At 40.7% G+C, this 60,948-nt stretch overlaps 5 protein-coding genes across 5 annotated transcripts; 2 read left to right on the plus strand and 3 right to left on the minus strand.

Annotated features, from left to right (window-relative positions):
• Window positions 1-13,067: 13,067 nt before the first annotated feature.
• On the minus strand, window positions 13,068-15,592 carry chst3a (carbohydrate (chondroitin 6) sulfotransferase 3a). Its single transcript, XM_070916414.1, has 3 exons — window positions 15,501-15,592; window positions 14,184-14,735; window positions 13,068-13,764 (listed from the first exon to the last, which is right to left on the minus strand). Exons 1-3 carry the CDS (start codon window positions 15,578-15,580, stop codon window positions 13,068-13,070), a joined length of 1,329 nt encoding a protein of 442 aa, XP_070772515.1. The 5' UTR covers window positions 15,581-15,592.
• Window positions 15,593-24,055: 8,463 nt separating this feature from the next.
• On the plus strand, window positions 24,056-35,980 carry cdhr1a (cadherin-related family member 1a). The gene is given in 17 exon segments (XM_070916352.1): window positions 24,056-24,134; window positions 24,860-24,955; window positions 25,479-25,624; window positions 25,743-25,793; window positions 25,922-26,011; window positions 26,202-26,288; window positions 26,972-27,088; window positions 27,729-27,872; window positions 28,588-28,666; window positions 28,765-28,865; window positions 29,259-29,462; window positions 30,210-30,362; window positions 30,479-30,643; window positions 31,550-31,617; window positions 33,415-33,643; window positions 33,744-34,001; window positions 35,420-35,980. Coding segments are annotated over 17 exon segments (2,628 nt in total).
• Window positions 35,981-40,857: 4,877 nt separating this feature from the next.
• Window positions 40,858-44,496, minus strand: lrit2 (leucine-rich repeat, immunoglobulin-like and transmembrane domains 2). Its single transcript, XM_070916454.1, has 3 exons — window positions 44,387-44,496; window positions 43,339-44,129; window positions 40,858-41,678 (listed from the first exon to the last, which is right to left on the minus strand). The coding sequence occupies exons 1-3, from the start codon at window positions 44,494-44,496 to the stop codon at window positions 40,858-40,860; spliced, it is 1,722 nt and encodes a 573-aa protein (XP_070772555.1).
• Window positions 44,497-46,265: 1,769 nt separating this feature from the next.
• lrit1a (leucine-rich repeat, immunoglobulin-like and transmembrane domains 1a) lies at window positions 46,266-50,575 on the minus strand. Its single transcript, XM_070916266.1, has 4 exons — window positions 50,454-50,575; window positions 49,541-50,001; window positions 47,657-47,962; window positions 46,266-47,332 (listed from the first exon to the last, which is right to left on the minus strand). The coding sequence occupies exons 1-4, from the start codon at window positions 50,573-50,575 to the stop codon at window positions 46,266-46,268; spliced, it is 1,956 nt and encodes a 651-aa protein (XP_070772367.1).
• A 3,434-nt stretch (window positions 50,576-54,009) lies between these two features.
• rgra (retinal G protein coupled receptor a) lies at window positions 54,010-58,381 on the plus strand. Its single transcript, XM_070916312.1, has 7 exons — window positions 54,010-54,088; window positions 54,422-54,578; window positions 55,078-55,199; window positions 55,835-55,988; window positions 56,111-56,228; window positions 57,784-57,897; window positions 58,238-58,381. The coding sequence occupies exons 1-7, from the start codon at window positions 54,010-54,012 to the stop codon at window positions 58,379-58,381; spliced, it is 888 nt and encodes a 295-aa protein (XP_070772413.1).
• Window positions 58,382-60,948: the final 2,567 nt, after the last annotated feature.

The following is a 60,948-nucleotide window of genomic DNA, read 5'->3' on the forward strand; positions in this document are numbered from 1 at the left end:
TGAAATAATCTCCTTTTAATATAATTATATTATAATTAACATGAAATATATTGTAAATCTAACGGCTTTCCTGTTAATGTCATAATTACAAAGTTTGAACAAGTGTTTTTAAAACTTGAATAAATGAACTGAGATTTTTTTAGCAGTGCATATGTGGTGCCAATTTACAAATGATTAACTAAATGAGTTACAGTATGGTGCCACATTTAACATTAGAGGAATACTTATAAAGGAGGAATTATTTAGGATCCATTTGAAAGTAGAACAGGAAATGTTGCAGAGGAGACGAGGTGTTTCGAAGCTGCACAGGACCACGTCAGCGTTAGAAGCTGTGCAATGTAACTGCATTTCTGCACCACAATTGTCCATATCAAAACAGAAAGCATAAAAACAGATAACCTGATATAATTTTGGTCTGGACTGATTTATTACCCCAGAAAGAGCTTTCTGGAAATATTTCCAGTTCTAACGTATAAATACAGCAGCTCAACCTCAGGAGAGGAGAACATGGTGGATTCTCACAAGGATGCATCCTATCCCCTTCCTGTCCCTGGTACTCGAAGCCTGTATACAGTATCTAAGGGCTGTAGAGGTCTGAGAGGGTCCAGGAATGGTCCTTTTTGCTGATCTGGGATGACCTCAGATGTCTACTGATACAACATGCAGCCAAATGAGACACAGTTCCCACCAGTTATCTCCTGGGAAAAAGGTGTCCTGTCCAGTTAAGACGAGGGGTGGGCAACTGGAGGAGTGGGAGTTCAGGTATCACGAGAAATAATTTATGAGAGAGAGGTTAAAAGTCATTAACCTCCAATTAGCTGCTGTGGCTACAGCAATGTGAGCGACATCTTGGCTTCAAAAGAGGCCCAAAATAAGTTTCTCCTGAGAGTGGCTTACCTTACATAATCAAAGTAAATGTATTGCCTTGACAGAAGTTACAATAACATGTAAAACACCACATTGTTACATTAATGAGGTTATCAAGCAACTTATTTTTATTTTCTTAATTCAGAATCTTCCCAACTTGTGTAACATGATAACGTGGCAGTTTTCCTCTTTTAAAGGAAGAGATGGCAACCAAATGGAAGGCCAAGAGGAAGTGTATGCAATGTCATTATATCCTAAGGTGTTCAGTTCCTTTTTGTGAGTTTTAGTACATGCACTTAACCTTCAATCCTCAGCCGCAGTCCCTTTGGGCTTGTTACCTAAGAAATATGTCTCCTCTTTTCTCTCCTCTGTGAGGTCCCCCTGAAACTTGTCAACAAGACAATGCAGAAGGAAGTAAGAGATAAAGTTGCCGGGCTCTCTTTCTGTGCAGTGTTTATTTGCTGTGTCAAGGATTGAGAGATTACACTGTTTCTACGCAGTAAGGGAGGGATCTGGTCAAGCATTTCCTCAGGCTAAAAACATCACTTGAAGAGGCAAAAGAGGATTACTGACACCTGCATTAAGAACGAAAATCCTGACTTGGGCCCATTTGCTGTGAGTAGGGAGTCATCATCAATCATTTGTGTGGAGAAGCCTGTAGGGTCTGTATTTTGGGCTGGGGATACTAGAAACTTGGCCTGTACAGTATTAAATGGCTTTTCTCTTTTAATTGTGGTATAACCCCATCTGTTATCTAAATACTGAAGTCTTTATGGGAATATAAGCATCAGCTTTCTCTGAACTGTTGCATACATTTAATGCTAAATACATTAAATTCATTATTTTTATTGCAAAGGGCTTGAAATCTAAACTTTTATATATCTATTTATTCACAGTAGATTCATTTATGAAGGCAAGCTGATGAAAAACTAAATAACATACTAACCTATGCTGTCAAATGTGATAATAAAGTAGATTTTTGTTTAAAGATACAAGTTGGCTCAAGTTTGAGTACAAATATTTGCCAAACTGCACAAACAGTTTAATATTTTAACACATGATGTACCACATATTGGCATATATTTCAAGACAATTTCTTTATTTATTTTTTTATTTATATGGCCCAATATCAAAAATCGGCTTAGGGGGCTTTACAACTCCCACTGTCCTCAGACCCTCGAGTCGACTGAGGAAAAATTCATTTATTTATATATTTAATCAATATATGTATTCTTATTAGTTATCTCCTGTCCTTTGTATTCAATCTACAGACACCTACTCAGAGGCAGTGGGAATGGTAACACTAGCCCTCATGCTGTCAACAGTGTGATTGATCACCAGCAGATAAACATCAGATCGGCAAGAGAACAGGACAGACATTGATCCCCAGAGGAAGAGAGGACTTGTCACACACCAGCATACACAAACCTCTGTGAAACATCTGTCAAAATACCACAACGACAGAGAACTGTACCTCTGTGACTAACATGGGAACCCACAGACAGCTGTCAGCTGTTTTGGATGCTGGTTGATGGCCAGAGAGTACAATTCTTCTCCATTACTTAACTATACTGTCCAAAGAGCGAAAAGTATAGATTGGAGTACACAAGCTGACCCATAAACATTGTACTGATCAGTGTACAAAGGTATGAAATTCTCCTTAAAAAGTAAAGAATTAGATGAAAAGAAAATTAGTTGTAGGATAGCGGAGATGAACTCCTCCTGCCCTAAGGCACACCAAACAACAGAAGAAGGTGAAGTATTCCCGGTTGTTCGTTTTGGCCCCCATAAATAATCCAATGTGGCAGTTCTGTCACAAACAGAACTGAAAAACAAAGTCAGAAATGTGTGTGTGTTTTCACAAAACGTCAATCCCAAGTGGTCACATGAAGCTCACCTGGCTGGGGCTCTGAATATGTTTTTCCTGTCATTAGCTACAGACCTCATGCGATGCCACACTTAAGAGCAGAAGAAAGAGAGGAAAAGAAAATGAATGAGAAGTGAATGGTCAGTCTGACAAAAGGGGGCCAGCCTTGCGTCGACAGGAAGAAAAGCATTAGCGCCCTTTATGTGCATGGCGGCGGATTTCCGTGTGCTACACTGTCAGTGTATTTTCCCCTTAATTAAAACAGTCACAAGTTTCATTGAGCGGTGAATCAAAGGGTGGCTACACCATAAAGCAGACTCAACTCTGTAACCCTGAGTGTGTGTGTGTGCATGTGTGTATGTGTGTGTGTGTGTTTGGGAAGCGCACACACACAGGGACCGGGATGGAGGGGATTTAAGCTGTGCCCATTCCCATGGTCAGTCACTCAGAATTGGTCATTACTGTCCTGCAAGGAGATGAAAACACGGCGATTAAGAATTACTTGGAGGAAAACATGACCATTTCTAAACTGCCTCCACATAACCCTGCGCCCTCAAAGACAGGAACGATTTTAGATTCCTTTGTCGGTTTTTATTTGCAGTTTGTCACTCAAATAATGCTCATTAAAAGTTGCCTGTAAATGCTGCCAAGAAAGGTGATGTTTGATGAATAATATTTGAATCATCCAAAGACAGAAACTCTCATTTCCCTCAAGCCAATCCTACTTTTTTATTTTACCAAAACAAATTGTCGTGTTAACGTCAGCAAACCAGAGCAGGCTTCTCCAATGACAAACCTTGTTGTCTCTCAGCAGAATAACATGGCCGGACAATAGCAGACTCAACTGAGAACAAGGGAAAACGCCTGCTCCACTTTGGTCAGTGTATGGGATCTCCTCTCTGCTGCTTTGTCATACCTGGTCTCCGGATCAGAAGAGCACCCGATCCCTAACGGCCTAATGACCCAACACTTTCCACACCATTTCGTTCCTGCCTTGAAGGTGGAGGGGCAAGCCTGCACCTACGATCATCCCCTCATCAATTATAAATCATCCAGTGTTTGGATAATTAAAATTGCAACGTTATTTTTTCACTCCCACCACAAGACAAGTCCCTCTGGGTTTTGTTGAAGCAGGGTGGGATTCCCCTCTCGTGTTCCCTCTCGAGAACAGTCAAAAAGAACGGAGGGCATGAATTATGCAGGGGGGATACATAATGGTAGAAATTGCTAATCATAGCTCATGCAACTTGAGAAGGTTGGAGCAGCAGACTGATTGACAGCGGGGTGCAGAGGAGACGGCATAGTATAAGGTAACACTGATGTCTATAGAGTCTTGTGTGGGGGCTCACTGTGGGCTGACCTTGACGGGGTACACCCTTCACTCAGGACTGAAGAGCACTGGCATTATAAGAGGAAAGAGTGACGTCATGCTATTTTATTGTATTAGACTACACTGCCGATAGATGTTTGGACAAATGGAAGATCATTAAGTATCAATAACACAGGCAGCTTTAATGAAATTTGATTGCTAAGCCTGAAACATGATAATCATTTCCCAAATCATGTCGAGATGAGGCTGCAATAGTTGGATAAAAGCCATGATAAAATTGTAATGAAGACGGCGGTGGCAGCGGCAGTGATGGGATTGTATTGTCTGACCAAGTTGACATTCCCAGAGTGAGTTTTAATCCCCAACTCTGGTGCTTCAGATAGACCTTTCCTATGGGGCTCGGCGTCTGGAGGACATTCAGCTGCACAACTGTTACCTTTTGTTTCATGTCAGTGGAACATAACCTGGCCGCCTCTGTGAAGTTCCCTGGGAGATTAAGGAGTGAATAAGAGGGCTTAGTATTACTTAGTGGATGGCACAATATCATATGATATCAATTTCTGCTGAGGATGCTGCGGCTATCAGTTACATGTTCTCTGCATGTTTGATTGCAATAATGATGTTATTCTATTGGTACTTTGTACACTTGTGTATAAGTATGTAATGTTTATATGAATATCTATATCTTGTTTTATCTTTATTTGCACTTTATTTGAACAGATATTACTAATACACATAACACATTTTATTAACAAAATAAAACTTTACTGGAGAATATGGTCATTATTATTTTAGTCATTTAATAAGTGAGCACAACCGATAATCAAGTTGTTTACTATTAAAATTACAGTTTTGTTTTAGTACATCTAAGACAAAGAAGGAATGAAGGGAGGATGTTTTGTTGCAGTAATCTGCAACACCGTTAGTACACAGAAACAGTGCCACAAAGTGGAACAAAGAGTAAAAGAACAAATACAACATATGCAGGACATTTACTCTGCAAATCGAGGTCCACACACAATTTGCTGTGTAATGACACCGGCATAAAAGCGGTGAGTAGTTGGTAGTGAGCGTTTGTGCCGTTTGTTGTCACTCCACTCTCTGTCACAATGATGGAGTGTCTGCTGTGATTTCCCTGACCCCATTGTATTCAAACAACACAGGCTCCTCACACAGGAAGAGCAAAGGAAACAATGGTACAGGTGAGTCTGGAAGAATTTTCCCTCGAGGGCTGCCCACCTGACAGTTAAGAGTGTGTGTGTGTGTGTGTGTGTGTGTGTGTGTGTGTGTGTCTTGATTCTAGCTATCATCTCAAAAATACTAGATCTTTACATGTATCTGCAGTTTTTAATATAGATGTATAAAATGTATAAACAGTTTTCTTTCCCCACTAGAGGGTGTCCACTTCTCTGGTCAGAATCAGCTTAGAAGACAGAAGAAAACTCATCTAGTAATGTACTCTCTGGTTAAAAATCATACTTGTGCTCTACACACTCCTGCTTTACCCTCTCCTTGTAATAAAACATAATATGTTAAACATTAAGATGTCTTTATGTCTTTAGACCCTCATCTGCTCATTTCGTCCCATTCTAACTCGTATCTATGTGCAGGTGTTATGTTGTACGATGATCCCCATGAGGGATTGCTCTATACCGTCCAAGATTAGTAAGTAAGGGGACATGTGTGTTCAGCCCTGCCTGCCTGTCATTATTTGTGGATTAGTGCTGGCCTGCACCCTCTTTGATGTGGACATCTTTCACACTTCCGTCCCATTGAGCTCTAGGACGCGGTGAAGGGAACAGAGAGACCAACAATGGATTGAAGAGGAACAGGCATAAGCAGGAGTCATTTTCTGCTTTGTCTTGAGCTGCAGGAAAACTTCCTGTAATGAGAAAGATAACCCGTCGCAACAATTACCGCTGCACATGTGAGCAATCACCTGAGAGAGGCCCCACACACATGCAAATGCACATATGCCCACATGCATATAGAACATACATATATGCATCTCTGCATGCCTGTGTGCACACACACACACACACATACTGTACACAGTCATATGTTCTCTGTACACACACACACACACACACACACACACACACACACACACACACACACACACACACACACACACACACACACACACACACACACACACACACACACACACACACACACACACAAAAGCCCACAGACAAGAGACTTGTGACTCTTGATGATGTGGGGTCTACTGCCCTCTGCAGGACATACAGGAAATAAATGCAGCATATCATAGTATGGCACTATACAGTCATATTCTAGTTTTTTTATTCTAGCTTACTTATCCTGAAATTGTCACTGGAGGTAGCTACTACAACAGCAGTATGTATGTAATGCATAAGAAAAAGTTTATGGCTTGAGTTTTAAACCATGTTTTTTTGGGGGGTGTTTCACAGAGCAGCCTATCTGTGCATGGCCAGCATATGTCTGAGCAGAGCCACCTTACAGAGGCAAACACAAGGCCTCTTTCAGGCAGAGCAACTCCAGAGGCATATGAGGGCACTCAGTGTTCCACCCCAACCACAGGATTTATTTACCTTCCAGTGAGGGGTGGCCAGTAAGGGGAGATGGAGTGTGCTTAGAGAAAGGTAGGGGTCCAGAGTGTGTGTGTGTGTGTTTGCATGAGGGGTGGAGGGCTGTACTGGAGTAGCATAGTGATTGTGTGACACTGGATAGCTTAAGATAGAAAGTGGCTGTCATGATCCCTCAACCCCCCCCTCCAAAAAAAAGTCACAAAGCAGACACACACCCAAAAAAATACACAACAACATTCCACTTCAAGAAACCTCCATTTGTTTATCTTTCCCAAAACAGTCATTACCTGTCCAAATCACCTACGTTAAGAAGACTGAGGTGGGACAGGGGATGCTTAAGAGAGGAGGAACATGGATGAGAGCCAGAAAAGGTCAATGGGGGCAGGTGGGTTTCCTGTTTCCTTAGCCCTCTCCCTTCCCTCCCCTTCCACAGCACAAGTAGAGTCATTGAATCTGTGTGTGGATACAAAGACACTGTGTGCATCTGTTGGTACAGTAGTTTAATGGCATGACAGTCTAAACCCGTGTCACCCTCGGAGCAAGCGGTGCCAAACTGCATCTTAAACTTTCTGGCCATGTTATAACTTAAGTGAGCTGGTCATCTATGAAAAACGTTGCCGGTGAACAGGCAGGTTACTGTGCACTGATTCTATGATGTCTACAGTAGGTCATAGAGCACAAATCTATTTTTAATGTTTTCATATAGCCACACAATGTTTGGTTTATTTGCAAAGACGATAAACTGTGAATCAAGAAAAATTCATTGCAGGGTTCATGAGAAGTTTGGGATCAAACATTGAGGTCATGATCATAGAAATAGCGTCCATATAGAGGAGAGCCATGCTGGAGGCTCTGTCCATATTCCAGAAACCAGTAAACACACAGTAGAAAGTAGCAAGAATAAAACACATTTAAATTAAGCAATGATTCTACAGAACAATACAAAAATGAAACAACATTCAAGCTTAAGGAAAGAAAGAGCAAATATTTGTCAAGTAAATATGTACATTTGAATAAATGTACTAAACCTGTGCATTAACTGCACATATTATTGAGGCTATATGTTGTTCAGTTATATATGCACACTTAATTCCGTTTTTTTTAATCAAATAAATAATTTTGGCAAACAGGAAACGATTCCACAAATAGGGATTTTCTGTCCAGACAGAGGATGTTTGAAGCGATTACATCTGTATGTGTGATTGCATTGAGCAGACCATTACATCTATAATTACCATCTGGTACTGGAGCAGATAAACATTATGAAGATTCAACCTGAGGAACCAAGTCAGAGCTGACTAGTTTATCTTAAAGTTTAGGATAAGGAGAGAAGACAACTCGGGGAGATTCAGAAAAAAAGGCATTTATCAGACTTAAGTATATATGTCAGTGTTAAAGACTAACACATACTTCGAATACTTACTCCAAATGTTGGAGTATTTTGTCGTAAAGATATATTATTATATATAAAAATAATTTTTTGTCTTTGTCTGTGAGAAAGTTAAAATCTTGTTTTTTTTCAGATTTTCTTCAGTGCTAATAACATTTCTGTGACATTACAATTAAATTCAGCTGTTAAAAACAAGGATGTTTATCTTTAAACATTTATCTTTTCTGTTTATATGCACTTTAATGTTTTTCTTTTTCTGTAGTTTTTTCTGTACTGCTTTACTTTAATGTATGAATCCAGATGTTTCCACTTTTCTGTGGAATTTACTTTGCTGGTATAAATTCACTCTGAATTGACTTTACTCTGTGATCTTGAGTTTTACTCCGTGACGTTCTATATTATTTGGCTATGAACGACCTCACTATGGACTCTGTTTCTATGTTAATACCCTGTAAACTCACTGCTTTAAATCCCCGATCCTAAAACCTGTTTTTGCCCACATATGTACAATTCCATGTGCATGTCTTGATTTTCTCTCACAGCTGGTTGGTTTATCTGACCGGTTATGAACCAGTTCCTGCGTCCACTGATTATACACTGCTGATTATATGTTTGTATTTGTTCAGTGGAAATCTATTATGTGACTGTATGTGATGGGGTAGGACTAGTTCCTGTCATTGGTTCTTGGGTCAACAACAGTATTGCCAATGGAAGCTTACTGAGTAAATCAATCGAACAAACCTAGTTTGGTTTACAATCAGCGTTTTTCACAAAAATATTTGCATCCTCAAGGCCAAACAAACATGTTCGTGTTCTGATTCTGAAACATTTGCAAGCTCAAAACAATCACAAAGCCTTTTAAAACTGTTTTGAAACCTGTATCGTTTCCATAAGCTTGCGGCCTTCCTCTTTTATGGGGCATTGATACTTTTTGCGGTGCATTACCTCCATCATGTGTCGGTATACGTGAAACTGTTGGGAGTATGGGGCTACTGTGTATACGTTTTGCTTTCAGTGTATGCACCTAAATTCGGCTTATTGGTCTCTCACTCTCATTTTGTACTCTGTACTTGCATCTGCACATCACGCAATCGACAGAAGTGTGTATCACATCTCACAGTGTACATGCGCATCCTTGTGCATGTCCTGGTAAACCTCTATAAAAAAAAAAGAACCTCAGGGACCCACTTTTCAAACTCACTGCTCTACAGCACCGCTAGTGGTTAAAAACGACACCTTAAGGAAACTTGAAACTGGGCCAGACTGGGCTCTTCGGTGGCTTATCACCAAGACTTTTCCTCTCTTGCAGAATGGAAACATCTGCTATGTTGCTGTGGTAATATTCAGCATCAGGGAAACGATCAAGGATGGAATCGGCTTGACCAACAGCTGTGAACTCTGAAGAGCTTTCTCTTAGCTGGGGCGTGAAACAGATGGAAAGAATGCAGACTCCGGGCTCCCTGTTTCTGCCTTTTTTACTCGAGTTATTCACTCTCAGCCTTTTGGGGGATCCCCTGGCAACAGCATGCATTTAGATGTGGAGCTAGACTGAGAGAATGTAACCAAGTAAACAAGCCCACATTAATCCTCAGCCTCTGTGCATTCCAGTTCTTAAAAAAAAAAAAAGACACTGATAAGAAAGTAGAAATATTTGCTGTAGAATCAAAGGAGGAGGAATACGCCAAAGTAATGTGTGTGTGTGTGTGTGTGTGTGTGAGGTTCTCTACGTAAATGTAGAGGTCGAGGAGCACAAAAAATGATCACACCTCTTCTCTCTTGGTAGTGCTCTGGAAGAATGATGAGAGAACGTGACAGTAAAGAAGAAAGCTTTAATAGTATACGCTGACAGCAAGTTGTTGAAGAAACTCATAACTTTTAAACCGCTACCCACTGCCTCAATGAGTTAGTGCTTTAAAGTGATTTTCCTCTAAAATCATTTGAGTATCACATTAACACTCAGCCTCTATGGTCTTAAAAACTCTGAAGTGTGCTTCATCACAGAGAACAGGAGCTGTAGCCAGCTTGAATTCATCTCAGTTACAATAGCTACCTACAGTTTTCTCACCACGACAAAGAATCAAAACATCCAAAGAAATTTCTCAAACTGCTCCTGGAGTATAATCCATTTCTCCACTGTCCATCTGTATCCCCACACAAAAGCGCTGCAGTTATTTTAGTGAAATGTCCATGCTGATCAGACAGCGTTTCTATTGATCAGAGCTGTAGACTCAAGTCAGATTTAAGTCACAAAAATGACGACTCATTTGACTCATGACTTGCAAGCAAAGCCATGCATAGTCACACCATGTGAATATTTAATTGTTAGGCCTATGCATTGAAAGGACTAGCTTTGCAAAAATCACTACTACCGGAGCTTTAGAAGAAAAATGTTACCATGGCATTTTAATAGTCAGCAATAGTCGGGAGACCTGTGTACTACGAAGCAAGGTCGTCATAGCCAGGCTTTCCAGTTGGCTCAACAAAACCCAAAACCCCAGTCAGAGATAACAGGTCAGGTTAGGTGTGCGGCAAATTAGTAGTGATGTCATGATTTAACAAATCCACGATTCAATTTTCAATTTAAACATTTATGTTCACCCCAGTGTTTATGATACAGGCAGTGACAGAGCAAAAGTCCAACATACACTGCTGCGTTCAACACAACCCCAGAGTCACTTGCTCAGTCTTTTCAGTCTAGAGTTCTGCTCAGTCGAAACTTTCTTGGTTTCCACATTTACTCCGCAGAATTGGAGTTCACCGAATTTACACAGAGTGACACCTCGTGTTAAAGCTGCAGCTTTGTAATTTGCCCAGGAAAGTCCCGGACGTTAACGTTACCTCCAGATGAGGCGGCATCCTCCCGGGAATGGACGGCACTGGCGATGAACGGATGGTTAGTGGGTAAATGGCGTGATGGGTGAAGATAAGACGGATCCGGACTGTAAGGACGGGCGGCCTTTTTTTGACTCGCTGCCAGGCCTTGGCAGGTACCGACAGACACTCTCGGACTGTCTGACCGCTTCCCTGTGTGTTTCCCTGGATGTCTCAACAAGTGCATCTGCAGGCTGCCGGTAAGCTACGCCATGTCGCTTTTAAGTGTTGTGTTTTTTTGGCTGATCTGCAGCAAAGCTACAGACGGATGGTCTGTCACTTACTGAGTGAGTTAAGTGATGACGTTACGCCATTGGTTGTTCCAGCGTTGGCGTTTTCCCATTGGCCATTGCTTTTTCAAAATTAACAGGTGCGAGCCTCACAGAGACAGTACAATCTGGCTTCACCCCTCTGAAAGACTTTCAATGAAGTTGTTGATAAAGAGTTGTGACTAAACCTGGACTTTCTTCAAGGAACTGAGACTTGAATTGAGACTTGGCCCAAAAGACTTGAAAACAGCTCTGCTACTGATGGTTTGATGCATTTTTTTTCCACCATGTAAACATTTGATTGAAGGTTTATGGTTTAACCTATGAACCACCAACTTTTTACAGTTTTTATAGTACAGCACAACATATACAACAGATTGCATAACTGCAAAACTGTATTGCTCCTTATGATTATTGCCACTGGGTATCTGAATGCATGAACATATTCTTCCAGCTGCACTTGGTATTTCACAGTATTCCTTTTGGCTTAAATACTTCAGTAATGAGTCTGGGCAAACCAAGGCCTATAATGTATTCATATTTATGTGTTAAACACTAACTTAGTATAAGCCCACTACTATATGTACCTCTAATGCATATCCCCTTCCTTGAGCAGCGTGGCAGTTCTAGCGGTGCCTCAGCCAAGCTGAACACAATGCTGCCATTGAAGTAGAGCCACAGTGGATACCTTTATATACCATCAAGAGTGACAGTTAACGCAACAGCACCTGGATTTCACTTAAAGTGATAGGCCACATTAATACAGTTATATACATAAATCTTATATATTAGTTATCACCAAAACCATTAACATACACACATTTCACAACTAATAACTTTAAAAGGGTGAGATCTTAATATTTCTGGTGATTTTATTTCTTTGAGTCGGTAAGTGATTAAGATAACTCATTGCATGAGCATTTTGTGCATGTGTCCTTGAACACACTTGCGAAATGAATGGATCAGCTCTGACTTAACACTGTGTGATTCAGATTGGCCTGCCAACAGCAGCAGAGAAGCTGCTTTTGTAAAATGACACCCAACTGCCTGTTGACTTAGAAGTGAGGAGGCAGCCCTGAGAAATGCATTACTACAACTGTGGCTACTGGCTATTGGGGGAAAAAACACCACTCATTTCATATAACCCGTGAGTATTATATATCCATCTTAATTGGCCTCTTTTTTAAGGTATATTGTAGAGAGAAGATAATTGCTTTAAATGGCATTTGGTTAATTACATCAAAGATCATTCTGTATTTTCACACTGTGTGCTTTTAAGCCTCAAAATGCAATCCCACATTCACTTTACCTGAGTCGCTTATCTAAAGCCCTATGAAAGCACATCAGGTCTAATCTAAATTGACACTATCAGTTGTCTAAATCTAGTTCAGATCTAATAAACTACAAACCAGCTTGAACAAGGCAGAATTAAGCACTAGCATCATAAACCCTATGAACAGGTACATCCTTTCACACACACACACACACACACAAAACCCACACCACTGTCACTTTCGCTGTAGTTTATCCCTGAAAATCTAAACATGATCGACTATCAATAAAACCTTACATAATAATCTCTTACAAATCAGGCTCGACATCAATGCTTGTTTCATTTTAAATGAAATACAAAGCGTGACATAAAGCTTAAGTACCATGCTTCTCAGTGGACACAGTATGCAAATAAATACTTCTCTTTATCAAGTGGCTCTTCATTGTTACAATGAGGCACATCATTGGTGAGTATGAATATTATTGTATGGCCCAAATCTTCCTGTCACCAGTAAAACATGTCTTTTATGACACCTGTGCTTACTAGTTATGGTCTGTGCAATAATGGCTTCTTCTGGCTCCGATACATCACATGCAGGCTTTTGCAGATTCACAGCTACATTTTTGATTAATGAAATAGTTTCTCCTCAAGCAAACTGATGGACTTATTGATCAGTGTCTTTTCATCATCCACAAATCTGTACCCAAACAGCTTCATGGTGGGTCCACACACTCTCTGCACTACCTGAGCCAATGTAAAGGGAATGCTAAATCTCCATTTCTCTGCCTGCTCTGATGAGTTCTTCTGGGTGGAGTAAATCCCGCTAGCTTCCTGTGTGGTCTGGGTGTTCCTCAGAATCCACTCCCTAGCTTGGGGACTAAATGGTATCCCTGTGAACCTGTACATCTCCTCCGCCTTCTGCATGGGGTAGCGGGCAATATCCTCATAGCGCACCAACATGTAGCGGCTCCTCAGCCAGCGGGGTTGGCTCAGTCCCACCTCTGCAGACATCCTAATGTGGTCACAGTTTCCTTTGAGCCTCTTCACCTCCTCGTCATCTTCAGGCACCTGGCCGTCCTGCGCCCAGGCCTTCCACGTCTGGTACTTAGAAGAGAAAGCAACCATGCGGGAGGCTAAGATGGCCCGTGGATCTCGGACTAGCTGGATCACTCTCACATCCAGACGAGGATCCTCCACCAAAGGCTGCAATGTGTCCAGCTGGCGCACACGGACAGTCTTAATGGCATGGTGTTGCTTGGAAAGGCAGGATTCAGATGCAAGGGTCAAGTTCAGCGGCCCACAGCGACGCGTTTTACAGTGATACCTAAGACAAGAGTGGTATAGTTATTGTTTGAAATATATTTTTCAAAGGGTTGCAAAGTAGGAGGAGTTATGTCACAAGTTGTTACAAGGTTCCTTGTATGGGCATGAAACTCTCTTGGTTGAATCATCAGTACAAAAGATGAGCAAATGCCTGTTTCTTTGAAATAAGATTAAAGGATACAAGACTGTGGAGATTTCGATAAGAAACGTCCAATCACCAAGCTTAAGATTCTGCTGTGTATAGGGCTGCATTATTAACCGACTTCAGACCGGAGCTTACGGTGGTAGAAAATACTACCAGAACCAGCAGCCCCTCCATCTTTGCAAATTTATCACAGTTCAATTTAAGTTGCTTTTCTAGATTTGACCAAGATTGTAACCTTGATCAATAACAGTGAGTATCAAGAGAATTAACAATACCTCTCAAAAACATCTTTCATTACAGGAGAGCAGACAGATTCTTCACAGAGCGATAAACTAGACTCTCTGCGGAAAAGAGCCGGGGTGACGTGGTCCTGAGGTGGGGGAGAGATGAACTTCTCAAGAGGAGAGAAATCACACAGGAAGAGCCCCTGGAGTACGTCGCGGTAGATTCCTGCCAACACTGTCCCGTTGTTTGCCTCTGCAGCCATGGTCAGCATGCGTTCGACGTGCCACAAAGGCTCAAACAGGTAGAACATGTTCTCCCCGTGCTGGTTGAAAAATTCCCCTACAAATGAGGAACCTGTTCGTGTGGTGGCCAAGAGTAATATGTGCTTACGGCCACCGCCGTAGCTGTAGGTGCCTAAATCATCTCGTTCATCCTCCTTTTGCTCCTCAGAGAGACTTGAGTAATTCCCTTTTGTACCAGTGAGTTGAGAGAGCAGCATTTTGAGCACTGTCAGGGAGCCATTTTGTGTTGTGTTGCTGTAATCCAGTGGAGTCTGTGGGGTCTGCTGTGGAATCTGCCTCTGGATCAGCTTATCAGAGACCCTGGTGGGATACAGAGGTTTGATTAAAACATATCACTTAACAACAGAAGCAGCATAAACACCCAAGATAGATCTTACTCATGTGCACTCTGTGCGTTATACAATACGAAGCTACAGCCAGTAGTTGGTTGGCTTAGCTTAGCATAAAGACTGTAAACAGGGGGGAGCAGTTAGCCCAGCTCTGTACAAAGGTAACAAAATCCACTGTTCACGTCTAAGAAATAGTCCGGCTGAAAACCCAGTGAAATCACAGCTTTGTTGCACTTCGTTCTTTTCAGTGGATTCAACAAGGGAGATATAACATGTTAATCAGTGAGCTTTAGAGGCGCTAGTAGGCTGATTTTATAACCTTTGGACAGAGCCAGGCTAGCTGCTTCCCCCTGATTCCAGTCTTTATGCTAAGCTAAGCTAACCAGCTGCTGGCTGTAGCTTCATATTTAGGGTACAGATTTGACAGTGGTGTCAGTCTTCTAATTGAACTCTCAACAAGAAGAGAATAAGAGTATTTACCAAAATGTTACAGTTACAAGACAGTCTCAAGCCAGGATACTAGAATTCCACCCAATCTCTGCAAACCTACATCAATATATTTTCATCAGAAAGCCAAGTTGGATGAAGCTAGTTGGACGATATAAAAGGCAAAGCTCTGGCTCGAGTTTATGTGAAAGAGACTGGTTTGAGCAACAATTTCCTCAGAAGTAATAACTCCATCCAAAGGAATTTTCTTCAGTAAAGTCAAGTTACAGATTGTTCTTTATTCTCTCACCTTGATAGGATGTTGCTTTCCTTTTCGATGATGACCAGGGCCACGATACAGATAAAGACAATTGCATATTTGGTCTTCATTCTTGAGTCCTGGCTTTGTTGTTTCTAGAGTCTAGTCTGTGTGTTGGTCATAGCTTGTCACACAGAAGCTAAAGCTTCATTCTGCAATAAGAAAGGTATCTCAGTTAAAATAGTAAAAAAAACAGTATGCAATATAGAACATAACACATACCATAATGCTGTTGCAAACTGTGTTTGGCTCAAGTCTTAAGAACACTTAAATGAGTAAAGATGATGTATAAATACAGAATAAAGCTGACTAAGAGGACAGTAAAAATGTATGTCCAACACTACCATGAGGTCATACGACACACATGTATTGGATTATGCTGAAGACAATCATAAAATGAATGGGAGAGAAACACAAAAGAGAAAACAACAAACCTAAATTCAGTGTTTCCTGATATCTAAACAACACAGTCACCGTTGCATTGATCTGAAACCTCAGGAATGTTCAGCAGTTTGTACAACATGCAGCGTTTGTAAACTCTGCCTCATTTCTTAGAACCACAAAAAAAAGCTTTTCAGAAGGGCTGAGGTCGGGGATGAAGAGGAAGACGGATGAGAGAGAGGGGGTTAATGTAAACGGCTGGTTTTCAATGCCAGCAAACACAGTGGAGCACTTCCACATGGCCACATAAGACAGGGGACACAGCCGATACTGTGTGATTTCAACACCCCCATCTCTTAAACATGAAGCCACTTTCAAAATTCAAGAAGTGAATCTGTTGCTGAGTTGCGCCATCTTAAAGGTTAATTCGTAAGTATCATTATACCACATTGTGAAGGCACCGCTAAGGCGCAAGCCTCAAAGTGTCAACAGTAATAAGTAACAAGTAACCACATTTATCCCCATATCAGGACACACTGGTGTCAAAAATGAACAATTTTAACATTGAATTTCATTTGAAAAAACAATAAATTGTCAATGGACTCTTTAATATTACTGTAAAAGAAATGTAGACTACTACCTCCCCACACACACACACACACACACCATTTGGACCTGTCAAGAGAGTGAATAATTTCTACAAAGCATATCATTAAGGGAAAAAAGACACCGTTTCCAAGCCGTTGTGGAGTGATTGTGTGCTCTGTAAGTAAATATCACCCAATTATCTGAGCTTAATACGCCATAGCCGTCAAACTGTCAGGCTGAAGCTCTTGAGCTGAGCACTTTTACATATTCAAGAGTCACTGGAGCGGTTGGCAAATCTGACTATCTGCTCAAGCAGAAACACACATCACTCTGTTTATCATCTCACTACAAATTACATTAATGGCTGCCGTCAAAGCCGCGAAGCAGCATCTCCTGGAGACGCTGAAAGCTAAATTCCCACTGAAAGCTTTGCTGTTCAACCCTAAACAATTAACTGTTATAGAGAAATATTGAAAACCATTATAATATGTAGGTGCCGTTTATCATTTCCATGTAATTGATTGATTTTAGTTTGGATGTCATACTATTGCCATTTGGAAATTAAGAAAACTACCTCCCACCCCCCTCTGTGTAATTGTGTGTGTGTGTGTGTGTGTGTGTGTGTGAGATTCCCATTTACTACTATAGCCGTCATTTAGGGGGAGGGGGCATTCAATTCAGGAGCCCTTCCAACACCCCCACCACTGAACCAGAATGAATACAGACTAATGAATACTCCTGCATACTATTAATCCCTGATGTCCTCAGATGAGGGCATGATGCTTTCAAGTATTCAAAATGAAATCTGGCAAAATGGTTATATGAGCAAGTCACATCTATGATGGAAAGAAATATTGATCGCAGTGGACTAAACGGCATACACAGCCTCCATACTTGCATAATCATCATTTTCTACCTGCATCATACGAGGAAACGCACACACATCACTCGTGTATCGTTTGACAGTGGTGGAAACAGCGTTGTCATTATTCACCATGCATAGCGTTTTAGGCGCATGGCAGCAGGATGTTTACAAGCTCCACTGTGCGCCGGTGGCTCTACAGCTACAGGGTTGTTTTTCTTTTAGAGCTTTGAGTCATTTCCTGTCAGAATGAATAAGATGGTGATGTTCAGGTAGCGGATGTTACAAACCTTTAGCTGCTCTCTCTCTCACTCTCTCTCTCTCTCTCTCTCTCTGCAATCGAGCAAAAACGTCCCTGATCTTGTGAGAAAACAGTATCGTCCCCTTCGTAGCATCTTGCGGCATTGTCTCGGACCAGGACACACTGCTTCATTGTGTCCTCGGACGCGGGCTCCTCTCCTCTGCCAGATGAGTGAGAGGCAGCGCGGCGGCACGGACGTCGTGCAGGAACATCGACATCACGGAGAGCAAAAAACGGACGACAAGCGAGATTTTTGTTTTTTTAATTTAGATTAAATATTAAAGTAAAGAAAAACAAACGCTGTGTGTCACTGAGGTATTTATAGACGTCCCCGACACCCGGCAGATAGAAGTACTAACTTGCCTGAAAACTCGTTTTTAGTTCAAATATCATCGCTTCAAGACTTTTCTCCAACTTTCCCCATGTGCTGGTCCACACTGCACGAGCGAGCCGACTGTAGGCACGCTTCACGTCACCGCTCCCCCTGCGTGGGACATCCTGTGCAGGCGAGGTCACGTGATCCCCAAAACACCCCTGCAATTTTGGATAAAGACCCCCCTGTTCGAGGAAGTGCCGCCTGAATGTAGAGTCCATGCCACTTTGTACACCACATCTTTTTCTTTTTTTCTTTAGAGACCAAGCATTTAATTGCATGTTTTGATTCTGTAAGTTTAACAGCCAATGGGCTCCTCGTTTATTTAGGAACTGTTGTCACAAGATAAAATACGATCAGATAAGATAATAGCATGTTTATCTGTTTTACTGTTTTAAAGTGAAGCGCATGAAGTCACATTCTGCTTCGGATATCCTAAGACAGCAACACAGTGTACAAATTTCCGTTCATCTTTGTAAAAACGTCTTTAACACTGGCTAGATTTGTTGTCAATGCATGAATAAACATAACACAACAAAAACTACATTCATCGAGATAATTTAGGCATGAACAAGACTACAAACAACCAAAAGTAGAGCTTTTCTTTAAATTGGAAATAAATGCACTTACTGATCTCGGTCTTTCATCAGCCTTAACCTGCTGTCAGTTTGTACTTTGGTATAATGTTCTTTGTAACTTGTCGTGACTTGAACATTTATCCTGACTGCAACCTTGTTACTCTTGTAAGATATGTTATAAGCCACTTGAATTGATTATCTGTAGGCAGGGCAAAATAACCAGAGGCACAAATAAATTGCAATCCTTGCTTTGGGTGTCACAATGTACTGTGAGCTTTAACACATTGTCATCCTTTTAAAATGAGACCTTCCAGATGGGACTGTAGATCCAGTCACCTTCCTCTCACTGCTGTCCGCTGGGGTTCTGTTAACTTCTGTTAGGCTGGTTAACGTCTGTTAGAGGAGGTTAACGACATCTACTGTAGGTCAAGCAGCAGCCCCTTTCTATCATTACCCCCATTACCTCCCACATTCCTAGAATTTGAAGGACAGTTGTGACCTGCTTCACATTGTGCACAAACACCAACTATTCCAAAAATGTGCGCTATGTTCCTGCATTGCTCTTGTGCTGATCTTAAACAACCTTGAAGTTCTTTAATTAGGTCAAATGTTTTTTTATCATTTACATACGGTAGCCCTTGTAGGCCTTTTTCACCAAAGACATTGTCACAAAAGCACAGGTGTAAATAATAAAATGCCTGATGGCTGAATTCCATTTAGCTGCTTCAGTTTCAGGGTCCTGGTGTCATGCATGCTGGCTTACTGTCACTCTGTCACGGCTTACTCTCACACTTAAATGGAACAGAGCCATTGTTAATGTTATTAGTAACACCTATGCTTTTCTGCTATGACAAGTCAAAATGTCTGCTGTGAAAAAAGCACATTAGACATGTACAGATATTGTCATGATAATCACAATCATAATATCTACAATTCTGGATGAATACATACATTTCTATATATTTCCAAACACTGCATATATGTAAATACACAGTGAAACAAATCCATAGAAGTGATTTGTTTTGCTTTTTTTTAATTTATTTTACACCACCACTGCTGTTTTACCACTTGGAGGCAGCAGTGTAAAAGATTGTAGAGTACTGGAGCAGCATATCAGAGAGGGACTGTCCGCCTGAGAGCACAGGCTTAGTTTTAGCACCAGCGGCCAACATGATGCCCATCAGTATCATGTCAAATTCACCTATAAAAAATATTTGATGCACCTTATTTTTTTACAGATTGCATTGCATTTTCCTCATGAACAATACAAAGTGAAGCCTCAAGGTTTTGTTGAAATCTTAGTGAGACCCGTAAAACAGGACTAATATGTTCATAAATTATCTTAGCACCGCAACAGAGTGGTCATGTCAACCCATGATTATTCCTGCAGAGGTAGTGTGTCATATCTTTTTAGGGTTTTGCATGATTCATGACTGTGTATTCACTCTGCTAGCACTCTCTGAGGTTTATGAAATGAAAAGGCTGTTAACCTACAGTATACTCTGCATGGAGAGATTAAAGGAGTGACCTAGTTTTAGAGTGGACCAGGACTAAAAGCAAACCTCTGCCCTTGGCAAACCACACTAGAGATTATTAATAATAATCCAAAATGGTAAAGCTGAATTGGGTATCTTGACAACAGGTGCTCTAACAGACAGAGTGATCCTGTAGTGACACAAGTACTGTAGGCTACAAATTATTCAAAGTTTCCCTTTCTATTTTTGACCTGGTATATCTCATTTTTCCAAGTAAGCACCGGAATTGATTTCTTATTGTGTTTTTTAAAAGCTAGGGGGAAAAATTTACGAAGGCAGTACTTTGTTTTTGTCACTCCAAAGACAAATATTTGAACTGATAATTTAACCAATACTAAGCACTACGCAAACTGTATATAATATGATATATATGATCGGTGTACTTTTGGTATACTTGGGATTCTTGTAATCCAAAATGTTCTTGATGTCTTAGTGACAAACTGTTATTTGGTAGTCTACATGTTCAGCTGACATTTTTATGGACCCTCACGTTTCAGAAACATGCACAGGCCCGGAGCCAAACTAATTCTACTTGCAGCTCTCTCTGTCAACATCGCCTCTTGATAAATGGCCAAAAACGTGCTCTCAACTTCAACCATATAATGCAATCACACACAGCGAACCCAAATGTTGCAGAGGAAAACATTTTCTCATATCAGAATCCCATGTCATTTGAAGTTAAAATAAATGTAAATGTATGTCCTTCAGCTATTATTTCATTAACTGGGGCAGCATTTTTTAGTTTTCCAACTTGAGTGCCTGAATCAATTTTTTTTTATGGCACAGCCCACCCATTGATGAGGGCTTACATAGTCCCCCTCTTAAATTTGAAATCACACTACTTCTTGCACAAAAATCAAGGAAAGGCAACTTTATTTACACAACACATTTCATACACAGGATAATGCAAAGTGCTTTAAGTAAGACACTGAGATAAACAATAAAAAAAGTGGGTGGGAAAGCAAATTAAATGATAATGAAAAACGCATTAAGATCAAAAAATTTAAGGTGAAAGAATACGCAGATCTAAAGCTTGTGTTCCAGATATTTACAGCATGGTAGCTAAAGGCAGGTTCAACATGTGTGGATGTAATTCTAGGAACAGTCAGCAGAGCAGTGCCAGCTGATCTGAGAGGTTGAGCTGGTTGATATTGTAGCAGAACTTAATGTGTTTTTGGTCCCAGAGAAAGATGACCTCTGCTCTTTTCCTTATGCCTGTCTTACGATGTAGCAAAGAAGGAAACATATTAGTATCTACTATGTTTCATCCTCCGCTGCTCTTGATTCCTTGCCTTTTGTTTGTTGTCATGTGGATGTTAAACCCTTTAATGGCAATATCCTTTTTTAAAGCAGGACCGTGACTGAAGTGGCCCATCTGGTCAAGGCACAAACATGATTTGAAACATTGTTCAGTCATGTCAGTGGCTGAGTTATACTGATATAAATATTTCAGGATACACTGAGCCTATTTGGATGCAGGTTTTCCCTTGTCTATTGATGACAATAATCCAAATCAAATGATGCACATGCAGCAGCAAGATGAAGTGATAAGCATCTCCCTGAAATTTCCCTATGGGCAGCCTAATGGCTCTGTCCCCAGCAGGAACAAAGAGGTCAGCATGTGCCGCTGTGATTGAAGGCCCAGGATTAGAAACTAAGAAGATGACTACAGATGAGCAGTGAGCTTTTATCCGTATGATTTTTTTTTTACAGTGATCATTGCAAACACACTTTATTATAGAATGCATGCACTGACACACATCTGAAAACATTTTAAACAAAGGTCATGGGTTGCTGTATGACAGACGATGACAGATTTGTGAACTCACATAATGTTGCACGCTATATGCAACATGACCACCAGTGGACTCTGTGGCTGCTTGCAGCGACAGTACGCGTGCTAATTGTGCTTTACATTTATGTCTGATGGAGCCTGTGTGACCACAGACAGGCTCTGTGCATTACAAGATGAGGAGAGATTAGAGCACAGTGGGTTAATCTTTAGGCCTGCCATCTGCCAGGACCATGAGAATTAAATCTGAAGCCACGGCCTTGACCACCAATGTACAGAAGTAACCTGACAGGTGATCTTTTCTATATATTGTGTTGACATCGTGTGGGCATAAAAAACATTGATTTGCCTTTGTATACTTTGCAGTCTGGACACATTTGGTTTCCAATCTGAAAGGTTTTCACTGTTCATGCAGGGAAATTGTCTGCTGCCAGAGGTCACTGCTCTTAAATCATACTAAAAATTCATGTTGGTGGTTTTTAGTCTGTGTGTCGCTCTTTTCCTCAATGTGACTGAGCACCAACCTACAGTTTTCTGAAAGCACAAATTGTGCTCCGAGCAGCCACTGAGCTCATGCTATATACTGTACACTCTGGCACCACTGGTACCACTCAGATTAGAAAGTAGATTTAATTTCAGCATGAGAATAGACTGTAAAAGGTTTATTCATGTGTGTAAATCCCCTTGCATGCAACATGTTTTAATGCTGTGTATACGCACCATATAATGGACTTGTTTGTATACTTGACGTATTCTTTTTTCAGGAATTATATCTGTTGACTTCCTGGGTTTTTTTCCTCCCCTTGATTGCAGATCATACAGTTAGTTAGATATTGTAGTAACAAATCATTTTGGATTTGATAGGTGTATGTTTAAGAAGAAAAGAAGGAGGATCACTGGGTCATTCTGGGCCCTTTGAGTTACATTCACGTACCTTTTGTCTGGATTCATGAAAATGATTTTAAAAATTAAACTAACTCATAAACTTGAAGACGTAAAGTAACCAATAGATGGGTTGGTGTTTGTAGAAAGATGATCCTAGTCAAATGGAGGACCGCCAGGTTAGTATTATATAACATTTGTTAACAAGCATTTACCTCTGGGTGGCAAATAAGATTATCAAAAAAAGAAGATTAGCCCGCTTCAGTGCCCAAAATACCATTCAAAAAGTCCCAGAAAGACATAAATTAATCAGTGGGGTGTTTTAATTACATAGAGAGTTGACACAGTGAACATGGAAATAAAGAAAGAAATGAATAGTCAGAAAGAAAGATGCATCATCTTTTATTTCGATTTCCTCACATTCACTTCATGATTTCTACCATAACATGCAAACAGGAGCTATAATCTCATCAGATCGTTCACTGCTGTCATCTACATCATCCTCTGCTTTATGATTATCCTATTAATTGAGTAAATAGTGGAGTTTTTTTCTCTTTCCTAATGCAACAGATGGTTGTGGAGTGCATGGCAGATGGCACTGTAAATAATATGACCAGTATAATGGTATAGATTCTGCATCCATTTAATCCCTCTACTTTCTCCATGACATAGTTGGTCACAGCACTTTGTGTGAAATAGTAATATTTAAAGGACAGATCACAGAAGTTAGTTACAGTTCAGTACAGACTGTGTGGATACAATGACAAAATGTTTCAGTGAGTAGGGTTTCCAATACAAAGACAGTATTTATTGCAAATACAATATTACAGTAAAAGTACTGAAACACTAAGTATCATTTGACATTTGTAAAGTCATAAACATAAGACTGTTTAGCTTTCTTACCTTCTGACACAATCATCTCTTCTATGAATGAAGTTATTAGACATTATCAGAAAATTGCATACATGTTAATTATTTGTGGTAAATGAAAGAGGTTGACAGAATCTAAGAATTTGTAAAATATACCTGTCCATCAAGTTGTGGTACATCCTTGTTTTGTCTGCCCCGCAGTCAGAGCCATATCCTGTGAGAAGCCCAGTTGGACTGAGGCAGCCCAGGTGTAACTCTTAAGATGTGTCATTGGATTAGCATGTAAGCATCTGCCTTTAGCCTTCTCCTGTCGGCCACAAACACCTTGAGAGTTGCATCTCATGTACAGGACTCTCGACGGAGCCGTCTTCATGGTGCGGTTTCATGACTTGATTCTTTAGGATGAAGAATGTAAAGAAATTACATTTGCCACTGCTTTTTGTGTTTGTGCATGCCTGCTTTGGTAAGTTTCACTTCCTAAGTATCTGCTTACTCTGAACTTGTTGCTGTGATCAGATTGTGAATGCTGTTCTGTTTGGTTGATGATTGTACATTTTTATAATTGAATTCTATTCTGTTTTCAATTCCTTCATGTTCTTGCCTAACCTGGCCAGTGGCTCTTACAGGTGAGCATGAGTTTATACTCTGTATAATCATACTATCATACTGATGGATTTGTTTGATTTATGAATTTAGTTCCAAAGGTAAAGTGAAATTAATATAGCTAAAACACTATTCAGATGACTGTGATATTACAAATCAAGACAGCATTGTTGCCACCATAGATCACAGGTCTATGTATAGAAAAGGTATCTCCTGAGGTTGACGTAACTCAGCTGTAATCCCAGACAAAGTGGCAGAGAAAGCAGGGGGCGTAAGCACAGTAAACACGAAAACACAGTGTAACAGTAGCAAGAGAAGAATCATACAGTTTGTAAACTGACAGAGTAATGTAAGGACTAAAAACAGCTATATCTAGCTTGAGCTTGCTAATATTAGCCAACATAAGCTACTGGTCATACTAGAACAATTCTGTTGCAGCAAAAGTAGTGTAATAAATTGAATAAGGGTGTGTTTTATAACTTATTCAACTTTCATTTTGTAAGAGGAATTTTGTGTTATTGCTTCTTTTAAAAGTAAAAGAAAAACAAACATTTAACTTTTCAAGTTTCATGTCTCTGTACTCAGCACAAGCGGACTTTGCCCCCTATTTCTATGACAATGGACCCTACAGCCACAATGGGAACCTGGCTCTCTTCAGCCTCTCAGAGGACACGGCTGTCGGTGAGATCAACCTCTGGCATGCATGACATTTAGTGTGAACAGCTAATAGGCTGGTGGAACAACCAATCAACAAAATGGCATGTTTTGGTTGCCAATATCTGAGAGCCGGGATGTTAAATAGTCTTTGATAAATGAGCAGATGTTGCGTAGCATGTTCACTAACGTGCTCATCTGCTGGTGCCGCCTGTTGAGGTGAGGGACAGTTTGCTGGCTGTGAATGCGGTGCAGCTGTCCCTGTACACCTTCCATCAGTCGGGTACTTGTTATACTGCTGCTTACTGTTTCTCAGCCGAGTCTGTTCCACAGCAGTTATGTCCAAACAAAGCGTTAACTACTCTCCTCGACTGCTGTTTAGGGGCTCGATAATTTTGCATTTGGAATCAGTTTTATCAACTTTTATTCTTAAATTTAGAATTTGTATGTATATACACATTTTTGGTCTAAAAGTTTTCACTCTTCCAAATATGTCTGAAGCAGTCAACACCTGAGGCTAATTTGACTAAATTACGATGTCTTCTTTTAGGTACACAGATCTATTGTCTCAATGGCACAGACCCTGAAGGCCAGGAGGTGAGGTATGGCCTGTCCTTTGATCCAGGGTCAAAAGAATACTTCAGGATCGACCCCGTATCCGGAAACATCACATTGGTGGAACAGCTGGACAGAGAGGTAAACTTAACATAGGACCTCTGAGGACATGAGGGAAGAAGAAATCAATTTGACTTTAAACTTCAACATAATCCTTGAAAAACTTCTTCATATTAATTTGTTTTCCATCTCTGCTCAGAAACAAGACTCTATTGACGTCCTTGTCAGCATCACAGATGGGCAAAGCAAGGTGTCAACATCTTGTTCAATTTGTGATTATGCCATTTAATGCCATCCCTTATAATAAATCACACTAAAATAAACTTAAACACGTTTCATGTGGGATTTTTTTCTTCTTCTTCTTCTTCTTCTTTTTAGGTTGTGGAAAGAGTCACAATATTTGTGATGGATGCAAATGATGAAAAACCTGAATTCCAAAACATGCCGGCAATCATTGATGTTCTGGAGGTAAGTTAAGCCAAAAGTGTTTAATTATAAAAAAGTTTATGACCCTTTTCATTTTGAATCAAAATCTAAGTGTCTCCACATAAGATGAAAAGGAGGGCATATTACTGTGAAAACATGAAAGTCAATATGTGTTGCATCATTTCTTTTTAAGCCCTATATGTTATGACCAGAATTTCTTTCTGTGTTTTAGACAACTGAGTCTGGCAGCAGCATCTACAAAGTCGAAGCAGTGGACAGAGACACGGGCTCAGGGGGCTCGGTCACCTACTACCTCCAGGTATCACCCGGCAGCAGGAGAATACTGCCCACTCACATCCCACCAGCTTCTGCAATAAATATAAATAAGAAATAAGTACAGACAAAACAAATGCTCCTAATATGAAACGCTAGCTGAAACTGGACAGTTCTAATGTTAATCTGCATGTGATGGAATTAATGTATAGACGTACTGCTAACAAGGTTAACATCAGTTCCGGTGCTCATGTGTGTATTCGTGTACATGCGCCTGAATATGCTGGTATAGTCATAAGAATGGGGATTAAATCACAATTACATTTGTGTCAGGTATTGGAAGCTTAGAGGGCTGCTTTGGGGTGACAGGGAATGTTAGTTTGCACATAGGACTATTAGGACTAAAGAACAGCTGGCCTGGAGTGACAGTGACGAGTGAGGCAGTGCACATCTGGACACAGCAGCTTTCACCTGCCTGCCCTGTCCTTGACCATATGGGCTCTTTACATCCAGATGGACAAAGAGATCGACTTTAGACAAGATGTGGCCTAATTCAAGTGGCTGCTGAGTGTTTTTATGCAGCCATCTGACCACTTTTCATGAAATCTCACGTGAGTGGTTGTAAATGGGGTTTAGGGGTTTCAGCGACAGGCTTTTTACTCATGTGACTTTATTTGTGTCTCTGTGAGCGCTTTTAAAATCCTGCCTTTGTCCTCTTCTCTGTTACAGAATTCTCAGTCCACTGTGTTTGCCATCGACAGACACAGTGGTGTCCTGCGTATCAAATCTGGAGAAATGTTGGACTATGAGAAAACAAAGACACACTTTGTCACTGTCATTGCAAAGGTAATGGGTGTATAAAAAGTCATTAAATGTTTCTGTGGTGCAATAGTGTACTTTCATTTTCAATTTAAAGGTGCCCTGTGGAGTTCTTGGCTGCTAAACTCCATCAGTGCTGGTGGTGGTTATTGTACCAAGAAATTTAGCACTGTGCTAAACAAAAGGCAGAGAAGAAGAAGGCGGCTTGCTAGCATACATGCATGTAAACAATTCAGTGGTTTCAAAAATACTTTAAAAATCTGCTTAGCAAATGTTTTATGAAGAAGGAAATACATTCAACATGTTTGGTAGACCTCAAGGACATACAAAATACAATAAACACTGAATGTAAACATACATTTCTTTTTCATTTCTTTCTTTGTTCACAAAAAAACATCACAGGGCACCTTTAAGTACTTTATTAAAACAAAAGGAAGTCTATATACGAAAGAGATCCTTCGTTTAAAAGTTGAGCTACAGCTTATGGTGGGAAACTGAGATGTTTCTTGTCTTCACCAGCAGTAAAATTCAACTCAAAATGAAAACTTTAACATGTATTAATAAAGCTTTATAAAAATTACAAAACAGAGACATAACTATCTAACTAAATTATAAAACGTCTTTTTTTTTAAATGTAGATTTAAACTGTACATTACTTTTGTTCCAGGATGGTGGTGGTAATTTTAATGACAAGGAGCAATTTATGTCATCGTCTGCCACCCTGACTATCAACGTGATTGATGCACAGGACACTTCGCCATTTTTTATTGGAACGCCGTATTTTGGCTACGTTTATGAAGTCTCAGTGCCAGTAAGTATGAAAACATTCTGCTTTGACTGTACCCTTTAACTAAAAAACATTTCATAGCACAAGTCTTTAAACATTTGATAACGTTCTTGTACTTTCTGTCACATGTTACTTTTGTATTACAATGAATGTACACTGCCATCCTAAATGAACATCACATTGAATTATCCCAACATAGCAATACTAACAAAAGAGTCCAAAACCCAATGCAGCATTATCTCAAATCACACTGATTTAATTGCTGGCATTTTACTTTAATGCCCATGCTGTCTTCTTCATAGCTTTTCTCACAGCAGGTGAAAGCCACATTATCTCCTCGGTGACTAAATGTCACTGCAGTAGCACGTCATAGCAGAGACAGATTACACATTCTGACTTATCCAAAAGGGAATAATTACGACGGTGACATTTTAATGTACCTTTGAAGACTCAGTGAAGATCAGGTGCTGAGTAGATTTTTTTGTGGTACCTTTTGACTGGCTGTGCACCAGCCACAAGGTGACGCAATTAAAATTCCTGTTTCTTTTTTATTTAACATGTTTTGGAAACCTTAACCTATATCATCAGTTTTTTGACAATGTGATGCAACCAAATACTGAGTTACATCATGTTAAGAGGAACATATTAGAGTTGTTTATTGGCAGAAAAAATAGTGATCTTTAAATGTATCAAGCATCAGTTATTGGAGAAATAACCTTTCTAATGATCTTATCCTCAGGGATCTGAAATATTCACTGTTACAGCCAAAGATGGTGATCTGGGAAACCCGAATCCAATCCGTTATTCCTTTGACGACGGTAAGTATTTCACTCAAAGAATTAGAATTAGAAGAATTAGAATGATTTTGGAATAAAGCAAAAGTGCTCACAGGTCTCTGTGTTGCTTGTCTCGCCAGGTGATGATGGTGTTTTTAGCATCAATAAAACAAGCGGGTGTATCACCCTGCTGACTCTCCCCATTTATCTGAAGAGAGAAATCTTTAACATTAAAGTCAAGGTAAGTTGTAGATCATTCATCCATTCAGTTTTACTGTAAATAAGTGCTAGACTGAAAATTACACTACACACAAAGCCCGAAGAATTCCTCTGTCAACTACTTTCAAATATCTTGGAAAGAAAGAAAAGACTTTCAGCTTTTCTTGCTGTTTTTTATGTCCACCTGCATGAAAGATTGTATAGTATAAATTGCATTTTGTAGACCTTAGTCATTGTTACAGTATATGCAGAAAACCGACATTTTACATGAGATAGCCTAGCATATGAAATCACAGCAAATGCCTGAACTTGGTTCCGAAGTGAAACTGGTTCATAAAATATCCCACGGGCTCATCTACTGACTACACAAGTGATACATGTGAGCTGATCTGCATAACTTTTATCCTGTGTCCAGGCATCAGAAGTAAGTCCCGAAGGCAGACTCCTGGACTACGGGGTGACCACGGTGGTGATCCGTGTGGTGGACCTGAACAATAATCCACCCACTTTCTACGGAGAAAAGGGCCCACAGAACATGTTTGAGTTGACCATGTATGAGCACCCACCGGAGGGAGAGATACTCCGGGGGCTGAAAATCACAGTCAATGACTCCGATCAGGTGAGACCATTGACCATGAAAATGACTCAAAATATCACACACAATTATTTTTTTCACTGACCAGGTATCAGTTTTTATTATTGCCTTTGAAAGCTGCCTCAGTTATCCAGAGAGAGAGAAGAACAGCAATTGTTATTACGTAATAACACTCATTTTCTGACCAAATTACATTGTTATCTAATAAGAATTTAATCAACATTCATTGTATCACAACATTGGCAGGCTGGTGTCTGCCTTTCTGTCTATGAAATGACTTTAAGCCTGCCATTATCACAGACAATCCTTTTAAAATTGCATGAATCTGAAAGTGAGCCAACACAAATTAAAAGGTGCTCCCTAACTATGCCATTTGTCAGCTTATGCAAGTCTGTGTGTGTTTCCAGCTCCTTGTGTGAGCCTCGTCCAAATGGCTGAATGTTCATCAAATGTATTCTCTGATAATACTGTTACAACATCAGGGCAAGCTCTCTTTGTCCAGTGACATTATGTTTCACTAAGAATATTTCTGCTGCTACTGATATCCCATTGACTCCTCATACATTACTGTAATAATGAAAAGATACAAAGCTTTTATATTGATTGAATGGACTATATACCGCATGGATTATACTGTATGTCTGCTTGTTTGTGACAGCTTTGTAACAAATGCAGATTACTATAAATAGGTTCATGCATGTATAACATAACTGTCATATTCACTAATGAGACATTGTGAATAATATGAGGATGTGTGTTGTGCTCTTGCAGGGTGCCAATGCTAAATTCAATCTGAGACTGATTGGACCAGGAAGGATGCTGCGAGTCGTCCCTCAGACTGTACTCAATGAGGCCCAAGTCACAATCTTAGTAGAGGACTCTGCTGCCATGGACTATGAGAAAAACCATTTTCTCACATACAAGGTTAACCCACAGTTGATTGAAATGGGATTAGATATCACAAATGCACACCATTATCAACAAATGGCACCTGCGTGTGTCTTTTTTACTGATTTGTTTCTAATCTTTCTCCTCTTTAGCTACTTGCAGTTGAGATCGATACACCTGAGAGATTCAGTGCCACAGCAGACATTGTCATTCATCTCCTGGACACCAACGACAACGCTCCCAAATTCTCCTCAGATTACTACATTGCCAGAATTCCAGAAAACTCACCGGGTGGCTCCAATGTGGTGTCCGTCACGGTGAGCGGGTCCTCATCCTGTCTAAAAATACCCACCATCACCAATGTACGTCACTGTGAGCTAAAGAGGAATGCTGATTTTAACAAAATGCCCAAGAGCGCCGTTAATTCCCTAAATGTAGACTTTTTGGGATAATATGTGAAAACATGTAGATAAAAGCTAGGCGAGGTAAGCTGCCAGATGGCTATCACTTTCATTTTGTTGTGTAACACCAAATTCCCAGATTTTTTCCCCTAATGCTCAGTAGCACATGCAGCTGCAGCACAAAAATATGTGCAGAAATAACATGAGCACTTTTAAGGGCGTGTTGGGTTTTCAGAGCCATAAACGATAGATAGATAGACAGATAGATAGATAGATAGATAGATAGATAGATAGATAGATAGATAGATAGATAGATAGATAGATAGATAGATAGATGACTGTTTTTTTGGATTATCTCATCCGTCACCCTTGTCAGTTCATATCAGCGCCCTGCAGAGGCTCAAAGCAACAGGGAGGCTCGCTAATAAATCCTGCCCTTGCGTGAACACCACAGAGGCTCATTTCCTTGATCCCAGGCAATTTCAATCAGATAAAAGAACAGCCAACAAGTGACCTTGGACACATGGAGACAGCGAACAGGCATCCCTGCAGCGACAGACAGACAGATTAGCTGATGCCCATGATGATGTTCCTATGACATCAAAAATCGGTCTTTTTATAGCTGACCCCTGTAACATCATGTTCCAGTCCAGCACAGATTCATTCAGTTTACTGACACCATGGTGGCAGACCGTTCTCTTTTCTGCTCATTCGCTTTAGTAAAGCGATACAAACAAATCTAACATCAATATTTTGAGGTTTAGCAGAGGTAAAGAAGAGAAGGCACACACAACAATTTTCTCTGTAACTGTATGTCTACAGGCAACAGACCCAGACTCGGGACCTTGGGGTGAAGTGAAGTACTCCATCTATGGATCAGGGGCTGACTTGTGAGTATAAACTGAAAGAAATGGGCTCTTTTCACAGGAGGGGACTCTGCACCCCCTTCAAATTCCTCTCATCCTCATAACACTATTATTCTATCTAGATATCTAACTGTAATATCTCAACCACAATACACCTCCACACATTCAGTGACTGACATTTACTTATCAATGCTTGCTGCCAGACTGCTCCCCTGTGTCTATTCGTTGGTCCTTGTGAAGTGATTATGTCAGTGTAAGATCACATGGTGACATTCCAGCAAATGAGAATAATAATAATAATAAAAAATTATTAGCATTTGATATCCTGAGTATTTGTCAGCAGTAGAAAGACAGAAAAACAAACATCCAAGGCACACTTATCTCAAGAAAATAGTTTTGGGATCTGAGTCTGAATTATAGTTGACACCCACTGTCCTATTGAAGACCACCTTCAGCAAAAGCGTCTGCCTGAAAGCTGTACAGAAATATGACAGACTTGTTTTTCATATGAGGACTTGGTTCTGCTTATTGCACCTAAGCACTGTAGTCCCTCAGAGGATTTGCTGGTATTTTCACTCAACTCAATTTTTATTACATTTCCAGTAGAAGTCTAACTTCTGAGAAAAAGGCTCAGTGGTCACTGTTCTCTCTTAGTGATAATAGCACACAGTGTACACCCACAGCTGCCTTTCCTTTCACATCACTACAGATAGAGTGTTGAAGATCACCTGCATTTTATCCAAAGTTAGTAGAGTGTCAGTACAGTGTAAATGTTTGGAAAATTGTTTGTTTTTTCAATCTCATTTCAATCTGCATGCCTTAGAGGGCCAACATTTTGAAACATGTCAAGCAAAAGAAACATGAACCTGTAATGTGCAATGCCAAAGTGAACAGAGAGAGATCAGTAAGATGTTAAATCTGTTCCCAATAAACCACTTGCTTTTTACGGTGAAATGTACGTAGAAAATGAGTATTTCTGGACCTCTCAGTGCAGATTTGGAGTGATTTAGAGGAGATACTGTATGTGATGTCACATGGCATCCACTAGAAGGATTTCCAAAATAAGCAGAGGAGAGATTTGGAAGACTTTCATCTTAGTGCATACTTGTTTGGTTAAAACCATTTGGAAACTGTGTGACCTCAGATTTCTCCAAAACGCCTCTTTGAACTTGTTATGAAGCAATACATGGCTACATTTCTTGGTTCCTCATCTGCAAAGATTTAGCATTTTAAATTTCTGACTTTACAGTTTTTTTACGATATCTTGTAGAATACTTCCGCGTACACAACACCATGCAGTCCTGATCTTTGCCTGCTTGCCCTCTGTCTTTGTTAATCCTCTAATGGGATTGGAGGAGAAAATAGACTGTTATTTGCATCTGAATACCTTGCACTGTGACAAAGTCACTGTCAGGTAACTAAACAAGTCAGTCAGTGAAACAGTCTATTTCCACTCCTGCTCTGTATATTTACAGTTCAACCTTTCATGGAATGGGACCGGAAAGTGATACTTTAAAGGAATAGTTGAACTTTTTGGGAAATCCACGTATTTGCTTTCTTTTTGAGTTAGATGAGCAACAATAAGTATGGAGCTAGATCCAGGAGGTGATTAGCCTAGCTTAGCATAAAGAGTGGAATCAGGGAGAAACAGCTAGCCTGGCTCTGTCCAAAGTTAAAAAGTCTGCCTACCAGCACCTCTATAGCTCACTATTATTACTATTTAACTTTTTGAATTTTGTAATGTAACAGTAATCTAAAAACAACAATTTGTAGATATGGTAAATCTGAATTACATTTTCTAAATCATGTCACCATTTACAGGTTCCTGATCCAGCCTGCATCTGGGATCATCTACACCCAGCCGTGGGCGAGCCTGGATGCAGAGGTGAGGTCCAAGTATAACTTCTATGTGAAGGCAGAGGACGCAGAGGGAAAGTACAGCCTGGCTGAGGTGTTTGTGACTGTGTTGGACCTGAATGACCACCCGCCTGCATTCAATGACAACTTCCTCGAGACGACTATGGTGATTGGAGCACCAGTGAAAATAGAGGTATTTGCTCTTTTGTGATTTACAATGTCAGATAAAGTGAAACTCAAAAGTAACATCAACACCATTAGGTTTTTAATTAAATGCATTTACATCTGCACAGGCTGTAGACGATGATGCAGAAATACCCAACAATGTTATTGAGTATGCCATCATGAAAGCTGAGCCAGACAACAACATATTTGACATTAACTCCGACACGGGGGAGATCGTGCTCAAGTCCTACATCAAGTCAATGGCCATCATTCAGAACATCACCAAGCAGAGAGACTGCACCTGGTCGCTGGTGGTGCAGGCCCGGGACCGAGGCCAGCCATCCTTCAGCACCACCGCAGTCGTCAAGATCGACATCACCGAAGCTGTAAGTTGAAACAAAGTAGATGAAGAGCAATATGAGGGGGTCATACAATACGATATGAGGAATTTTACAGATTTTTCAAAAGTAATACACTTAAAATACATGAAACATAGAGATGTACAAAAACATCATCGCCATTTCATATCTTATGCTGCTTGGATGTCATTCTAGTTGTAGCTACAAGACATGTCTATATAGAGTATTATATAGAAATATATTATTAGCAATTCAGCTTTTTTATCAAACAAAGCCCGGTGTAACTTCTTTGCACCACCTAATTTCAATTCAACCGTATTTTAAAAGTCAATAAAATAAATAGAAATAGTGCTGAGTATATAGTGTGACTGCTCAGTCCCTCCATGTTAACAGTGAGTAATTATTAACAATTTGTAGTGAAAGCCCTCGATCTAATGTTTGAGTTTATTAGTTAGAATATACTGTCAATAGCAACTGTTTAATCATCCCCTGCTATCAGTTTACATCTAGATTAAGTGTTGAAACATCTGATCCATTTGTAAGTGGAGGTGCAGCTTTTCTGCAGAATAACCCATATCAGTTGTTTGCTAAGGGTAGCAATTAAACCTTTGTTGTCATAAAACAATCTGAATCTCACACAAATGCAATTGTCATGTTTTCAGATCAAATCCAGATTTGTCTCTTACTTCTTGGGCCTAAGGAAGCGTCCGGGGGCTGTGTTTGGGATTTTTTTGACCATTGTCACCTTCGCCATTTCACTGACAATCTTCATTTCAACTCTTATTTACTGGAACTCTGTGAAAAAGTCCCGTGTCCAATCTCAGGGCAAGATCAGAAAGATTATAAGGAGGCCTGTGCCATAAATGAAGCTTGCCTTGAGATCATCAGCACAGCAGAACTGTTGTTCTAACTCTGTGGTACTGAGAATTTGTAGCAATTCATGTTGAAAGGATTATATGGTAGAACAAGGCTGTGTCTGTAAAGGAGTACAGGAGCACAATATAAACTTCTCAACATTTTCCCATGGTTTCTTTTCCCCATGTTTTTATGACACCACAACCAAAATAAACAATAATAATAAATTAGTTCTGATTTTTCATTTTCACATCAATTCATATATTCATTCTCAGATGCTGGATGGTCTCAGATTTCAGTTTCCCAGTCAACCTCTCTGATCTTGTCTTGACAAAATATAAAACAGTAGAACAAATATATATAAGTATAATCATCATTTGTAGTATGTTTAATTTGTAAGACATCCACCAGGAAAGTTGCATGGCAGTACAGAGTTTTGTATTTTGCACCTCACATGATATTTTTGGCCAAATGATGAATACATGCAGTATTACAGTACATACACGGGACAATATTTAGAAGTTAATCTTTGTGTGACAGACTGTGACTTCAGTCCCATGGATGTGAATTCTCCCTGTGCTCTTTTACAGACCCAACTCAGTGGGGGGCCTTTGGGATCATTTTTGATGCAGAGTAGAAACAAGCCTTTGCAAATCCTAGGCATGCTTGCTGGTGTCATTAGTCTCATGGTTGTAGTCACAGTCATCATCTCCACCGCAACATTCCTGCGCAACAAAAAGTCCAACCGGATCCTGCCGAACCGCCGCATAAGGAGGAGGCCACGGAACCAGCACGCCTGGAACTTCAAAAACCCCTTCAAGAAACCAGAAACTCGCGGAGAGAAATTCAGAGTAGAAGAGGAAGAGCGGGAGCCTGAGGTCATTGTGGAGAATGTCAACTATAACAACAATGTCAGCAACATTGTGAGACTCTGGCCCTCGCCTCCGCCACCTTGCGCCCCATCTCTTCCCCCTCCACCACCTCCCCCCTACATCCCAGGGGAGAGGCAGTGGGCGATACCCACCGTCTCAGCAACAGTGGCACCCAGACCCAAAAAGAAGTCAGCGATAACCAGACAGGACACTGTGAACAATGCGCTGGTTTCAGAGCTCAAGATGAGACTGGAGCAGAAGAGGATGCTGAAACATTAATAATACTGGACAAAACAATCTTGCCTCAAGGTCCATTTTGCAGCAGTCCCGGAGCTTTCATGATCTTCATCAGCAGATCCAGTCTGCCCTGTTGCCATGGAAATGTAGATGTTCAGATTTCCATGTTCTCACAGAACTTTAAGGTCTTCTCATCCATGTTGCCGTATACACAAATGGAAATCTTAATGGAGTTTTGAACATCCACACATCCGAAAAGTGGGCTGACGTCATTCGAAGATGATGAAGATCAGGTGATATGGTCAAAAGCTCCAGATGAGCCACTAAATGGAACTTGAGATGAGATTGTTTTGTCAACTGATGTTTCAAGGTCAAGAATGAACTTTGAAACTCAATCATTCATAGTGTGTGTGTGTGTGTGTGTGTGTGTGTGGGTGTGGGTGTGGGTGTGTGTGTTTGTGTGTGTGTGGGTGGGTGTGTGTGGGTGGGTGTGTGTGTGTTTTCAGAAAGATTAAATACACTGAAACAGCTAACAGCTTAATTCCTTGTATATCAATAATGTAATTTTCATGTGATGGGAAAAAGACTTCCCATCATGTGTGTCATCATTCAGATCACGTTTTTATTTCACAACTATTCATTATTTGTTTCTGCTTCATGTTTCTGAGTCATTTTGTAACAGATAAATTCCACCTTTTGAACCATTTGTTGACACACTAGTGGCTTAAAGTTCCTCAACCCAGATCCCTTGTCGGGAATTAAGTCATCCAGATTTCAACAAGCGAGACTGTTTCTTTGGGATCCAACCAAGCTCCTTACAAGAGATTTCATGACACTTGAACTGACTAAAGAGATCAGCCCTGGTGAAGGGAACCAAAGTGATCACGTTAGGAAGACCTTTAATCCCACTGCGCAGGTGTAAAGCACTGTTTAGAGCAGCAGTCACGATGATGTTTATTTTCTGATTTAAAGGACTATGTCTCATTTGTTTACTACTGTATATGTGGTGGTGTCATTTTTGTCAAAAACACTGTTGATGTTTAAACATCTGTCAGGATTTTACAACCAATAAAAGAACATGATTTGTAATTTCAACAGTGATGGAGGAAGTATTTAGATCATTGTACTCAAGAAACAATAGCAATACCACACTATGAAAATACTCAATCAGTACAAGTACAAAATGTCCCTATGAAATGTAGTGGAGTATTAAGTAGCATACAATGAAAATACTCAGGTTCCTCAAAATTGTACAGTACTTGACTAGATGTACCCACTTACTTTCCAACCCTGAAATTCAATTTTAGATGATTTTAGATTGACAACAAGGAGTAGATAAATTATGCCTTTTGAAACTTATTTTAGATTTGAACTCACTCAGCTGTTTCTGCAGATATTCAGGCTGCCAGTGGGACAGTGTGGCCTATCTGGTCACAACCAGCTACAACTGTCCAGGATTAGAACATACTGAACCAAGGACACTTGGATCATAAGACTGTAGACCTTGAAGGCTCTGTGTAACACAGAGAAACAGCCTTGTTACAATTAGCATAAGACCAACACCTCTTTAATGAACCTGCGAATATACTCTACTGCCCCCTTCTGGAGATTGAGGAGAAGCTGCTTGACCGCAGCCCTCAGGTGAAAGACAACAAGGGTGCGTAGTAAGATTTGAGATCAAACAAAATGGTAAAACGGAAGTTTTTATGGCCTTAAGATTCTGTAGAATCATATTGTTGCAGCATGTATTTAGCCACTGTACAAATAATACAGCAACATGCACAAAGCAGAGTACCCCAACACTGAATAATAGTCATGGAGAACAAAAGGAACATGCATATTATGGGGGTTGAGAGTGAGAGGATGAGACGTATGAAGAAGGCCTTACACAACAATATTACATTTGCTGTTGTTTTTTAGTAAAACCTCACCAGATGTTCTGTAATATATTATCCTGATACAAGCCCTTTTGCTCTCCTTAGCTCCAATATCAATGTGAGCACTACCAATTATGAAGTTACACTGAACCACTCACTTGGTATTTGTGTAGACATCATGACCAAACATGCACACTATTTCAAAGTTACATAAAACATGAAATTTGCAGATTACACTCTCTAATCCAAGGTCCAATTTGTTCATCTTTGTACAATATTGCATCCTTGGCTACAAACCAAAAGTCCATCTGCCCTGATCTAGTTTGGACTGACAAGATGTGTGTGACTGGCATTGAACTTTCTGCAGCCTCAGAGCTGGCACATTTCACATGGTTATGATGACGCAGAGCGGACACTGGGGATTATGGGTTTTTTTTTATTTGACAAAATAAAAACTGCCTCCTAAACTCAGAGTAGACATATATATGCATTTCCACAAATGTGTGATACTCTTTTTCCAGATCAGTACAGTACCCAACGATTCTTGAGGAACCAAACCTAGATTTAAGGTCAAAATCGTCACACACATAAACACAACAACTTTTCAGTGTTGCAAGCTGTTAATGCTCTGAAATGAAATGAGGGAATATGAGGAGCAGCCCAAATGATCATGCATTATGCCATGTAAGAGGCAGCCAGGATTACTGGGCTATTTGATAGAGGATTACAGAGTTAAAAGTTGCAAAGAGCATTGATGCTTTAGAATGAAAGAAAGCTATGCACAGGGTTCAAAAACCCTGGTGTGTGTTTGACGCTACCGAGGTTCCAAAAGGTAAATGAAATACCTGCTTTTCTGAATAAGAAAATTAAGAAAGAAGGCATTTTGTGTACATGGCTAACTCCTAATCTTTGAACATTGCTGCCCTTGAGATCAGCAGCTGTTATGTTTTAGTTATATGTTATGTTATGTTAGCATAGTGTTTAAATAATACTGCTTTATGCAAAATTAGGTAAGAAAAATAAGATAAGCCCAAATATAATTCATGTGTGTTCTGTGCTGAAATAGCTAAAATTGAATAGAATTCACATTGTCTTGTGTCATACACAGTGGATAAGGATTACGACAAAAAGCAGCATCAATCCCCCACCCGCAAATCATATAAACTCATCTGAACAAGCAAGAAAGCAGATGTGTCTGTGCTCCAGAAAACGAGAGCTGCCAATCTCAGCCAGCCGTTTAAAACCCTGATCTTAAGTCTATAGGAGAGGGTCCCAGCAGAGACAAGCTGGTCTCCTTGTATCACAGGAGACAGCACATGGAGATGGAGGAGGGGGCTCGTGTCATCTGATCATAAAGTGACGGCGGCAGGAGGGGAAATTGGAGAGGATGCCAGTGTTTGGGTATTATGTCAAATGAACAATGCCATTGGCCGAGGCATATCTGATGTGCCATCTGTCTGGGCCGGGCAGCGCAGATCATGTGTGACGCATGGCTGCTGTGTGTTGTGTTCGCAGAAGTGGGAGACGAGGAACTGTGACGTACATGTACAGTGACGCAGAGAGGATTAAACATATGTTAATGAAACTCTACAGTTCATGTACAATTACAACTTCAGTCCATTCAGTGGTGACTGATTGTGATTTCAAATTCAGTCCTTTGCCTGTGAAAGGGAGACGTTGACAAACTGTAACGGCCACATGTTGTTATGGTTGAAATGATTTCAGATACAATATGAGGTTTTGCCCTGTAACCTTGTGTTGTCAAACAGAAGGGCTTTAAGGATGCCTTTAAAGGATACTCAATTTTTAAATCTTAAATCAACCGTCAGGTCAGTTTGCTGTACGAATGGTGAAACAGGTTTTGCTTGCTGTAATCATCCGGTATGAACAGGAGAAATTATTACAGCAAGCAAAACCTGTTTCAACGTTCATATGAGCACCAGACTGTTGATTTAAGACAGATCTGTCATTTAACCTTTGTCATTCACATGTTAATGTCAAACATCAATTAATAAATAAAATATTCACATAAAATACACAGTTTAATTAACAAATCAATTTAATTCAAATCCAATTTTAGCATGTATTACCTGGTAACCACGAGCTACACAGAAGAGAAGATAAATTAAGATTTTGTCACTTTGTTTTGTTACTGGAAATGTTGCTTTAAAAGAAGTATACCAGGGGCAAATGTCACAAAACACATGGTATGACCCCACGAACACATACACACAAATGAATGCAAAATTTCATTTCAAATGAAAAGCTGTAATTGAAAGATTTCATGTGTATTTCATCCAAATCCATTGATACATTCTTGTGCCTTTAAAATAGTAACATACTGTATACTAGTTTAACTCCATTAAACTAGATTTAATGAAGACATTGTCTACTGACAGAGTGCACAATCCATTCATTATTTCACATAATTACTATCTGATTTAAGAGATTAAACAGGTCAGAGGACTTCCAGGTCCGGTATCGTGTCACAGTAAAAATATGTTAACTTAATTGACAGTGTCATGGCATTATCAATATCTTATAAATACATAAACACTTATATAAATACATAAAAGAATATTAAAGTGCTAATACAGCATTAAATAAAAATAAGCACCTACTACTGAAAGACTTGAGATCAGGTTTCATATAAAGCAGCAATTTAAAATGTGTGATAACTGACTTTTAAACATATCATAACAACAAGACAAACATGTCGTGTTACAGACAGAAACAAACTGCAGTACATTCTCTACAGTGGTGCAAATCGTTGAATAACACTCTTGACATAACGGTCACCATTCACATCTTTGCAACAAACTCCTCGGCCTAGAACAGAGGAAGAGATGAGATTAAAACAAAGGCAGACAACATTGTCATTCTTCTGAATATTGAAGTCATATCAGCATCAAAGTCAGTATCAAACAGCAGATCTATGTCTCTCTCTTTTCTATATTACAAAAGGAACTGCTACAAGATGAGACATCTGTCAGTTACAAGGTCAGTTTCATGTTTTCAGTTGTTGATTTAACAAATAGTGATTTAATATAGTTCAGCTGTGAGTCTGCTGTGCTCAGCCTTGAGCTTATGCAGTCTGTCATCTGACCTCCTCCTCACCTTCCTGTCTTCACTGGAATCTTTATTAACCAGGCCCTCGTCGCTGGCGGCCTGCAGGCTGTCGAAGGTGCCCTGCCTCTCCCGCTCCATCCCTGCCGAGGTGCTTTCCCTCCGTCGGTTCTTCCAGGACTCCATGATACCCTCCAGGCAGGCAAACTTAGTGTCAGTGGTGCAGGCATACATGCCAATAGGTACAGCCAGCACCATGGCTAAAACTATCACTATAATATGAATCAGCTTCTCCCTCTGTTCCATCTCAGTGATGTCAGTTCCTGTCACAAACACGATGCACTGGCCAGGACGTGGTGGCTGGTTCTTAAGGGTTACGCAGATTTCATATTTGGTAGCAGGAACCAGGTCAGATACGGCGTAAGTGTGAATCCCAGGGCCGATGTAGATCATTTCTTTCTTATCAGCGTCCGCGCGGCCAAAGTGGATGGTGAACCAGGTTTCAGCCGGGCGGTCCAAGGCGGCGAACCACTCAATGGAGATACCACGTACTGTCTGTTTGGCGATGCGGATGTCAATGTAGACATTTTCATCACCAGCAGCAGGTGGAGCCGGGAGGCCAGGGAGGAGCGACGACTGGGAGCCGCCAGGAGAGCGGACGTCCAGGAAGATGCTGACGGAGGAGTTTCCGATGAAGTTGACGGCAGTGCAGGTGTAGACGCCACGGTCAGCTGCATGGAGGGAGGGGATCACCAGGAGGGATCTGATGGTGTCTTCATCCACTCTTTCCTGAGACTCTGGGAGGAAAACAGGGAAATACAATGTCATTGTAAGGGACATGCAACCTTAGACAATAAAAAGCAAATTTTGTTCATTTATCTTAAGAATTTTTTCCATATGTCACAAAGTTGAGCACAAAACACCGTGAAGATACTGTACTGTAGGCAACTAACACTTATTTTCATCATCAATTAATCTGCCAATTACTTTCTCAATTATTCGAATAATCATTTGATCTCTAAAATGTTATAAAATAGTGAATAATGCCACAATCACAATTGTGTAAATCTAAGGTGACATGAACAAATTGCTTGTTTTGTCTGACCAACAGTCCAGAAACTAAAGATATTCAATTTACTATAACACAAAACAACCAAAAGAAGCAAATCCTCACAATTGAGAATCTTAAATGATTAAACAATTGTCAAAATAGTGGCCGATTATTCAACCGATCAACAAATGTTTAAGTTCTAATAAATATGTTTGAGGGATTGTCTAAAAGTATAAGGACATTGTAACGTATTACTTTTTGGGAAGTTTCACTGTCCATGCATATAATATGCACATAACAGGCAAAGTACGGCAAAAAAAATGTGTGTTTACTTACTGATATAGTTAATTTTTATTTGTGATCACACCAGTGTGACCAACTAATGGCTTTATTGATGTTCAATAAATCACTTTTTGTAACTTAAAGACCTAAATAAAGACCAATTCAATTCAATGCTTTAGATTCGTTATAAGCCATTAATAAGATAAGATGTACATGTAAGCTGTACATGTAGCTCCTTAATTCATCAAGAAGACCGCTGCAATGGACCATTTGACCTCAGATCAGCTGCAGAGTATCCAGAACAAAATGCATTTATTAGCAATTTATTAATATTTAAAAGAGCAGACTGAATGGATTACCTTACAAATCCTGTATTAAATGACGTATTATCATTTATAATTACAAATGCCTGACTAGCTTTCTCTGTTTGCTTATTAGCAAGTTTGACACACTGCTCTTTATCAATGATTCTATAAATGACATGATGACTAATGGGAGCTTTTTCACAACCTGGCAGCCAAAAGGATGTTGTTATTAATGGCTTATAACTGAACTATAAGTATTAATAAATTAGCCAGTATAAAGGGTGCCTAAAGTGTAGTGTGGATTTTAGTCTTATTCATTATTTTGATGACTACTTTTACTTCTACTTGTCATTATAAAGTATAAATGTATATAAAAGTACTTTTACTGGAGTTACAGCTACTCTCACCTCTAGTAAATAATGAGATAGGAGACTGTTAGCAACAGCAGTGGTGATAGTGGTAGCAGTGGCAGTGGCAGCAGCAGCCTGGTCGCTGTCAGTTTATGGTGGACTGGTTACTTGCAGTGATAAGCACTCCACTTTAAAGGTTAAGTCTAATGACGCAGATGTTTACTTGATTGCACAGTGGCCCAACACGGCTGACATTAGGTGCTGTAATCTCCAACACTCTTAATCAACACTGACGGTGCTGGTGCAGACTGAGAGAATCAGCGGTGATTATATCGCGGTGGGCCAATATCTAGATTTACTGATCTTTAAGGGGGTTATACGGGTCTGCGATTAAAATGTGCGTTTAAGTATCTAATTTACCACAAGATATCACTCGAGCTGGGCGTGCAGATGACATGCACTCTCTTACCATGAAATCCTCTGATTATCTTCAGGCCATATGTCCACCACACCGCGGGCTCCGGCCTGGCCTTGGCGAGGCAGCGCAAGGTGAGGTTTGCGCCCTGCGGCAGGCTGATGTTGGAGGACGGGGCGGTGACGACGGGCTTCGTGCACGCCTGCAGCTCTACCTCGTGGAAGAACTTGCCCGCCCTAAAGTCCGGCCCTGAGCAGGTCAAGTAGGAGTTCATCAGTATAATCGGGGGGCTGAGGGACCGGATGAACTCCACGAAGCCCTTCAGGCGGCAGTCGCACAGCCAGGCGTTGTCGTGGAGCGCGAGGACGACGTTCGGCCCGAAGGCGGTCGCCTCCCGCTCCTCCGTGCTCTGTAGTTTTTGGTAGAGAGGCCAGTTTTGGAAGACCTCCTTCGATATGACCGTAAGCCGATTGAAGGATAAGTCTAAGTAAGTCAGACCTGGCAAAAATTTTAAAGCATGCTCCGGCAGGACGTCCAGCTGGTTGTGCTTCAGGTCCAGGATCTTGAGGGCCGGCGTGTCCTCGAACGCTGTCCATGGTACTGAACGCAGCTTGTTCCCTTGCAGACGGAGCTCGGTCAAGTTCCCCAAACCCTCCAGACCCTTTGAGTTTATCACTGTGATGTCATTGAAGTTCAACCACAAGTTCTCCAAGGCGGGCGTTTTTGAGAAAGCCCCTCTGGGTATTTCAGTGAAGTGAGACTTCTCTATTCGTATCTTGGTCATATCATCTGGGAGGTAGTCTGGTATGGCCCCAAACGCGCTCTCCTCCATACATACCAGCGACCTATGATTCAAGGAAGAGTTTAAATGAACATTTGGTCACTGCAGCCTGATGCTTCATAAACACTGTTTACTAACATCAGAGCTGCAGACCTCAACCTAACATCTAAACGTTTTGTGACTTTTTTGAGACAGTGGCCTGTAAACTGTACGATTTTCCTTTAATCATCTTCATCTACCGCCACCCACTGACACAGTTACAAAGGTTAAAAATACCTCTGCCTTGGTGAAGACTGGACTATACCTGAAGTCGGGTCTTACCTTCCATTACGGTCTTCCACACAGCTGCACCCGCGTAAACATTGAGAATAAGTTCCACACGCCTGGATGTTAAACACAACTATAACTAGCAGGTAACAAATTATGTCCATAGTCCGCGAAAATTCCTAAAGTTGAGGACTACATTCGTGCTCAAGACATGCCGAGTGTGGCAGACGAGAGAAGCTTATTAAGCTTAATCCCTGACGTACAGTGTACTGAACAAGTGGCGTCTAATTCTTGGGAAAGACAGGTTGATTAGGCTAACACTGGACAGTGTCAATAGGGCTGACCTACTATACTGAGAAATCAACCTGTATGAAGTTGTAACTAATGTAACTAGTTATGTACTTATGCTTTATAGATCACTTATAAGACATTAATAAGAACACCTTTTGGGGTTGCCAATTTGGAAAAACTGGAAAGACTGGTTTCAATTTGGTAATAATGCAGTTATAAAAGTTGGCAAGCCGTTAATATATATATATATATATATATATATATATATGTTTTTCCAGAAAACAAGTGGTCCATTAGAGGGTCTTATTGATTAATTAAAAAAAAAAGAGCTAAAAAGAGGAATTTTTCACAATCTGGCAACCCAAAAGCTCTTATTGATGGCTTATAACTGATTTATAAAGCATTAGCAAATTATGTATTAACATTGACAAAGCCATTTTTACAACCCCTTTCTAAAGGTTGACTTATCACAAAGTGGCACCTTTAAGTCTCAGACCACCAGAGGTGGATGCTGATAGTCAAGAGTTGGCAAATCCACATGAATGAAACAATGAGTCCCCCTTGCTGAGTGGAAACCCAATTTGAAAATGGATCAATATGGTGAGATGAAAGTAGAGATATAAGAACACACAGTACCGCTAACTGGACACGTATATATAAAAGTTTATTCAACTATTTCCAAATAATATCACTGGAATGAATAGATCTACATTTAATGGGGTAATGATGCCTCTAAGTGGCACGAAACAGGTACATAGAGATATTTCAGTATGTGTCTCATTGCTGGGAATAGAAATCGTTTAACATTTATTTACAAAATGTCATAGTTCAGTCCTTTCTGTACTTCTCTCCAGCTCCAGCTTTTCTCCAGAGTGTTGAACCATGCCAATGTGTATATCTTCTCTGAGAACATATGACAGATATATACAGAGGCACAGACTTAACTGTATATGTAAGTGTACATCATCCAGTGAAGTATATACAAATCATACACGTACATATATGATATAAACAATGGAGTATCAACCGTTGAGTTCCCTTTTATGTCAGATCAGGTTGCAGAGGTTTCTTCGCTGGCCATGCAAGTGAGATGAAATATAAATTACAATGATTGTTACGCTCTTTCAGCTTTTGACGTGTTTTCTCTTACAGGCTTAGTGATAAAAACATTCTTTTAGACATAAAAGCATGAGTGTGTTTGAATGTCGTCTTACTATTAATGCATGGTTTCACTCTCTCTGCAAGAAACATGAAATATTCTACACATGTCTGGAAAAAACAAGTGAATTAAAATGTTAAATATTCTCTAAACTGATATTTCCATTATAGTGCAGCGTGCAAAAGTCCTTTGATAGAAGTTGGCTCTCTGTGGCGGCGGAGTTGGTGGCGTGATCCAGCGAGGAGGGACAGGAGGGGGGGAATCCCACGGTGTGGGCGTACGGGAGCGCGTGGGTGGGGGGCTGACGTCAGGATGTTGCTGAGGGTGAGAGTATGGGTAGTGATGGGGATATGGATGTGGGTGGAGATGAGGATGGGGGTGGTGATGGGGATGTGAATGGGTGTTGGGGTTTGGATTGGGACGTGGATGCGGGTGAGTGCGAGGAAGATGGCGTGCAGCAGGAGCCGGAGCTGGAGCATGATGTCAGCAGAAGTACTCGTTAGGCTGTCCCTCTATTTTAGCTGTGGCCTCAGAGTCCAGGCTGGAGCGGGCTGACAGCAGCCTGTTGGACTCCTCTGGGTTCAGTCTGTTCAAATACTCGCCCTCGAGCCCTTTGGCCTTTGTACCAGGCGACAGTGTTTCAAAGGTCACATATGAATCTTGGATGTCCTTGGATTTCTTTCCCCAGTACTTCTGAATGCGTCTCTTCAGCGCCCCACAGCACACGATGACAGTGAGCGGGACCGCGATGATACAGGCCACTGTGATCACAATCACATTAATCAGCCTCTGGGTGCCAGTGGCACTGGCTGCTTCATCAGTAGAAAATATCACACACTGCTCCTTCTTGGGGATCAGCCCCCTCACACACACACAGGCAATGTACTTGGTCCTGGGCACCAGCCCTTCGATGGTTACACGGTTCTGTCCCGCCCCAACATTGATCTTCCTCATGTCCCTCTCTCCAAACACAGCGTACAGCACACTAAATGCTGTTGTGTTCTTGGCCTTAGGGGCTCTCCAGTTCAGAGATATTGTATTGTCTGTGTCCCCCACCACCTTTACTGAGCGGACCACCCTGTCCGGGTCCTGCTGCAGCGACGAGGTGTTGGCAGCCAGGTTGCTTAGATTAGTCTTCTCCAGATCCAGCAGTGCATCTGGGTTGGAGGAGGTGACAGGCCCCGGGGTGGCTCTGTCAGCCAGGCTGTAACTGGTTAGTCCAGGATCAGGACCAAGATCAGGTGGTAGGCCTGGATCCAGGGCAGGCAGGGATGAAGGGGTAGAGGTTGGAACCACGTACCTGGCCACTAGTTTCTCCTGGTAGGCAGCTTTGCCCATCTGGTTGGGTTTCTTGACTTTGGCTTTCTTGTCACTGCTGGTTTGGTTCCCCTCTGGTTTTGGTGAGTTAGAGACAACGAGAGAAATGACAGCTTCAGCGTTCCCCGCATAGTTAGAGGCCTTGCAGATATATTTCCCCGAATCACGATAGGACACAGCTGAGACACTGAGGATGGACCAGGTGATTCCCTCCTTGGAGGTTTCCTGTTGGACTGTAGCGGCAGAGAGGGGAGAATGTGGTCGTTACAAAAGCACAACATATAAAAAAGAAAATTCAAATATGATAATGGCATCTGAAAAATATCCCCTTTCATAAATGCGCAAAGAGGCGCCAAGCAGGTGATTATACAATGCTGCACTGATCATCATCAGTGTTGCATAACTCACTGTTGTAGCCCAGCTGTCAGTCAGACTTACAACCTTACTATCTCCACTGATAGCTTTCTGTTTAATTAACAGCAGCACTACAGTGCAGACAAAAGCATCTTATCTCAGACACAACACAGAGAAAGACATTCAAATATGTGCTGACTCACCTGTTCCATTAAGAACTCGTCCATCCGTCCTGCGCCACGTCAGGTCTGGGATGGGGACTCCAATGGTCCCGCAGCGGAGCAGCACATTGTTCCCAACAGCGCTCCGGACTCGAGCCACAGCTGTGTGGATACGTGGGAGCTGACAGCGCCGCAGCTCTGCGTCACTGAACAAGACCCCCGATACACTCTCAGGAGCTGAACACCGGAGTCTTGTGTCAATGAACGCCACTGAGAGAGTGGGAAACTTCTGGAACTGCACCAGGTCGTAGAGCCGACAGTCACACACCCAGGGGTTGTCATGGAGACCTGAGGGTGAGGGTAAAAGTGAGGCTACAGGAGGAAGACGTGTGTCCAGCTGTGTGCAAAGTGATAGACCAGCCTGCAGATGGCCGGTGTGGATGTAAGGATGTTAATCCTGTAAGAGGATTAACATTTAATTCATAAATACATCATGACCATGACTACGGCAATGATGGTGGTAATGATGATGATGATGATGACGATGGTGGTGGTGATGGTGGTGATGATGATGATGGTGGTGGTGGTCTAGTGATCAAGGTCAGGTTTTGCTGCCATGTCACCCTCCTGTCCTTGACCAAAGCAGCGGCCCTTAGAGCTGAACCTAAAGAGTATGCGGATGGGTTGAAGAAAATGAGAAAGTGTAAAATGAACTTTGTATTTTTACTTGTATTCTAAACATGCAGTAGGTTATGAAGCGCAACAACACTGTGCATGCAGTTGTTCTAAATTTAAAGGCAAAAAAGACAAAACAACAACAAAAAAACAATCAGGCTCCTCCTACACTTAATTAAACCACATCCTTGTCTTCGGCTCTAAAGGGTCCTTTAGAGCAGAATGGGCCAAGGCACAAGCAAAAAGAGAGCAATTTTAAGTGCAAAGATTCTGAACAACTTACAATTTAGTCATGTTTTATAGGCCATAACCATGAGAATATGAATTCATCTTCAGAATCAGAATCAGAATCAGAAATACTTTATTGATCCCCGGGGGGAAATTGTACAGTACCGGTGCTCCCATTCCAGAGTAGAAATATAGCATAATTTAGAACTAAAGGTATGTACAAAATATAAAAATAAGAAATAGAAAATAAAAAATATACACATTTACAGTATTTAAGTGAAGTGAGGTAAAAAAAAAAAAAAATATATATATATATATATATATATACAATAACAATGTATATATATGTAAGGACGTGTTGCACTGTAGTGTATGACTATATATGTATTGCACTTGGTAACACTTTACTTGAATCCCCCTATTTAGCATTTATAAGCACTATATAAACATTACATAAAGGTTTTTGAACAAATAATGTAGTTGTAAGCAGATATAAGGATATTTTACAGTGTTTATTAATATACTGTATTTGTCAACAATTATAACTTCTCCTATGAACACACCATATATTATAACAACGGTTTTACTATGTTGTCATTATCTGTTTATACAGCAGGCTCCACTTATTGGTGTTCAGAGAAGGAGTTAAAGTTGTTGACAAATACATGAATAAATACTTATATCATTAAAGTATATTATAAACCATTTATTGAATGCTTATATACGGCCTATAAATTATAGGGGGGCTTAAAGTAAAGTGTTACCTTGGTCTTTAAATGCTAAATATGTTACATCGTTTTCCAATATCATCCAAATATGAATGGGGCAAACTACCACCGACCATCCCCTATCATAACTATATACATCAAATTATGTGTTGCTTGGCAACTGTTGTCCAGCTGCTGTCCATGTTGCTTTGCGCAAAGTTAACCAACACACTTTCCTGTACGAACAGTGTTTAACAGCGCCTTTAGGTATTTAAATGAAGGGTGACAGGAGGCTGGGAGTCAGGATGTCCCTTACCAAGTATAATTTTGGAGCTCTCTGGTCCTTGAACAGGTTTTGCCGCCAGCCAGGTGGACAGCACCTCTGCCGGCAGGGTCAGCAGGCTGTTGCTGGAAAGATCCAGGTAGGTGAGGTTCTTGATGTAAGAGGTGGCCTCCGCTGGCAGCGAGGTGAGCTGGTTGTTGTGCAAATCGAGAAGTCTGAGGCTGGGCATATCCATGAGAGATTCCCAGGGAAAGGCGGTGAGGGCATTCCCGTCCAGACGCAGCTCTTCTAGGTTGAACAGTCCCCGGAAACCGTCCGGGCTCAAGGCGGACAGCGTGTTGAAAGACATCCACAGGAATTCCAGACTGGAGAGGTAGTTGAAGGCTTCGCTTGGTATCCGCTGGATGGCCGTCTTCTCAATCCGCAGCTTGGACGTGTCAACGGGGAACCCGACAGGCACAAGAGATATCTCGGGATCATTGCAAATCACGCTCCTGAAAGGGAGATAAGTGACTTTGTGTTGACTTCCAAATCATCTGTCACTAATTACGCATTGAAGGACATTTACAACGTAACAAAGTAAATAAAAAAAGAATTAATCAATTAGCATTAAAGTCTAAGATGAAATCATGAGGACAACCTATGTGGTAAGTTCACAAGCCGCAAAAATGCTGTGGCTAATAATACCCAATCCATCCAAACTCGCCTAAAACGCATAGATGGGGAGGTTGAAAGTGCCTTTGAGAGATAATCCTGCATTAAATAAAATTGGACCGACATGCACTCCCTGAATTATCTTCTGTACACGTGTTCACCTCTATGCAAACATCTGTCCTCATGAGGACAAGACCTGTCCTGCTAAAAAGACGCGTCTGTGCGCACAACCCAGGACACATTATAGTGTGTTTTTGATATAAAATCGTTTTAATTTGGATGTCCTCCTTACCTGGCCTTTGATCCATCACTCAGGTTGTGGTAAAAACAGCTGCACTGCGACGGGCAAGAGCTCACTGGGGAGACAAGTTCACCTGTGGCCACGTAGAGCCCCAGGAGCAGGACGAGGAACATTTTGGCCCACTTTTACGCATACGCAGCTTGACTACATGCGCCCAGTTTGCGCCCACTGAAGTCAAACAGACTTGCTTTCTTCTCTCATTTACAGGAATATCATCCGCATGGCTTTGTCCCACCGCTTCGCTGTCCCATAGTGATCCGACTGCTATGAGTCCCGAGATAAAAAGGATAGACAAGGATTAGCGAAAGGACTGGCGTTCTTTTCATTTGGATGCGTATTGCATCCCGGAATCCGATAGGCTGCGCAGAGACGTCCCTATTTATTATCACAGAAAAACACTTCCGAAATGGTCATAATCCACAGTGATGTTTGGATTTTTTCTTTCCCTCAAATGTAGCTTGTTCATTTGAGCCCTGCCGTGACTGTTAATCTGTAAATGGGCAACACTATGTTTTACCACAAGGTGGCCCCTATATCATAGCCTGTGGCTCCTACCTTGGGGCCTGTCCACTCAACAGATGTTCACTTAACATTTTCTTAATCTGCCACAAAACAACTCATATCACTCAGGTCAGAAAGCAGATATATAGACTTGGATTTAAACTAAACAGCAATATTCAAATACATATTATTTTTTCATGCAAAATAAAATGACCCTGCTGGTGAATTAAATAATTTCACTACACAATGTCTCTCATCATAGACTACAAATCAGATTTTTTACACTCTGATTCCCCCTTTTGGCACTCCCATCCCATTTCATTCATTTCATTGATGTACCTACACATAAATTTCACTTTAGACTATTCATCAACAATAAACACAGTAGTATTTCTAACACAATTTGTTAGAATAAAACACTATAACAGTAAGGAATGAGTAACAATCATAAGTTTGAATGAAAGAGAGTAGTTTATAGGTTTCACCTCAGTAATCCATTTGGACAGAGTCCCACTACTCCCAAAACCTTTTGTTTTGCAATGTAGGTAAATACTACATGTGTTATTTGGCACCTGCTCACTGCCCCCCCCCCCCTTGTATTTCGTCACACTGGAAGTTCAGTGTTACACTTGGCTGGCACTGCAAAGTGTGCCGACTCCTGCTTAAACTGATGGTGAAACACACTTTTACACTTTTACAACTTGGCAGCGAGAGCCCACTTTACATCCGACCCACATTTATCCACAGAGCCAGGTCAAAGGTTTTAGTTTACAGGAACTGTTCAACAGAGATGAATAAATCTGATGAATAAATCTGATAGATTAATAAAAACAGATTAATAGAGACACAATAGTTACTGCATTTAAAAATCTTGAATATACTGTATGTGTGCTGTGATACTGATATATGAACTCCTCCTTTTTCCATCCTGAGTATCTGCCCTTTATTTTAGTTTTATTCTTACTTAATCCATTCGAGTCACAGGTCTTTCAGTGTGTATGGTTTTAGGACTGTGCAGGTCTGTACTGAGGCTCTAACCACGTTGAGTAATAATGTCCCCTCGTGTTGAAAAACCTAAACATTCCATATCACACTGCAAGTAGTTAATCTCTTTACTGAAGCCAATAAAGCCGTCCTTTTACATTGTATGAAGCAGAACACTGGACTTTATTTGATATGCAATGTCATTCTGAGTGTGCAAAAAACTCTCATGTGAACAGAGGTACTGAAGTAACATTTCTGGGCTAAAATAAAGGAAAAGTTGTCACATTACTTAGTTGTAATTACTTAGGGTTTGCTCCTGTGCACAACCACTTTCAGCAGAAAAAGTCAGCAAGAAAACGTCCAAATATTATTAGTATTGTATATTCATATCAGCATTTCTTTACACTTTTGAGATCATTTTTCCCCTATTTAGTCTGGAATTGGATACATTTGTAAAAGCATTAAATTGTTTTCAGTTCAGTGACCAATTTTAAGACTAAGCTAATTTAGCTAACAACTGCACACCTAAACTCATGGGGTCAACCAAGGACACAGGGATTTGTCTTTTTTTTTTCTTCAACATCATAAGACAAATGAAATTCAGCCGACTGACACAATGTTACTATGTTCCCACATAATCCCACATAGTTCAGTGGTTAGTTTTCTTATCATGGCCACATAAATCATCTGATACACAAATTCTATACAAAGTTAGTCATTTGTTTTTAGTAGGATGTGAAGTGTCCCAAAATAAAAATAAAAAAAGACAAATGGATCTTGACCATTTCTATATGATTAGCATAGCACTTAACACATTGTCATCTATATTTCCCAAGATTCCTGATCTTATAATCCTGAGACTGAGACAGACTTCAGCCACATAATATCAGGCTTGTGTCCCCTCGAGGCCCATGGCACGAAAAGCTGCAAATGATGTCGCAACTGAAACATGACGAATCCATCGTATGCTGGGGATGATGGCTGGATTTACATGTAATTTACACACTTGTTGATCAGCTAAAACCTGAATTGAAACAGGCTTTTATAGTGCACCAAGCACATGTTGCCCTCACCACACAGGAAACTCCAGACTGAATCAAGACTTGTTGTGTCTGCAGTTCCAAAAGTGCAATTTTGTTTTGTCCTCATGCCACAGTTTAATCTCTTGAGATCAGTGTGTCTATCAAAAGTTTTATTCCCTGCAAATAAATGACAACGCCGAAGTGTCCAGTTTCACATAGTTAAAACACAGTCCTGCCATATGGGGCAAAGAATAAAGATACAGATCAATACTCACATGGACCAATAATCACTTTGTGTCATTAATCAGCGAATGGACAGGGTTACTATGATGAACTGAAATACATCACATACATTTTACTGTAAGATAAACGGTGCATAAGTGGAAAAGCATCGATGCGCATATTTTGCCTGCAGATAAGAGACATGTCTTTAGATTAAGTCACATGTGTAGCTGTTTTTAACTCTGTGGCCTCTGGAAGCAACAGGAATCAAACACTCATGCAGAGCCTTTTGGCAAAAACACAAGAAGTCTGAGAATAATGGGATTATTCTTGTTGTGAATGGAGGAACTGGTTTGATGTCATGGTTGGAGGGTGTTGTTTTCTTATTAAATGAGTGTAGTTCTGATTGGCAGGAGGCTGGAGCTCTGCAGACACCTGTTGTGTCTCCTTAAAGCGACGCAGAGCAGCTGGCTGCATCAAACGTGTCGTCGTTTGACATCAGCGGCGGCTGCATCCTCACCGGGACGCAGACACACAAAAGGCTTGTTGTGCAACTAATTGAGGGCTTTAATGTTGCGGTGGGCAAATACGCATTAAGGGTTGCGGTTTGTGTGGTTATGTTCATTAAGACATTCCTGCACGGATTGGGGCGACAGAGAGAGGGGGGCTTTACATAATAAAGTGCATGCTTTTCACGTGAAATGCCCCTTTAAAAGCGGTCTCCCTCCACCAACACAGAGACACATTGTAAACGAGCGGACCGTGAGGAGTGAAAAGTCTGTGACAGCTGCTCTTTGTTGTGTCAAATCGGCTCCAGGATGGTCTCCTCTTACCCTTTACCGGATGGCTTCTCCGAGTTTGATGTGTTCTCCCTGGGATCTTGTCTGCTGGTGGAGGGTGAGTGTTTTCGCTTTTATGCTGGAATTCAGCCAGAATACTGCGAGGCTGCGAGGGCTACACCCGCTGTGTAAAGTTAACCTATGACAGGACCTGACGCAACGGGGTCGCTCACATTACTGTCACGTTGTGGAAGGTCTGCATAGCTTTCTCTTTACATTCGCGAATGAACGTTTACTCCTCGTCTGTAGGCAGAAGAAATGAGTGCGATGTTTGTAAAGAGCGTGTTTACTCTCTGAGATGTCACGGCGGTGCATGTGGCGCAATAAGCATCGCCGTGCGCACCGATTTCCATTCATCATTCATGATTGTGTGTGTTTGCTCCGCCAAAAGGTCTGCTGGGCTTCTTTTTAAACGCGGTGACAATCGTCGCCTTCCTCAAAGTGAGAGAGCTGAGGACCCCCAGCAATTTCCTAGTGTTCAGCTTAGCGATGGCTGATATGGGCATCTCCATGAACGCCACCATCGCCGCTTTCTCCAGCTTCCTAAGGTGAGTGTGATGTAACCACCCCCTTTCGTAATGTACATCAAGGTATAAAGGCCATACGTGGCCAAATGAAATGCAATGGGCAAATAACGCCGTTGACATTACTGGCTACCTGTCCTCGAGGTGAATAATCGACACGGAGAAGTCTAATCGATACAGGGAGGAACCATCGAAGCTGTGGAGTGGAGGGGGTGGGGCGGTCAATACGCTGCTAAAGCCTATGTCATAATGTGCAGAGGATTTTCAAGCTGTAATCAGGAGATGAGAGATGCTGCTCTCAGTGTGCATGAGTCCAGGGATTATATATATTATTATTGTTATTATTTATTTTTTAAATATATACAGACCATGGTCTGAAATAAGTAGATTGATTGATTGCAAGCTTTATTCCCATCAGTTTCAGTGTGTTTGGTCATGAATATAAACTGTTGTCGTTGTCATTTGTACCAATTCTTTTTTTTAGATTAATAATTAATTTATGCAACACACCCTCTGTCTCCAGGTACTGGCCTTACGGCTCTGACGGATGCCAGACTCACGGTTTCCAGGGCTTCATGACAGCTCTCGCCAGCATCCACTTTATAGCCGCCATCGCCTGGGACAGATACCACCAGTACTGCACCAGTAAGTTAGCACCTTCCTCCGTCCCTGCCCAGTAGGTAACGCAAATTACAACCAAATGCATTCTGCTTTCCCTCCCCTGTGGACTCACACACACATGACGCCCACACATACACTGAACAGGTTTTTGTTCTTGGCCTCCAGCTGGTCTTAAGACCTCCTGCGATTCTGAAGAGGCCAGCTGGTCAACAAGAGGCCTGTTGTCTTTAAATTTGCCACTGACCGTTCTAATGAGCGAATATGCTGTTAAAATAAACAGAGCCGCTGTTACACACAGATAAGCAAATGGTGTTAAAACTGTGACCTGGCGGGGCTCAAGTGTTAGTAGAAACCCCTTTTCTTTTTATGGTAGTTGGTAACACTGATGAAATCAGCCCTGCTGCTATTTTTAGCCATCGTTAATAGAAAGAAGAGGAAGTGACTCAACACCTAACCTGCAGTGGTATTTTACTTATTTACTGTGGTGGTTATTGTGCTGGTGCTGGTCACTCTGGTATAAACATGTTAAAACAAAGTGCTTCAGCAGCAGTGTGACCTTTTACCAGACTGAGAAAAAACATGTAGTCAAGCACACAGTCATATTGATCAAGGTGTTAAAAAAAAAAAGTAATGATGACCTTTTACCTTGTTCTTTTCAGGGACAAAGCTGCAGTGGAGCAGCGCCATCACTCTGGCTGTGTTTGTCTGGCTCTTCACTGCTTTCTGGTCCGCCATGCCCCTCATTGGCTGGGGAGAATACGACTACGAGCCCCTCAGGACCTGCTGCACTCTGGACTACAGCAAGGGAGACAGGTACCGTATATATACATACACTCTTCACAATGCTATCAGGATATATGTAGATGTCTTTGCATTCTCTACCCCTCGTAGTTCATACTGTTTTTACAGCCTTTTGTGCATTTTTCTCTCCACAGAAACTATGTGTCCTACTTGATCCCCATGAGCATCTTCAACATGGCCATCCAGGTGTTTGTTGTCATGTCCTCTTACCAGTCCATTGCACAGAAATTCAAGAAGACTGGAAACCCCAGGGTAAGTAAAAAAAAATAAATTAAAAAAAAAAAACCCACCCAAAATGCCCCAATTCAGAAGTATAAAGTGATGTATTTGCACACGCTGAGATTTCAAATTCAAACTGACACACACAGAGACAGACTGGCTGGTTTTTCTACAATTTAATTACATGCTTGAGACAGAGGAATTTAGAAGTGACTCTGAAATGAAAGACACTGGCAGTTGTAACTAACAGAAAAATTATACCTAATGCACAAATCCTTACAAATATGCAATCCATGGAAAGATTCTTCCTGCTTTGAAGTCACCCATTGGAAGGAATCAGAGGAATTCACCTTATATTGACATGTATTTAATCTCTTCCTGGTATGAGCACAACGTCCTCACGTGGTCCTTATTCAGAGTAACGAATGAATGTGAATGGGGAGCATGCAGGCTGTGACATATATAGGTCATTGCCACGGGGGGAAGACCGAGTGCTTCAGTTGGGAATGCGGACAGTAGCTGGTGTGCGGTGAAAAGAACAATGTATCCGTGAATAGCGAGTTCAATAGTGGAGTTCCTCAGGGGCTGAATCAGGTTGCCTCACTTTACGTTGCATAAGCCCATTACTCACAGTCATCGGAGTTGGCCTGAGACACTTTCATGACATGCACGAAGGCTGCAGAGTAGAGACACCAAGCTTTCCACCAGAACAACTGAATTATGTAATGTCTGTAACTGTAATATAGAGTCACACACTGACATGTACGCCATAAATAGGATTGTCCGGACGTCTCCCATGGCCAAGAAGTGGTGAGAGGTTGTGTCTGATGTTGCTTTATGAATATCTTTAAATGTTTCGTCAGGTCAGGACTTGTTCCAGTGAGGCACTCAGCACAAACTCATGCTGTGCAGCCAAACTTCCTTCAAATTCAAACCAACAGAACTTTATTTTAAATTCTAGAGGGGATCCCAAAGTTTCCAAAGATGCCAAATATGTCAGGTTGAGTTTTGAGGAAATGTGTATAAAATGATGCACAAAACATCAAGAAATATTAGCCATAAAAACATGAAGTTATGGGTTTGACTTTCACTTGGCATAAATATCATAGAGTTTCAATGCAGATACAGAATATATGCGATACTGTCAGATAGCGTGGAATCAAACAATATTTCCAACCTTAAAGCTACTTAAGACGTGAAAAGGGAGAGAAACTGTATGTTAAGGGGTTAAATTTCACTCTCTGCATGTGTAAACTCTGACTCAGAATAATGCCTACTTTGACCCCTGGATTACAGCAATTTGCCCCTTTACTCGCTAGCTGTTTCCTAGCCAAGCATGATTGATCTTAACACAGATACTGTTTTTCTCCCAGTCGTGATCCCAGGCGTGTGACTTGCCCCCAAGCAAAAAACCTCATGACACAAGTCTCCTTCACTCATTACAGTTGATCATCATTCTTGTTCTGATCCCCTCTCTCTTTCTCTCTCTCTCTCTCTCTCTCTCTCTGTTTTCTCCACTTTTCATTCCTTTCCATGTTTGTCCTGCCTTGCTCTGCCTCTCTCTCTCTCTTTCCTTTCCCCTCTGCAGTTCAACCCCAACACTCCTCTTAAGACTATGCTGCTCTGCTGGGGCCCCTATGGCATCCTGGCTTTCTACGCTGCTGTGGAGAACGCCAACCTGGTCTCCCCCAAGCTCAGGATGGTAAGGACAGCCAAGACCATACATGCACACAAAAATGCTCCACTGTAATTCAAACATATTAATGTATATATATATTATCATGCAGCTAGTTTAAGATGCTCACGGTCATGCTCAAGTCCCTGTGTGTAGAATATGAAGATTTTCACCAGGATTGTCTCATTTTCATCAATTATCAGAATACTTTGATATATAACATACACATAAAGCCGTAACATATTGGCTTCAATTAATTTAATTAATTAGCTGAACAGGCAGTTCTGCTTGATAACTGTATTTTAGTGCATTTTCATGAATCTTTTAGGCACTAACAACCGTGTTGTGCTTGCACCTGTCTCTGCAGATGGCTCCTATCCTGGCTAAGACCTCTCCCACCTTCAATGTCTTCCTGTACGCTTTGGGAAATGAGAACTACAGAGGAGGCATCTGGCAGTTCCTCACCGGGGAAAAGATTGATGTGCCTCAAATTGAGAACAAGTCCAAATAAACTAAGCATGCATAATTACACACAGTATCTGTCCTGGTGGTTTCTCGCAGGTACCTTGATGTTTCTGTCTGTGAGTGTACGTGAGTGTGTTTGTAAACCTTTGTTTCTGCTGTTGTATTTCGTAAAGGATTTTGTCAACCAAAAAGTATTGTAAAATTGGAAAAAGAAAATATTACAGCTTTCAAGCTGCTGAAAAGTTAACAAAACTGAACATGTCCAAACAATGCAGTCGTGCAGTAGTAGTTCATTGTGCCACATAGTAAATGCAACGAAAACAAACAAACATTGGACTTGGCTACTTCTGTAACAAACATGTGATTTCTCTGGTTTTCTCAGGTCAATGTGAAATATAATGTAATTTCTTTCATTAAGTAAGGGATGCTGACGGTAAACAGAGACATCCTTGATGTCAAAATATTCAATTAGTTTCAATTAGTTTCAAGACTTAAAATACAAACGGTCGTACAAAGACAGTCATGTAAGGAGCTTGAAATAGATATTAAAAAAAAAAGTTATGACAGAGACGTCCTGTAACAGACTGATGAGGTTGACTGGTGACCTCTCTGGGCCTGGAGACAAACTCAGGAGGGGGTCCTTCCTTGTTTATTGCGTCTGTCATTGAAATGTGAAAGTGTCGTGCATGCCACTGATGTCTCATCATGCCCTGTAAGGTCAGGAGGGATCTCTGTATCCAGAGTAGAACTGCACTAATCCTCTAAACAAGAGGACCATTCTTCAACACACAGCCCCCACGACAAGTTAGAGATTAGTCGGTGGCTGTAGATTAACAAGACGTGCTTCTCGCCTCCAGATTTGCATATGAAATAAAGACAGAAGTCTGTGCGATGCTTAAATAGCATCAAAATAAGACAAGTCAGAATTAATTATTGCATTTAAATGATATATTTATATTAGGCTTTAAAATTTAATAAGCTACGACTGATCCTTAATGTTTTGGAAATCCCTTCTATGACTGAGACACTATTTAATTTACCTATTAAAGATCAACATAATAATAATAAGTATAATAAGAATAATAACAAATTATACAAATATTATGCTTCTTCACATATGATTTTGTTTCCTCACAAGCCTTACCTTAGAAACAGGGCATTACTTTTTACTATTGTCTAGACAATACACAATAACATACTGGTTATCATATAATCAATATTCTTACAGTAGGTTTCAAAAACCAAGTAGTCCACACTTGTGGTATCATTCTAATGTAGCATATGATGAAGAGTATAATAAGGAATGTTATCAGCATACAACATGTGATTAGACTTTGGTCAGAGTGAAGTGTGTTTCTAAACTGAATAATAACAGCTAATAGTGGCCAGCTTTTAAACATATGGGATCCTTTAACAGACCCATTTTCTTTACTGTGTTGCATGCATGTGATTCATGACATCATGATGTAAACCCTCAACAGCACAAACAGGCATATTCACACCCTAACTCTTCCATGTAAATGGATGAATAGCTTAAGTGTGAAGTTCTTTGAAACCCTTAAAGATTAGGTAGTGGTGAACATCTGGACTCCAGATGTTAGGAGACCAGATGACAATTATTGTATTCTGTACAATGTAGTAATATATAGATTTTGTGTAGTTATTGGTCCCTACAAAATCCTGTAAACTTCCTTTTACATACAAGTTCATATATTATTTTTTTTAAATTCAGTCCATACGCTGTTTAAAATTTACAGAAAGTTAACCCTTCACAGAGTGATTAAGATCAGCCATTCTTGGATAATTAATAAAGGATTAAAACTGTCCAGACTCTTTGTCTTTTTGTCTTTTTTGTGTTATTCATAGTCAGAAAAGCTGCAGGATCCATCTAATGCATGTTAACCACTATTACTAAATAAGATAATGCTTCAAAATATCCACAGTGCTAGTGGCAGTTCAAATGGCATTGATGTGTGCAGTGGCAGAAAGTTTTCACTTAACCACAAAGTGCTTGTACTCTACTAAGTAGTTCCATTTTATAGTATACACTACTCCACTACACAATGAGGGAAATATTGTACTGTTTACTCCACTACATTTGTTTGACAGCTCTAGTTACTTTACAGATTCAGATTATCAATACAGAATATAATCTATAGATAAATTATGATGTATTGTTTTACAATGTGGTATTTACTAGGAGATCTGAGTCTTTCCACCACTGGATGTCTGTCAGTGCAATTAAAGCAAAGTAGACGTTCAACCAGCATGATGAAGATGACACCCAGGGGTTACAACATACAGTAGAAGCCCCCAGTTGGTGTTTCTAAGCAGATTAATTGACGACAGCCTGTCAGCAGAGCGAGTCGTTGCATAATTATGCGGTAATGACACATGTGCAGCGGGCAAACCCGGCCCCTGTTGTCATCAGCATCATTCTCATTTATTCCAGCTAATTCAGTCATCTGCATGAAAACACTGCGGACTAGACGTTTCAGATGTCATGAAATTCACTCGAAGTAAGGATTAAATGTGCTGCGTGCATCAGTCCTCTGCAGATTATTTTCATTATAAATCAATACAAATCTTCCACCAGAACCTTCATGACATGAA

Source organism: Enoplosus armatus, chromosome 12, assembly GCF_043641665.1.
Source record: "Enoplosus armatus isolate fEnoArm2 chromosome 12, fEnoArm2.hap1, whole genome shotgun sequence".
NCBI lineage: Eukaryota > Metazoa > Chordata > Actinopteri > Centrarchiformes > Enoplosidae > Enoplosus > Enoplosus armatus.

Excerpts from the sequence above, each read along its gene's own strand:
- chst3a (XM_070916414.1), bottom strand. The coding sequence starts at position 15,580 with ATGAAGACCAAATATGCAATTGTCTTTATCTGTATCGTGGCCCTGGTC. Across the intron at positions 14,736-15,500 it reads GAAAGCAACATCCTATCAAG|GGTCTCTGATAAGCTGATCC; the intron begins GTGAGAGAATAA and ends GTATCCCACCAG. Across the intron at positions 13,765-14,183 it reads ATGAAAGATGTTTTTGAGAG|GTATCACTGTAAAACGCGTC; the intron begins GTATTGTTAATT and ends CTCTTGTCTTAG.
- lrit2 (XM_070916454.1), bottom strand. The coding sequence starts at position 44,496 with ATGGACATAATTTGTTACCTGCTAGTTATAGTTGTGTTTAACATCCAG. Across the intron at positions 44,130-44,386 it reads GTGGAAGACCGTAATGGAAG|GTCGCTGGTATGTATGGAGG; the intron begins GTAAGACCCGAC and ends CTTGAATCATAG. Across the intron at positions 41,679-43,338 it reads GATAATCAGAGGATTTCATG|AGTCTCAGGAAAGAGTGGAT; the intron begins GTAAGAGAGTGC and ends TTTTCCTCCCAG.
- lrit1a (XM_070916266.1), bottom strand. The coding sequence starts at position 50,575 with ATGTTCCTCGTCCTGCTCCTGGGGCTCTACGTGGCCACAGGTGAACTT. Across the intron at positions 50,002-50,453 it reads AGTGATGGATCAAAGGCCAG|GAGCGTGATTTGCAATGATC; the intron begins GTAAGGAGGACA and ends TCTCCCTTTCAG. Across the intron at positions 47,963-49,540 it reads GAGCTCCAAAATTATACTTG|GTCTCCATGACAACCCCTGG; the intron begins GTAAGGGACATC and ends CCTCACCCTCAG.
- rgra (XM_070916312.1), top strand. The coding sequence starts at position 54,010 with ATGGTCTCCTCTTACCCTTTACCGGATGGCTTCTCCGAGTTTGATGTG. Across the intron at positions 54,089-54,421 it reads ATCTTGTCTGCTGGTGGAGG|GTCTGCTGGGCTTCTTTTTA; the intron begins GTGAGTGTTTTC and ends CTCCGCCAAAAG. Across the intron at positions 57,898-58,237 it reads TCTCCCCCAAGCTCAGGATG|ATGGCTCCTATCCTGGCTAA; the intron begins GTAAGGACAGCC and ends CTGTCTCTGCAG.